The 72,089-nt window shown below is 39.0% G+C and overlaps 1 long non-coding RNA gene across 1 annotated transcript; it reads right to left on the bottom strand.

Moving 5' to 3' along the window:
- Positions 1 to 35,268: 35,268 nt before the first annotated feature.
- Positions 35,269 to 38,136, bottom strand: LOC311426762. The gene is made up of 3 exons (XR_014687008.1): positions 38,012 to 38,136; positions 37,518 to 37,649; positions 35,269 to 35,812 (listed from the first exon to the last, which is right to left on the bottom strand). It is a non-coding gene; the product is annotated as an uncharacterized lncRNA (long non-coding RNA).
- Between the last annotated feature and the right edge of the window lie 33,953 nt (positions 38,137 to 72,089).

The following is a 72,089-nucleotide window of genomic DNA, read 5'->3' on the forward strand; positions in this document are numbered from 1 at the left end:
GAATGCTGACCTTTGGAAATGGAGTCCCATAAATGTGAATAAGAAAAATGATTTTGGTGTTGCTGAGTGTTCTTGCATGGCCAGCAGTGGCCAGTTCAAGTGTCAGGGCATTGACAGGATAGCAAGGGAGAGCACTTGGTGTAAGGGTATGGATGCGCACACCCTGTCCCTCTTGGGTCACTCTTGCTGGGACTGGCCAGTATCTCACCCTTAGAAAATCAGATGCAGAGAGTTTCAGTTTCAGATTTTCCGCTTAATTTGCAGTGACTCATCTTTGTTTGTTTATGGCCACTGATGTGTGCTTGGCTAATAGAAAACTGATGCCTCATCTCATGAGCAGAGAGCTCATGCTTCATTTCAAAACTGCCGTATAATGGTCAGTCTCAGCATGCAATTTTTGTTTAACTAGTGTACTTGGCACTGTGTCCATAGCGTGGAAACATTGATTCCCAGTCATCCATATAATGTAGTGCACTGCTATACAGGCTATCCATAAAATAACTGCAGACTTCCTGTTCAGCTCTGTACACTCCTAATTAAGTATCTGATTATGTATGCCACTGATTTGTAAAACACAGGTATGAGATGTAAATAAATATGTATAGTCGCTGTTCAAAGAGACTATTTCCATGGAGGGAGGGTATACATCAAGGCAGCACTGTATCTAGTACTAAATGGCAAAGTTTTCCACTACGAGGAACCACTGTAGATCTGATCCAGCAAGTATCTGTAGTCAGCAGGCAGTTCACACTCCTCTAGCTAGTCCTGCTGAATTTGGGGATGGCTTTGGGCAAGCTCAAATGAATTCAAATTTGGGCCCGTTACAGCAAGCAAGCAAAACTGATTCCTGTTAAATTGCCATGGGTTACAGCACATGAATTGTTGCCACAGCTCAGCTGGTAAGTTGTCGCATGCCAGCTGGGTTTCAGCCTTTAAACCTGAAATGGAGGCTATCAGAGGAAATGCCAATTACATGCATTCAACCCCTCCAGTCTTTGGGTGAGTTTGTCACTCAAATACTTACATCTTTTCAGATGCCTGCAGTAGAAAAACTCCCTGGAAACCTCAGGTCCAGGAGACACATGCAATAAGCTGGTGCTGCTGCTGCTGCATCCACAGGCAGGGGACATCATGCTGGAGGAGCAGCAATGGCAGAAACCTGGCTCTGAGCAACGCATCAAACCTGCCAGAGCAGTTGTGCAAGCATGAGGGCTGCTGTTAATTTCTGCTGGAATGCACAAAATGCAGTTAATTCCTCCATCCTCGGCAGTAGGAGAAATATAGTAAAAGCGTTTTAGGTGAATGATGCAGGTCAGCCACCACCTCATTTGCATCACTCACATACTAAAATGTAGTTTCCTCTCTTCCAGTTGTTTACCATAGCTAATGAAGCAGGTCTGATATCACAATCCAGAAATCCAGAAGAAAGAAACATGATTAAAAAAATCCCCCAAATATGCAGCTTGGAGATAGCAACAAATAAAAAGTTGAAGAAGGCTCTGCATTACTTCCAGGAATAAGTCCTTTCATCTCTTTGGTGTGTGAGTTATACAAACCCTGAATCCCCAAGAGACTGGCAAATAGCCTAAAAGAACACTAGAACTGTTTAGGGAGCCTTTGTTTGATCTCCTTACACACTATTTCTGATTTGGCCTCAATGACTTCATGTGGACTTACTTCCACAACTGGGTCCTGCCTATGGCAGGGTTTGTCTCGTTCTGACAGTTTATTTTCCACGGCCTATTAAATTTCATAGTGGGAGCACTGACGGGAGCTGCCAAGCAATCCTATGGTTATAAGAGTTGGTCCATACTTCCCTTCCCTCTATGCACATTTTAAAAAACGATGCCAGAAAAACATAATATACCATAATTCATCAAAAGCAATGCAACCAAATAATTAAAATTTGAGAAAAAATTTCCCCATAAAGACAGAAAGAACAAAACCAATAAAATTGAAACTGTCTTTTATTAAGAAATGACACTATTTCTAGAGGAATAGTACATGCTGGCAAAAGGAAAAACAAGGCTAGTTAATGATGCAATGCTTAGAATCAAAGAACATTAAGTCTAACACCGAATTAAACATACAAAAAATCGCTACGAGAAATGAGAAGCTCTGAAACAAATTGAACAGTCTGAAAACCCATCTTCCTAGCCAGGGAATGGTTAGAGGTCTCAGAAGATCTAAAATAAATTCTGAAAAGCTATAAAAACAAGAGAATGGAAACCACATGCAACATAATGGAGTCTCAAAGCACCAAAGAACTTCAGTCCAATATAGACAGATTACACGGACATATATAGGTTACATTCAGCTTGGATGAGTTTTGAACATTTCTATACAGAAAGCATTTTTTTTTTTAAATGAACAATACAGAATGAGTGTGTTTGGGGCACATCTGGCAAGCAATCACTCTTACTGACCACTTTGTTTGACCTTACTTCTCAAAACTGAAACTATCATGAAGCAGAAGATATTTCTTTTCCATTTTTTTTTTATTTCTATTTTTTTTAATTTTCTTTGTTCTTCCCACTTCATACATTATGTGCAGTGCTACAGAAATGAACACAGCCTGAGCAATCACATGCTGGTACCCGACATGGGAAGGCTTTCTTTACTTTATTATTCCAGTGGCTTAGTGAGTGTGACAGAGGATGAGGTTTGGTTCTAATTTTGTCATTTCATAACTTACGGTTAACAAAAACACTGTCACTGCAGTAATTAAGGTGAATACCAGTAAGGCACAGCATTAAGTATCTTTTGAGTTGGAACTAGCAACACTCCTCGAGTGTTATGAAAGGTGGCAAAATTCAAGAGTTGTTCAAGAGATAATGGATGAGACTCCACTGTGACTGTTCCATTACCTAAGTTACTATTTAAAAAAAATAAAAAATAGAACTTACAATAGGAACTAAATTGACAGCACTCCAGATGGACATTGCACAGATAACCACTTTCATGAGCAGCCACCAGCAGTGCACTTTCCTCTCCTGGCCACTCTGAGGATGCTTCAGCCCCAGATCAGGAGGAAAACTGAGGGCTGGAGAGCAGCTCACATTTTATCCTACCTCTCCTGCTGAGATGTCACATTTTATGAGGACCACAGTGCGATGCCTGTACTTGTCCACTGCAGAGTGGACTGACCCCACTGGCCTGTTTCACATGTATTAAGCCACCAAATGGTAACAAATTTCACTCCATAACAGCATGAGCCAGATGTCAAAAGAAAGACTGCTTCGACAGTCTGTTGTCTGTCTCAGATTTTGCTCACCCTAACCATGCTCTTTGACATCACTGAGAGGCTGCACTTTATCATGCAGGTGGAGATTAATTGTTTTTTGTTATATTAGCTTCTGTCCAACTTCTTGTAGACAGTCTTTGATACAGCTCAAACCTCAAATTTTGGATTTCCATAGCTTTCTCCCTGTCATATGCATAGAGGAGTGTTATTCATAAGAGGCTGTGTCTTCATGCCTTAGTCATTAGCAGAAATGGGCCATAGATCATGTCATGTTGTCTGTAACCTAGTTAGATTCTGACAGGAGAGAGCTTCTAAAATCATAGGTTCACATTAGAAACCTTTAAAAACTCATTAGCTTCTGATAATTATCCTAATATCCAAAGCACTGAAAATCACAGAGCTCATTTCTGCCTGAGAACCGACTGTGAATATGCTCAGAGAAAAAAAAAAAAAAAAAAAAAAAAGCAAAAAAAAAAAAAAGCCTCAGCCTCTTCACAGAAACAAAAGAAATAGCTGTTCTGAGCGTGAGCATTTGGGGCTGGTGCAGAAACAGCCCGCTTCCCTTCCTGAGCGTGAAGAGTGGAGTCAGTTCATTCAGCAGCAGAGGAGGAAAAAAATGCAGCAAAATCTTAATTCATCGCTCTGCCTTGGGACACCGTCTTTTCCGGGCCATCTCCCCCTGAATGTTTGACTTCTCTCTGCCAAGCTCATAAAACAGTGCATTCCTCCAAGTGGCATTTGTGCAGAAACTTTTGCCAGTTTTATTGCGGTCATGCTAGACGAGGTTTCTGTGAGGCCCTTGAAAACATAACACCCTTTAGGTGAACCCTCACAATTCAGATTTTGGTGGCCAGGGACACTGTCTGTGTCCCCTGAAAACTGTGGATGTCCAAGTGGCTGCTTCACCTCAAGCCCTGTGAGGATACAGCCCACGTACCTGTGTGTACTTTGGGGCACAAACCAAGTGACCCAAGGGTACCTTCTCTCGCTTGAGACTGCGTAATGGCAGCACCTCTCCTTCAGCTTAATTAGTGACCACTGTGCATGAAAAGCCCTGGATGGCAGGGCACATTACACTCCGAGCTTCAGCACTGTTTTGTAGATCCAGCCACTCACATTTGATCCCATCATGCGTGGAAAATGGAGCAAGATTTCTTTAAGCTCATCTGTTACGGATTTTTGCTAAGGATGGCCAGGTCTGTTGCTAGACTTGCTTCTAGTGGCAATCATTTAATCTCATAATAAAGGTGTTATAAATATATTTTATTCCATATTTATTGCTATACTAGCTCCTGAAAGTAGCCAGAACTAAAAAAAATATATGTTAGAACAGCAGCACAACAAAACAATGAACAACTCTTAAAAACCACAGGCATGAATTAAAAATATACAGAGAGGTGATTGTGATATTAGTATTGCTACTGTACCCCTCTTCTCTCACACCTGATGTAATTGGGAAAGCATTTTTCACAGTTTTGGGAATGTTGTGCTTTTCTGTTTAGTATGGGCTGGGAATTGGCTTTAACTCCTGCACAGGGCTAGCACAGGAGGGCTGCAGTCCAGGTGACGTTTTTTACTGATGTCCCTGGTTTAGAACAAATAACAACCATAAAATTAATTCTTGCAACATAGTTTTTACACATCTCACCTAATGGGACTTTTGGAGCTAAAAGGGAGATGATGACCTGAAGAAGCAGGGACTGTAACCATGGCTACGGGGGACATATTAACCTGTGTGGGTTAACTACAAGGGTGGATACACAAAAGACACTTATTGACAATATCTGCTACACAATAATGTAGGTTTTGTCCCCAAAAGAATCAGTAATTGCCACACTGGCAGCATGTTGAGTACTTTTATTATAGAGATTATTAAAATGCCACTTACATTTAAAGAAACAATCACTAAGGACATTAGCTTCTATAAAATAATAATAAAGAAAAAAAAAAAAAAACCGTAAGCCGTCACATTTGCAAGCACAGTCCTGGCTTTTGAAAAATCGAGCTTTGCTCTTTCAGTAGCTTACAATATTACTTGAGATAGCTATGGCAGGATCAGGGCCAAGTTCTGATTTTGCCCTGGGAAGAACAGGAATATTTCTGTGCTCTTCATTGAGGTACCAGCTTCATCAGCACTTCTGACATCACCTGTAGCCCTGACCTGGGAAGTTACTTGGATGTTTCTGCTCTCGTGAGGTGAACATCATGAGCCTCAGCCACCTCCATCATCACGAGAGGCTTCTTTTGGGATGGCCAAGTGGGGATGCTCCTGACAGGTTCCTGATTTGTTGTCAAACAGGTAGCTTTCTGAAGATTGAGCTCCATAACATATCTTCAGCTGCCCACCTGAAATCACAGAGTGTCCTGTAACCCTTGAAAACATTAGGTTAAGGGTGTAGTAGAAGACAGCATCAGAGTTATTGTCAGTCCTAGTAAATTTAAACAGAGAAAAATAAGGACAGAAAAATGTTTAACTATACTAAAAAAGGGGAGGGTTGGGGTGTTGTGTGACAAAATGTAAGTAAAAAAGTCTGAAAAGTCTTTTCTCACCTGCAATAGCTGTGTCAAAAAAAAAGTTGTCATTGCTAACACTAACAACTGAGTTTCGAGAAGCAAGTTCTGTTTCCCTTCACCTGACTGCATCTGCTTCATTCATTTCATCCATTAGCACTATGAAAGCCTCCATTTCAGAGCGTTTGTTGTGCGCTGAGGAAAGCTGTACAGGTGGTGCTGCCTCAGCAGGAAACTTGCTCCTTGCTGAGGGACCATCAGTTATTTGCAGTGAAACTAAAACAGAGGAATAAATATTACATGCTGATGGATATTTGTCAGAAAAGATAAGAGTACTTTCAGCGGGACTTGTCAGGCACAATGCGTTCAGCTTATCCACATTTTCCATGGCAAAAGGAACAGAGCGCTCCAGCTGCTCCCCTGGCAAGCCTAAAGTTTTGTCTCGTAAATTTAAATTATAGATGACATAATGGTGGAATGGAAATGGATTGCACCTATAGAGATAAACCCATTGAAAAACCTTGCACTTGCAAAGGAAGGAGGGAAGAAGGAGGTTCCGACATGCTTCCATTTGTTGTGATACTCAGCTTCTCCAACTCAACACTTTGCTAAGCAATTTGTTTCCTTTTTTTTTTCTTTTCATTTCCCCCCACCTCCATTGAACGCGATGAACATTTCTGTGAAGCTCACAGAGAGTGCTAGGTTGCAAATATAACAAAAAGCTTGCCAATGCCTGGGAGTCCAAACTGGCAATGTTTTCTGTTGTGTCAGCATTTAAGTATTATTGTAGTGTTATCATATCATGGCATAAAAAAATAACATGGAAGCAGCCATGCCAAAAGTTTAATGTTTGACTGAAAGCACAGACTGAGTATCCATAGGTACATTTGGGTTCTTTGCCAAAACATCATTTTAATATGAACCATTCAGTAGACCTTATACTTAGTCACGAGAAACTCTATTTTTTAATTTAAACCAATAAGGCAAAACCTGCACTGGCAGGTTTCCTGCATCTGATACTGACGAGGGTAAAAAAAAAAAAAAAAAAAAGGAAATTATTTAATTATTTGATAAACTGCTGTACCTTGGGGTGACTTGACAGCCTTATGAAGTAGGCAGTGGCAGGCCTGAAGCCTGAAGGCTCTGTTTTGTTGTTGGCTCTTTCTTTTCTTTCTTTTTTTTCTTTTTCTGCACATACTGAACTTGTCATTAAAAAATAAAAAAATAAAAAATGTGCAGAACTCCACAAGAAATTTATCTGCCTGTATCAGTGCTCTAGCAAGGACTTATAAGTGGAGACAGAGGACAGAGCAGGTAGAAGGAGGGAGCTTATTGCTCAAGAACAGGTAAAGCGCTCTGTTTTTGGACTCAGGGAAAATGATGTCTATGGGATCAATACAGGAAATCAGATAAGTGTTGTTGCACACTGTATCATTGAACATCTGAAGCCATACCAAGCTTGACAAGCAAGTGGAAATGCAACCTGAAGTTTTAAAAAATGTAAGGATACATGTGCTACAGACTACATTCAGATCCAGATGACTGTCTCACCGTACGAATATACTAGGTGTGCTGAAGAGGAATTTATTTCTACAACTGTTATTAGGTAGAGACTTGTCCTTTGGTTAATCCCGTGTAAATTCAGCTGGCTGCACTCTGACAAACACCAGCTCTTGGGCAAGGGTAGAAGGAAGGTTTAGTCATTCTTCAGTCTCCTTTTATCTTTTGCATCCTCTGAACTTTATTGCACTGCACAGTTTGCTAACAACTGGTACGTTGCTCTCGGCAGCAGCACACGACTGAGCAGCCAAAAGCAGAATGAAGAACCTGGGCCCAATGACTTTAACTGAAGAAACAGCTGCTGAAAGGAAATTCATTGGAAACAGAGCTGAGGGTTCACAGGAAACAAACTTTGATTTTGTCTTGGAGGAAAAACTCGTCCAAGGCTACTCAACAGGGCATACAGCACGAGATCTCAAAACAAAAGGCTTGAGTATAAGTGCTAAGTGCTACTGGCACCATATGTAAAGAGTTACTGCAAAGATGGGAGTAGAAATTTGGCCTGGAAAACCTCTGCTCCATGTTTTGTGCATGTCTCTCCCCAGAATGACCATGAGCTGTTCATTGCTTTAGCTTCCCAGTAGGAAGATGAGGAACAGAAGCCTCTTCTCACTCTTAAGATGGGAGCCAAGCCAGCAGAGAAAATGAAAATGAATAATAAGATGTGGAGATGGTGAGCTGAGATAGCCAGAGATCCCCAAAGTCTTTGCTATCTTTGCCCTTTGTTAGGTTGTCTGCAAATAGTTAAATCTTCAAAATTTGAGCAAGTTTAATTAAAGGTTACCTAGCATATTTCTGCTTCCTAAATAGATAGGATCTTCCTTTCAGCAAGGTTTGTGATGAATACAAAATCTGCTTTCCACAAATATTTTTCATTCTCACTTAAAATTTTGCTGCTTCTGCAAACATTCATGCAACCAAACTTATTTGCCAGGAGGTACGTGAAAAGCAGACAAAAAGGGAGTGCAAACACATTAAATGTGAATTCACTTAGAATTTAATAACAAAAAAAAAAAAAAAAAAAAAAATGCACAGCAATTTTGTGCAGCACTTGCCAGGCAATGGAATCAAATCCAGAAAGTTGAATACAGCTGACAGCAATGTGTCTAACACCTGATCATTCAAGATAAACACCGGAAAAAGTAAAGTGAGGAACAAAAGAGACCAGATTTGAAATGCATTATGAGGCCTAATGCTGCAATTAGGTGCGTGGAGTTAGGATTTAGGGAGAACTTTACACACATCTATCTGAATGGATTGTGATGGATCTCACCTGCCCCAGGAAAAGCCAGCTCTAGCTGGAGAAGCCACACAACTGCAATGGCAGTGATGCCAGGAGCATTACTACAAACTCCCTCTGGTGTTAATTTAGTCATCTGTTTTTGCAGACCTAATTTGCTTTGCATATTCCCCACCTCCCCAACTACATTGCTGATGGAAAATATACTTGTGTAGGACTTGAGTTCCCTGCAAGTCGGTGGAGATCTGAAGCTGGATTCCCTGCACCCTAGGTAAACATTGAACAATGAGCTGCCATCACCGCCTTTTGAAAAGAGTGACTCCCACTCTGTTTTGTGAAGAAAATCACCTCTAACTGCAGAGCTGCAAATCCTGAACAGAAATAGGATCCTCCCTCTAGCCTAAGATTCTGATCTCTGATTTGTGTTAAAACAACAGCAAGTGCTGGATATAACTACAGTGGAACTGATGCTCCTGAGGATATTAGGATTATTGAAAGGGATCAGCACACCTTCAGCTGGCTCTGCATGTGTAGCTCCCCATTGGCACCAGCGGAGTGATGCTGAAACACAATGGCTGGCAGGGGAAGGAGGAGCATGCTACTCTACAAAACTGTGGAGTAATAGCTCCAAAAACAGTTCAGAAAGCGTTCTTATAGCCTCATTCATCTTCAGGCTTTGTCTCAAAATTCAGAGAGCTTGGCACGGTAGCACCAGAAACTGACTGTGCTTTGCTGAAAGCCCTCAGAAGACATGCCCAGCCAGCACAGCGGTGCTGAAAGAGGAATAAGTTTCTGGGTCCTCCAGAAGGGGAAAACACATTTCAACCCCCCCCCCCTAGAAAACCACAGCACACGTCAAAGAGGGAAGTGTGCTGCTGGCCTACATGAACACTCATTTGCACCTGGCAGAGGAGGAAGACCTAAAGAGCCATTAAAGCCTGATGTATGGAAGTGGTTTTTGTCTTGCAAATGGGAGCAGGGCTCAGAGTTTCGGTTGTCTTTGCCATAAAACAGTGAATCCTAGGTTCCTAGGGTGTGCATCTGCGCCTGGGTACAGCTTAGTAGCAATGTATGCACCAGCATATGTTCCTCATCTCCTGGCTGGATTGCTAGAGGAGCTGGATAAAGCTGGTTTTAAGGTCTTTCCTCTTTTCCCAACCTCCCACCATCCCCTCGTCACTGTGCCTCTTCCCTGAGCTGTAGGACAGCTAAGTAAAGAGAGAGAAACAAATAACCAATGGGTGGGGTGGGGTGTCTGCTTTGTAGGCTTTTTTACACTATTTTCTGACTCTGCCATTTCTCCTTTGACTGTGTTCCAGTCCCTGTAGCTATTAAAGTCAGGAGAGTTATTACCTGCATGCTGAGCCTAAATGAAGCCTTTGGTGCTTCAGAGAATTTCCTGGCACTTCTAGCATCACAGAAGCACTGTGGTACCCAGCAAAGCCCTGGAAACAGGCATCAGGTCATTTCTAAGCCCATTTTACCTCTGATTCTTGTTATCCATCACAACAACTAATTAGTTTATTCATCTACATAGAGGGTTTGTGTTTTGACAATACATGAAAATGTGAAAAGCTCAGATACATACAAGCTACTGTCGCCCACCTCTGATGTCCTGTGGCGTTCAATGCATAGTGTCTCAACAGGCACATTTATAATCTCAGTTGTGCCACACTTGTCATCTATTATAAATAACATCCCTGGTCTGTGGTCAGCTTTATCTTTGAATGAGAGCAGCAGTCTGACTGCTGCTCCTCGTATATTGTAACTTCCTGCCTGAAGGTAGTTCTGCAGGCCAGATGAACTATTCAGTGAGAGCACTAACTTGCACGTGTTCTAGCACACCTCTCTATTGCACTGTTTAAAGACTTTATCAGCTAGATAAAGCAACATAACATTGTGTATACCAGCAGAGAGAAGTAAAAAATTCTTTCTTTCTTTTATTTTTTAAGCGAAACGATTTTGAAACTGGTTGGAGATTTAAAATGGCTGATTTCTTTTGCTAATAAATGGATAGCTAAAAAGCTCAAAATGAGTAACAGCATTGCATCCATTGTACAAAGCATGCCTCCTTCCACTGGGAAATACAACCTCTTCAGCTTACTGGTAGAAATGTAGATATTTCATAGATTAAAATCATTTCTAGTGATTCTTGACACCAACTTCTTATTTCCAGGAACAATATACAAGCTTTGAGGATGTGAAATGAAGAATAGTACATCCACTTGAATCTGCAGAGATGTTCCAGATGTACATAGCAGAACTTGGACTGAGTCCAGCACTCAGGGGCTAACACCTCTACCCTCAGATAAAGTGCCACGGGATCTTTTCACAAGAGTAAATTGCAGATTGCGAAACGGTTACCTTAACTAGTTCCTGATGTGCTGTATCACACCACATTCAAATCTCCATCTGTGGTGTCTGCAACTACTGTTCGTAAAATGAAGGTTTCAGCACAGAAATAAATATGATGTAGCTCTGTGATAGTTCCATGGAGTGATTTTCATTGTTTCGTTGGCCCAGCCTTTTAATGTGCTAGGTACTTCAAGCCTGTTTAAATACCACATAGCACTGAGGAACAGTCTGGAGGTCTCACGGAGCATGTGGACATCATTTTCAATATTATCAAGTTGCACTCTAAATATATTTCTCAACATATTGTTCTTTTCCTGTCTTGTCACATCGGGTTGTCATTCATTGTTACAAAGCAGCCATGTACCACCCCAGACATGACAGCATTTTCAAAGAATGAGAGGCTTTTAATACAGCAGTATATATAGTACCCAGGCTTGGATAGCCATGTGGTGTGTCTATATCATACCATGCAGCATTATTGACCCATGAAGCAGAGAAGCATGTTTGCATTCAAACCTCTCTCCTTGGGGCTCCTCTTTTGGTGGGCTTACAACTCATTAAGACCTTCCCCTCATTCTTGGCTGTTTGGCTAAGCTGAAGAAGAGCAGCAGCAGTGTTCCAACAAAGCCTTCCCATGGTGAACCTATCATAAGCAGATCTTAACCACTGCTAAGCTCCAGAGTCACAAAAATATATGTATATCAAGTTGACTGGTAGTAGTCACAGCATAAGCGGGATGATTTCCCAAGCACTGAGAATTGTACTGACTTATTGCCTTAGCCCAGAACAGGAAACATCTTAAGTAGTAGTAAAGCAAGACATTTGCTTTACTATAAATAAGTAGGGGAAAAAAAAAAAAAAAAAAGAGAGAGAGAGAGAGACCAAAGAGCCCAGGAGTGAGAGATCCAACCAGGAAAGAAGGAACATCCTGACAAAAACAGAGTAAAACATAGCAAAGAGGCAACAAGTGTTTGAGAAAAGTAAGTTGGTAAAAAAAAATAAAAATAAAAAAATATATATATAAAAGACTTTGGGGGAAGGGAGGAGAAGAAAAAATCTCTAGGAAAAAAGACAATATGAGAGTCTTCTTGTGTGATGCAATGATAAATTGTTCCCGTTAACTCCTCCAGTGTGTCCTGATGTTTGAGAAATATGCATGGTTCATTTCATGACCAAATTTCCAGTAATGTCTTATTCATTTGGAGGAATTTGATATTGTCTTCCTGACAGAACCCAGAGAAGTAACTAGAGGAAAGTATGTCTCTTTTAAATACACAGATAAGATTAGAAGAAAATAATTTCACTGGACACGAATGTTTCCTCTTTTTTGTTGTTTTGTTTTGTCTATTTACTTTTTAAGTAAATTTTCAAGTATATTTTTAACTATCAAATATACAAATGACAGACCAAGGAACCACCTAAATATACAACATCAACACCTTTCACAGTGACATAACATATTTCTTCAAATGTACATTTATGAGAAATATGATTTTAAAACGATCCTGATGATACATGGCTAAAATTATCTCTGGTATAATTCCACTGAATTAAAGAGGTTGCAGGGGGAGGGAGTAAATTTGCCTCCTGGTGTTATTGGTGAAAAAAAAAAAAATAAAAAATAAAGAATTTTATTTCAAGATGTTTTTTATGAACTTGAATCCAGTTTCTAATCATCCAGATTGCCCTGTACAATAAACTCTTGATTATGACTGCTGGCGTTAACAGTAATAAGACAAGATGATGTGTAGCACAATTTTCTTCATTCAGCTTTTCATTCTCCCACTGCTCCTAAAAAGTCTCCATATCTTTCTGTTGGTTTTGTTTAAAAGTCATGTAAAATTAGATATTATCAATCAAGTCACACATTCTCAAGTGCAAAAACATTATTTTGTTGATTGCCACGTAGCTTTGTGGGACGAAGAGGAGCAGCTCCGCTCCTCGTTCAGGAAAGTTGGCACGGTGGTGCTGGTGCAACTTGCTGCTGAGCTGACAGCACAGGACAAAGCACTGGCTTTCCCTCAGTCTGCAGCAGATCTGTGGAAACTGATCGAAGACACTTATCTGCATTCTTTCCACTGCATAGTTTCAGCCCTGCATTGCACACTTCTCCCTACCAACACTAATTAAACCAAGGAAGGGAAAAAAAAATTAGATGTTTGCACTCAAACAAAATTATTTGAAGAGAGAACTGCATGCTGGAAAGATAATCAACAAAAGACTTTCATTTCTAAATCATAATCTGGTGTTTCCCTGTCTTTCCTGTTCAGACTCTGAGTTCAGGAGCCTTGTTCCCCTCACCCTGGATAGTTTATCAATGCCAGGAGTCAGTCATAGGCATGAGAACTGAAACCTTGCAGTTGCTGTGGAAATCCTAACATGAGCAGCAGGATTAATGGAATTCCCCCGTGTCCTGGAATTACTGCTGAAAATAAGAGAAATAAGTATATGTGGGATTTCAGACTTCAGGAATTTTCCCTCTCTGTTTCAAGCATCTCTCAAGTGTCATTGTTCTATAAGCTCAATGACATGCTTCTCTAGCTGGCTGTGATATTCATACATTTTATTTTATTTAGTCCTATATTAAAAATCTTCAATTTCTGTAATATCACAGACATTTATGTGGTTGAGGTGGGTGAACAGGACTAGGAAGGAAGTACCCATGCACTGTGGCGTCTCTCCCAGTCATGAAGACCTGCTAGTGCTAAGGACAACATAGGGTGCCCTCACGATGTATTCTGGAGCAAAAAAGAGGCAGTATCTGTCTGTCCCTCCAGCTGAGGCAGGCTTGCAGTGTCTTGCAGCATCAGAGCATGAGTCTAGGCTGAGAAGCAAAGAGCCCTGTTGGCCTCCCGATGGGCTCAGGCAGCTGGAGCCAGCCAAGGAGCACCACCAATTCCCCTGCCTCTGTGTCGCATGAAAACAGCCTGGGTCCACAGCTGATGTCAGGCTAATTTCTTCTACTTCAGCCCTGAGAAAGGTATAATCAGCTGGTGTTAGAGGGAATTTTTGTGTGTGTGAAAAAAAAAAAAAAAAAAAAAGATGTTTATGCTACAAATGGAAAAATCAGCCAAAAGCACTGGCAACACAACAAAATATCCCACCCCTGAGCAATTTCTGCCTCACAATGCAGCCCAGAGAGGTTTAAAACAGTGTTAATGCCTTTCCACATTTCTGGAGATTCTGCCCTTGTGTCTGCTGTTTTGTGGTGGAGGCAGAGATTTGATCCCCAGCCGGCCGTGAACAGCAGGCTCCCTTGGAAAACCTCATCCTACACAGGGCTGTAGACAGCTCTTGCAGCACTCCCTTTCAGTAAGTGACCTCATGCACATGGCATTTTATCTCCAGAGCTCATGCCTGGTACACAACTGGTGGCAGAAGCAGCTCTCTGACAAAGGCCCACAGAGGCAGGAGCAGGCGCAGGAGTACATGGCAGTTTTGCAAGAGTTGCCTTATCTGAACCTTCCTTCTCAAGGCTGCAGATAAAGCTCATCACTGTCTTGCCCACAGATTCTGAATGACAGTGATAAGCCCCCTCCATCTGAGAGAGGCTGAGAAGGAAAATGAAGGTACCCACCAGCCCATACCTACAAGCTCTGCTCGGTTCCCAGAGCCAGAGTCGGGTGCAATGATGACCCACGGTGTCTCTGGGTACCCCCTCTGACAGCTTTTGTCAGGGTTTTCTCTGCCCTTAGTAACTGGCCTTTGATAAATCTCTTTTTGTTGCCTGCCACTTTTTTTTTTTTTTTCTTCTTCTTCTTTTTTTTTTTTTTTTATGGCAAGTTGCCACTTCTTAAAGATCTTACACCAGCCTCACAGAATGGATCTAACACTCACTGATTTCACACGCTTTGGCACAGAAATAAATATTTCATGCATGCAGATAGTCCCAATGAGACTTCCAACCTCACTAGAAGGGATCATCATCAACTGCAGTTATTGCACCACCTGAATAATAATTATTGCTCCTCATTCGGCATCACACTACAAGCCAAAGAGACATGGCAGTGCTTACCTCTTCTGCACAAACCAACAGAAATAGTCGTGAAGCAGAGCATATGCTGCATCTTGTTCCAACTGAGACACTCCAGAAGTTGAGGAGTGTATTTTATCCACCACACGAATAACGCTACAAGGAGTCTCTGCTTATATGAAACATCACAGCACCATATCCCAGAGCAGAGTTGTAACTTAGTGTGAGCAAAATGTGTGTTTAGGACACATAGGCATGCATCTATACATACCCGGGTATGTGTTAGTGTGTGTGCTTATGTATTTATAAACATATATACATAAATAATTTACATATTTGTATAAGTGAATATAAATATATATATATGTATATTTATATTTCTGCACATGATAATTTTATTTCGATTTTGGTTAGCCTCCTTAAGGATTTTATTTGCCTGCGTTGAGAGGTAAGATAAAATTGTCATCCAAGGAGATGACATACTTTTAAGGTTATAAAAGAAAGTTGTTTCAAGTCCAGAAATTAAGATTGGCAACCTGTGAAATGTAGCAATGAATTTCAAAGCCAGACCAATCACTTGCACACTACAATTTTTTGCTTTGCATCCTTCCCCCTAGTCATCAAAATATTACTAATACATACAAATTCTTCAGCAAAGAATGACTATAATCTTGAACTTTCCAGAAATGCTCTGGTGAAGTGACAGCAGAATTGCACTTTATACTTTTTCTTCTGCATAATATTAAATGCCTGAATTTACTGATCATTTGACAATTGTTAACATCTTTTTTTGCTTCTTGACTTTCTAAGCTGTTTTGTTCAGGGGAAGGACCTATACCACTTCCCAGCTTTACTGGCAGGTGCTGCCAGTGCAGCTTTTCTTTGCAAAGGTAAATTTGACCCTTCTGAAAACAGAGCCTAGGCAGATAATCAAACTTGGGTACATCAGACTCTTCTGGAGGTGTATTTCTGTGGTACCCTGACTGCAGCAATGCCCTTCTCCTCCGCATCTGCTGCTACCATGGGGGCACAGCATAGGAGTGAAATGCTGCATCCATCTGCTGTCTGCTCCCCATTTCTCTCTCCTCTCACCTCTGTGACTGAACACTTTGCACATTGCCAGGTCTTGTTAGCGTTTAGAGCAGGTCACAGAGCTGGCCTGGTTGGAAGAAGACACATCAGAGGCTCTGCACGCAGGAAACCGAGATGGAAAAACCGAGATGGAAAGCCTTTGGCTTGTCATCTTCTGACACAACACAGGCTAATGTGTGGTGGGGAGAGAAATCTGCTGGCAGCCTTTTTAACACTTCCAGGTGGATTACTATTTGACACACACTGCAGAAGATACCCGTGTTTATTGACATTTACTTTTCCTTTGCAGGAACAGTCACACTCTCCCGTCACTGGTTTTCTAGTGGCTTTCCCACTAAGCGTGTAAGAACAGGATGTTCAAGAGCTGTCCCATATGGTGGCATGCTGTCTATTGTTCAGATGATTGGCTTCACACACTGGCTGGCTTTCACTTTTTGCTTTGAATGGGTTATGGCTGAAATTTGCATCAATTGTTGGGATGGGGTGGAGAAACAGGGTCTCAGCAAAGGGTGAATCCGCAAAGGGGCTTCTTTTCATTCCACAAATTTAACACATCTGCTACAGCTATATTTCTTTGTGTAGTAGTAAGGGCATTATGGTTCAAATTAGAGGGATATTTTAAGATCATAAGAATAGAATTCTTTTTTAATGCAGTTGTGTGTATTGTGTGTATTTTTGGTTTCATTATAATTTTTATTTATTTTAACATGTTTATGATTTGTCCAGAGCTTAGGATAATATGTCTATTTATGTGTTTATTTTGGATGTTTGTTATATTTTGGTTAAATGTAGATTTACCAGTACAATAAACTGTTTCTCTAGTTTCCTGAACTATTGAGAGCATTGATGTATACAACTGAGTGGCAAGACAAAAGCTCTCTGATCTAAATGCAATAAATGAAGAAAAAAAAAGAGAAAAACAGGAGAGACTATATTTTCTCCTGTCCATAATTCTTTCTTCTTTCTCTTCTTGTATCAGTTCTTCCACATTTTTCCTCTGGTTCTTTCCCAGTACGGAGAGAAGTTGCAATGCCATAACAGGAATCTATATAGAAAAACTACTCTGTATTCTGGGTAAGAGAATAAAGCACCCTGAGTGCATCAAATTATATAATGCTAAGCCCCAATAGTAATGGTTATGAATTACTTTCTGACCCCAGCAGGTGGCCAATCTCTGTCTTAAAGTTTAAAGATTGATGGTCCCTGCAATTTTGTTCTGGTCATTGTAAATCTGTTTTTCAGAACTCTCAGTGGATATTCATTGTCTTGTCTGGGTTGTCTGCTCCTGTAAACTAGCTTTAGCTTACAGCCTTTCTAGTTTGTACAGGGAAAAAAAAGAAAAAAAAAAAAAAAGAAAAAAAAAAAAAAGAAAAAAAAAGTCAAACACAACCAAGATAGCAACTTTTGTAATAGGAAAAGAAGCCAAATATCTTAATATTTAAAATTATTCTTTTCTTACACTACAATTAGCAGAATTTGAGGTATATGGAGGGCTATCTACAGTACAAAGAAGTTTGTTATCCTTTAATTTAATATCAAACACTTCTTAAAAATCTAAATTTTCATTAAGAAAAAAGAAGGAAAAAATAAAAAGACCACGGCTGATAGATACACTAAAATACCAGTTTGCCAAAAAACGCAGAGCAACCAAGGTATTCTCAATGAGCTATACACAGACTATCCTGCCACCTTAAAGCAAACCACCAAGCTCCAGCCCCCCAGGACTATTCCCAGGGCTGGTTCCTTGCCCGTTCCTATCTGCACATGACCAGAAATCTCCAGAAACCCATGGACTCAGATGTTATTAGATGTTAGAGTTTAACTCCTCTGAAGATTTGGTTCAAGGAGGGTTTGCACCCATGGCCTCTGAATGCGAGAGATATAAACAGCTTTGCCAGGATTTCTGGAACCTGAATGACACTGACTTTGTCACGAAGAGGTGCGTTCAGAGTTGGAAATACAATTTTGCCACTTTATAAGCAAGATTGCGTTCTCTTCCCTAATCATGTTGTGGCTTTCCACTCTAATTTATTCTTTTCAAGGAGGATTTTGTTGGATTGGGGAGGAGGTGATGGCATCCTTGTGCCACTGAGCTCCGGCTGCTGTGCTCTGATGAGTCCCCAGGGGTGGTGTGTGCAGGTTTGGGGAGCGCCATGCGAGCAGGACTATTAAGTGCACGCTCCATTTGAGCGGGCAGGCACTCCGGATCTCTTTTCTCTCAACTCATTATCAATGGCGTGTGTGTGTTGGGATGGGGGGACTGCCTGAAATTGCAAATGAGCTAATTTCTTTTTGCAACTGTGCATCCAGAACCGAGAAGTTTGTAGCACTTCTTCCTTCCCAAGCAGACTCCACACCCCAAGGAGCACTTTAAAGGGTCCCCCCACACACACCCACACAAGTTCTTTTTCTATCTATCCCAATTCAAAATTTCAACAGCACTACTGTGGAGGGAAATACTTGCTAAAATAAAATGTGATGCCTGGAAGAGAAAGAATTATCCAAATCTAATTATTAGACACTGCAAGCATTTTGAGAGTCAGAGATCCTACTGACATGGCAGAATGCCTCATAAGTAATGCAGCAGACAGGTTTTATTTCATTTTTAGGAGACTATTCATCTGTGGATACAAAGAATCTTTGATAAGCATGCTTATGAAAAAAAAAAAAAAAAAAAACAACAACAACAAAAAAAACTATCATTTTAGTGACACTATCTATTATTAGTTAGCAAGTACCACTGATACACCGCTCCACACAACATATGAAGTGTGCCCAACTTGTAACTTGTATAATCAGAGAGTAAACAGCATGCTGATTATTGGCATGTCAGCAAGCGCATGGAGGGAGAATGATAGGAAACAGTTTTAAACAACCATCCTTTGGAGAGGTTTTCTGCAGCTCCAGAGGCAGAGGGGAGCAGCACAGTGTGCAGTAAGCCCGTGAAGACCCTCCTGACATTGGTGGTCTCTGATGAGGTCCTCAGCGACCAGTGCTGCAAAACTGTGGGTGAATTTTCTAATGGTGACAGCCTGACTATGACCCACATTCAGCAAAGATTACAAGACCTTAATGTAAACAAACTAATTTCACATTTTAAGCTACGCCATTTTAGCCATTATATAATTTTAAATTCAGAATAGCAATGGTAACTGGTTGATAGCAAGACATTCTTATGCATGAAAATGTGTAAAAGTGTGATTGAGTGTGCTACAAATTCTTTAATTGATCTGCAAAGTTTGGTTTTAGACTAAGAGAAGTTTCGTTGTGCAACATGCACCATTTCAACATTTGAACTCAATTTTCCTAAGCAGGGTGAGTTCTCTTTATTCTGATCCAACTATTTATCTGGCTCTACTTTCCTTCTGTTATACTCCATTGTCCCAGGTGTTGCATTGTCAGGAGGGTCTTGTCAATGGGCTGATATCTGCTCTCACTGTGTTGTCATGAAGTTTTACATCACCTGTTTTTTATTTCTCAGAAGACGGTCTGCTGTCACAAGGTCTGCTCATACACCTACCATTTCTGGAAGCTACAGAAGTAGGCTAACCATATCTTGCAACTACAAACACTATTTTCTGTTATTGCTGGAGAAAGAAAGTCCTGAATGTGTGATGAGGTTCCATGAGGAAACAAGAGCAGCCAAAGTCTAGATAACTGCATTTGTTACCCAGGTTCCAGACATATCAAGTTATACGAGTTTCTTGGAAGTGGAAGAGTAAGGGACAGGACTCCCTTCTCTCTCCTTGCCCATGGGCAGGGACTCTGTCCAAGCTCACTCCTTCAGAGACACTGGAGAATGTGCAGCAAAAGCATCTGTTCTGCTCAGCAATGAGCTTACCTTTTTTTTTTTTTTTTTTTTGTACATTGGTATACCTAACTGTTAGACAGAAATCCACAGGAAACCAGGCTGAGAACTGCTTGTCCTGCTTTCAGATGCTGCATTCAAGTTCTGAGGCATATTTGGGGTTTCATATTCCCAAAACACAATTTTCTTGGGGGAGCTTTAGTTTACTGACAGAGTCCTTAAATGATGCCTGGATCAGTGATAGAAATATCTAACAATATGCTTCTAGTTCACACCGACACTGATAAATTGCAATATTCAATACAATTTCATGGTAGCACTGTGAGTTAAAGTACTCTCAATAACATAAAAATTACCAAAGTGCACCTCCACAAAACGTGCTGTTCATAATTTTTCAGTCAATTAATATGGAAAATGTAAAGGAGAGTAGATTGTTTTCTATATCAACAGTTCACTGAGAAGATTGTTTTAATTACAAGGCTCTCACGTCTTTTTATATTAGGTGTCTTGTTGAGGTTGAAAAGCCATTAGTGTCTCAATGTCTTGCAAAGCTTTCTCTACAATTGTATAACAGCTACTTAGCAGTTATATGAAGCATACCATTTAAACAAAATTTAAGTCCACAATTACTCTGTTAATAAAATGTAAATTTAAAAATACATGCAACCATCAGGAAGATGGAACATTTAATTCTCACTTAGCTTCCCACAGAATGAAGGGTTAATTTGGTAAAAGAGATAAGAAGACTGCAATAATTGCTCTTATCTGCTGTTTCGTGGGTGAAAATAACTTCTAAGACTTTGAATTCTGAGGCCTAAATCAAGTCTTCATTTTACCTAGCTATAACTCCCCTGGAACATTAGAAGGAACAATTAGCATAGATCTACCTGTGTATCTTAAGTTACGGTTAATGCATGGGAATGGTGTGCTTAATTTTACTGCTTTGAAAATATACCCCTGGAGAATAAAAGAAAGACTTCAGAGTTCTCAATAACAGTAAAAAGGAAAGAGCTTGATTTATTTACTTTCTCTTTTATGATAACCTTTTTCTCTCTGGTCCTAATCCTCTGCAAATAGTATAAAAATGTGGAAAATGGCAGTTTTCCTAAGTGAGGGGCTCAACATGGGCAACCGTCATGTCTAAATACTGTTCTAGCACTTCTTAGCCAGAAGAAAACAGACACTGCAGATTTCTTCCAACAAAGCTATTGTTTGGTGAATTCATTATGCAAAGAGCCTTTCTTTGACTGCTACTATTATGGAGGAAGAGTAAAAGTAACTATCCAGGAGAAGTGGCTGCAGAAGTAAAGTGAAGAGAAAAGTTTTAACAGTGAGGGTATGCAACATCAACAAACCTCTGGTACTGTTTAGAACCAGAAACAGGGAGCAATATGAAAAAGAGGCAACCCAGAGCACTGCTGAACATCACACACGTGTAAGGGGTATTCCTCAATACAGAGACCAGCACTGAATTTCCAAGAGGAAAGGGAAGGGAAGGGAAGGGAAGGGAAGGGAAGGGAAGGGAAGGGAAGGGAAGGGAAGGGAAGGGAAGGGAAGGGAAGGGAAGGGAAGGGAAGGGAAGGGAAGGGAAGGGAAGGGAAGGGAAGGGAAGGGAAGGGAAGGGAAGGGAAGGGAAGGGAAGGGAAGGGAAGGGAAGGGAAGGGAAGGGAAGGGAAGGGAAGGGAAGGGAAGGGAAGGGAAGGGAAGGGAAGGGAAGGGAAGGGAAGGGAAGGGAAAAGTGTCAACATTTAAACCCAGGGAACATGATTGCTCCTGCAAAGTGGAATTAAAAGATGAACCTGAGAGACTTTCACACCCAGTCACTGAATGCCAAGGGTACTTGGCCAAAGCCAAGAGTAAGAGCTCTTTACACATGCCTGAAAATCTCAGCAATACATATCTGTTAACTTACTCCTGAGAGGCTGCTCAGGAACTTGTAATTTTAATATTTACTGTTGCCTTTGAACTACATATATACCACAAAGTCACGTTTCCTTTTGGTGACAGAATCTGTTCCCACTATTCCTTTTCTAATACAACTCCCTCTTGAATTAAGGAACCCTTCTCTTTTACCAGGTGCATAGACCAGGTCAAAAAATTGTTAAGGAACAGATCCAGGGATACATGTAGGCATCTAACTCCTATGCACTTAGGTAGGATTTATGAATCTAAGTCATAATTTATATGGCTCTATATGGCTAGTCTGTGAAATGCTGAAGGTGGGTGAGCTACTCCTGCAGTCAGGGGAGCTCCATTTTAACTCCAGCTCTGCCTTTGTCATTCCCTGACCTTGCCTGTAAAGATCAGGCCATTTATAGCTCCTGAGGAGCTCACATTTCAAATTTTGAGGAAGAATCTTTTTTTTTTTTTTTTTTTTTTTTTAATATTTCAGCGTTAGAAATTTTACAATGAAGAGCATTTCCCCATTATGTTCCCCTGCTGATCAGCAAATTATTAAATTCTTTCTCCTAACAAACCACAGTCAGAATGTGAATCAAAACATTAATTTTCATGCATAGTTTCACCCATTCCCTCCAATTTTAATTCTCACTATCCACTAGGAATAAGTTTGTCTCTACAGAGGAAAGCTGACATGTTTTATCAATGTCTTATGAATTTACCATTAAAGGCTACATCAAAATAATTTAGGATTTATTTTTTATAAAGTGCTAAACCATATTATTTCCTGTGTTGTCTGTATTATGGAAGCTCACCCACAAAAAATAAAATTAAAAAATTAGCCATTGCTATTTATTACACACCACCATACCCTATATTCCAGATCGGGGTAATCTCAGTGGGAAGACAAGGAGACACTGAACACTGTACATGGAAAAAAATAGAAACAGTGAAAACAAAAAGTTTACTGCAGTAGCTGGTCTGCAGTAACTTACAAATTACTAACAACTTATGTAAGTTTTACATGCCTATTCCATCTGCTATTCATTAAAAAAACACGTTGCTATGGTAACTGCCACATGCCATGGTATTTATGCTGCTTCTGATGTACAAAGCATAGTTTGTGTAGGAGTGTGTGTATGTATATGATGTGGCAGCTGTCGTCTCTGCCATTTTGTTGCTGCTCTAGAAAAAAAAATAAAGCAAGTAGTGGCTATGAATACTCATTTGAGTAACGATACTCGCGCCCATTTGACTAAAGGCCCACACAAAGCTCCACATGGTTATCATCTGACCAACCCACACACGGGGTGTTCTCACAAGGGGGCAGAGCCGGGTGGGCTACCTTTAAAAATAACACCAGTTATCTGTCACAGAATTAACTGGCTAAAGGGAAGAAAAAAAAAATCTATATTTTTAGTGACAAACAGAAACAAAGGCTTTAGGAATGACCCTCTTCATCGTTGATTTAAAAATAAAGATGGGAAATAACACAAATGTATATACCCTTTAAAAATATGTAAATTTTCTGTGCAATGAAGAAGGAGGCAATTCAGAGCACATCCTAATATTTCTCTTTCTTTACAGTATTAAAAAAAAAAAAAAAAAAAAAAAAGAGCTCATCAAAGATGGACAAGCCAGTAAGAATAAAATAGACAAAAATATTTGTCCAGTACTCAAATCATTCTGAACCTCTTTTGAGATTTAATAGTTTTGTGACATTTTTATTGTTTGCCATTTATTTAACATTGACATTGCACAATAAATATATCATTCAAAAGGTCATTTGCATGCCATTTTAACTTCGTATAACATAAATTGGTGTCTACTACAAAATTAAGAGATGGCTCTTACACGATGACTAACTTGATACCTGGTGATGAGTTGTTCAATTTTGCCAGAAAACTGCCAGAAAACTCTAGTTTTCCAGCATAAGCCGTCTACCTTCATTCGTATTGAGCTTGCTTGTCACAAGCTATTAGCAAACAGCTATTTCAGAATTCATGAATATGATCTGACCTCAACAGTGACCTGTTACGGTACCAAAAATAAAATCTCTGAACTCTTGTTGAATCTGCTTTCTTGCTCAATGAAAAAAGAAAAAAAAAAATGATAAGAGAGAGAGAGCAGTAAAGGAAATTGGCTGCTGTACCTTCACTTGCAATCATTTAAATAGTTCAATGGTTAAGGGAAATCTACTACTTTGTGGAATGTACCTGCTTGCATACAAGTAGAAAGCTGAAAAACTGCCTGTTCTTAGTGGAGAACATGGAGTAGCCTGTTTTCATGAAAACATACCTGCAAGCTGATTAATAAAATGAGATGGAAGGAAAGGGCAATACTGATGACACTGGAGATTAGAAAGGCAGTCTGGCTATATTTATTAGCCTTCTTGCACGGTTCTTGACAATGACAAATCAACAAACCATATCAGAGTCCTGTATTACAGGAAATGAACCAAGGCAGCCGGTGCAGAGCTGTTGACTGCACATCTTCAGCTGACTTTCAGGTGTCCCAGATTCATCCCGTTCAGAAGAACTCTATAGATCAAAAATCATGATATACAGCTGTGCAAAGATTACAAGGATGCAAATAGATGGTTTCCTTCAGCAGAATGTGCTTGCTCCTTACTGAAAATATCTCAAATGTGTATGTTGAGCAGAATAAAAAGCAAGAATCACTTATTCATGTGAATGAGATTTCGGGCCTCAGTCTGCACGGCTTTGCACATTATAGAATCATTTATAGCCTTAATCATAAGTGCTTATAAAATGCTCTTCCTCATCAGAATTCTCTTTTCATACTGGCATATGAGGCTGAATTCACTTGCACAGGTGTAGGTGACCATACGAGGACCTGACAGTGCTTTGCCATAAAGTGCCTGACCCCGCATTTTTTTCTCTCAGGTACGTGCTGAAATGTGCCTCTTTGCTCTCACAAACAAAGGAATTAAAGAGCAAAACCTAGAGCAAAAACTGGCACATTCCACAGGTAGAAAGGGATGGGCCTATTATAAAAACTTATATTAATGATACTTGGTGGGAATTACAGTAGCCTCCACTCCTCTCATTTTGCATCTGATACCTTTGACCCCAGCAGGCTGTTCCGGCAGTCAGGGAATTAGCAGAGCCAGCATGTCATACATTGACCCTGAGACAACAGCCAGAGCAGGCTACATTAAGAGATGTTACAGCCTTAAAAATGGCACCCTCAGCTGGCTGGTTAAGCCTGCTTCAAGCTGTCAGGATGATGCAAAGCAGCAACATCGAGTCACAGAAACTGGCATTTTCAGTTTTTAGAGCAAAAGAGCGAATAGCAACCCCGTGCTAAGGAGTTTTAGGATTCCTCAGGCATAGTCCCTGCTCTGTGTGCTTTTGATTTTTTCCTAGAGAGCTGTTAACATTTGTAACTAAACCCATCACACAAACAGCATCAAAAAATAAAAAATAAAATAATTAAAATTATTTTTTAATCAGTTTTTAGTCAGTTTGCATTCCCAGCTAGAACTAGCCTTGCATGCGGCATCTAGGCATTCTTATCCCAGGCCAAATCATACCAATTTATACAACCTGTATTTGCTTTTCAGCTCATGTCCAGTGCAAGTTTTTTTTAAGAATTATGAAATTCGGGGTGGGAGTATTTTGTTCCAAAGAAAATAATTACTTTATTTGTTAAACTAGATTAAAATCAGAGCTCTGAGTACATCTAAGTAATGAGGAAGAACTGGTAGAAATCACAGTAATTCCAGGAGGTCTTTGCCATCAGCCATTGCTATTTGGCCCAGGTTGTTCCACATACATAAATGGGGATATTTTATCTACCACTGCATTTCTTCCCTCCATATATCCAGCTTTAATTACCCTTTCTTTCAGGAGAGTACCTCAGGTAGTTATGACTGTTGTTCAACAGGGAGCTTGGGAAACATCTCCAGCTTTAAATGCTGTTACAGGTTTTAGCAGGTGTGTTGGAGACTAAAACAGCACAAATGAAGTTATCCAATGCAAGAGTTAGACAATATGGACCACATGCACAGAGGGGTAATTAGCACAAGCAGGGGAATAATCTATGATAGTGGAAAAATAAACAGAGCTCATTCAGGTTGAACCTGAAATCCCAATTATATTGCAGAACACAGATGTTAGTCCCATAAAATAAATACAATTGGCACCTTTGGGTTATGATTAAATCCTGCAGGCACTGAACAAAATATATACCTTTTCCCTTTATAACATGTTTTACTTTTAGCTCGGAAGCAAACATTTTTGCACCCAATTCCCATCATAGTTATTTATATAAAGGAAATGATATTTAGTATCATTCCTTTTCTAGCTTATAACGTACAAGATTCTCCTCTCTCCCTCTCAAGAGAGGGACAGCAAAACTAAGATCAATGATTCTGACAATATAATCATCCAAGCCAGGATTTCCCAGGAGCACAATTAGTCCTCCCTTTCTTATCCTCAAGTATAGACCTCATTCTCTTGCCCCTGGCTAACTCCGGACCATTTAGACAATATATGAATCAAAACCATCCCTGGAACAAGACCAATTCTTCAGGATACCTCTGAAGATATTAAGTGAGACTCAAAATTCCTTCTTTGAAGGTGGCTCCTTGACAATCCTCCAGAAAGTGACCACAGAAAATATAAAAGCCTTTTAGATTGTCATGCACACATATTACAAAGGCGGGTGTTGGGATCACAGTGGTTTACGGCCTTATAATGGAATCACACTATGTAAAACACTGGTTGTCTGCTTTGCTGTGCATTGAAAATACAGCACAATATACCTCCTGTCGCAGAGTAATGAAGTCTGTCCTTATGGGATATTTCACATATGTATTTCTAAGAAGAAAAGCAGTAAATTGCTATGAATTCCAAGGATAAAGCACAATGTTTAGCATGTAACACTAGCAAGAAATCAGAGCTTTTTTTTTTCCTGTCATCTATACTGCACAAAGACCAAGTTTAAAAATAAAAAAAAAAAGCCACAGTACAAGCCACAATACAGAAAAGGCTTGTTTTCTTTCTTTTCTTTTTTCCTTTTTTATTTTTATTTTTTTATTTCCTTTTATATATATATATATATATATATTTAATTTTTAATCTAAATAACATCAACCCACCCCTTCACTTCGGGGATTTACTGACTTATTTTCACAGCAAGATTCATATTTAGCCCTAATACTCAGGTCTCTGTAAAAATGACGAGTATGACAACCCTTGGATTTAGGGGGAAAAACAGGATCTCTGGAATTCAGACTTTTAGTGCAATGTTTAGACAGCCAGCCACCCAACAGAACTTCAGCTCTCGTTTGGAAAGCAAAGTGTTTATCACTGAATAAGAGACATTCGCGTACTCAACAAGGAGAATCTGGACAGGAGACACGGCAGGTTTCTGTGCTTTGTGAGACTTTATCTTTAGCATTTAAATGAGGCAGCTAGCTCCGTGAATTAATGGTGCTGCCCACATTCTGCTGGTGTAGCACACAGAATTAGAAGACTTGAACAGGGAGTCAGAAAGGACATCAGGTAGTCAAGGTCTCCACCACAGAAGGAAAAATGCCCAGAAAAAGGTGTTTCACGAGCAGTGCTCCATGCCCAGGCTGTCTGCAGATGTAGGTTAGGTCTCACTGCAGGTACGTGATGTGTGAAACTACATACCTAGTCATCTTCCCATAGGGATGGGAGGAAAGCAAGTAGAAGAACATTTTCCACTCATCCTACACAAGCTCTTGAGATCTCATGGAGCCAAATGTATAAGCTATGGAGCTACCAGGACAGGAGGCAAAGGGCAACTTGGCTGCAGGCAAGCAGGAGGATATGATTCTGGTAGAATAATGAATTCTGGAGAATTCAGTTCTGTCTCCACAACCTGAGATAGATAAGTCTATCCATAGCCTTAAGGTTGAATGCATGAACCCTTCGAAAGCCAGCAGCCATATTTCAACAGGAGGTGAGGACTCGGTACAGAGCACCTGACAAACAGTGCACCCTCCTAGCTGATGGGAGCTCTGAGCCACAACACCCAGGACGTCAGACTTCCCAGGAACCTGAGTAACCTGGGAAGCAGCCAAGCCTGAGCTGCAGTGGGATGTTTTCCCTGCCTTTTTTGATGTGAATGGGTAAAGAATGGTCCCTGCTCAGTGACGTCATTATAGCACAGATGTGACAAGAGAGCTTTAGGAGCGCAAGAAGCAGGAGGTGCACACAGGGATGGCAGGGGTAGTGTTTCTACCTCTCAATATACCCAGTTGTGGTCTCAGTCCAACCAATCAGCCTGGTCTAGTCCCACAGCTGGGAAGGACACTTATCTGGGATTGGGCACCCACGCTGCTTTTTCCACTAAAAGCATCCTCTTATATCATCTGCTTTCTGCTTGTCTTGGCCTATGTGCCATTTTGTTTCAGGATGCAGCCCTGTCTTGGATCCTTTAAAGACACATGAGACAGGGGAGATGTTCATTGATGTCAACAGGCCACAGATTTTCTTCTTCACTTAATTACGACAACTGAAAGAAAAGAAGATATCTTTCAACTGAAAGACAAGTAAATGCTAGTCAAAAGTAAACTCTTGAACCATTCCCTTTAAAACTAGCTTAGCACTTGGAGGAAACGAAACAGGGAGTTAAAAACATAACCTCATACACTTACAGATGGTTTAAATCCTTTCAGTAGCATATAGACATGCACTCCTTCCCCAACTTTTAGGAAGCATTATAATGACCAGGCTACTGCAGGAATGATTTGTACCACACGCTAATCACCATAAGTTACATAGGCTGTGGTCAGGGTTATCCAACAGGGTTCATGAGAGAACCTGGTGTCCTGATCACCAAAGGAGACCTCTTTTCTGAACTGAATTTCTGCTGAACAAAGAAACCACTAAGGAAACCCCAAAATACAATTAAATATTGCCATGGACTCTTTTGTCTAAAACCTAGATTTCTAAGGTGTCTCATGCCTAAAACAGATTAGACTTTGTTTTTCTGAACTGTTGCCCTGCAGTAAGTGCCTATGCCGTTAATCAGCTGCTGGCTACAGCATCCAGCTGAAATGGAAACTGTGACTAAGCAGTGGAAAATTAGAGCTTAAGACTAACTTTAACCTTAAAATTTATTGTAGTTGCATTAGGATGCAAGGCCCTTAGTCATGAACCAGGGCCCCACAAGACTAGCAACAATATAAATACGTAACTGTTGAACAAGACCTTGCAGTCTTGTGTTTCTTATTTCCTATTTTATGGTCAATAAAGGGTTCAGGGAGAACTGGGGATTCATGAAATTAGGTCTATCAAAATATAAAGAATGCAGCAATTTGCATTTTTAGGATTTAACCTCTTACTCTTTTCCATTAATTCAAAATCTTTGCAGTCTTCCCTTTTCATTGCCTTGCTGGTGTCTTTATGCTATTCCATGCTTAATTTTAGCCTTGTTTTTAATTGAGGCTATTCAAGTTTGGGAACAAATCAACTAATTATCAGCAAGGAAGCATGATGCACTGCAAACTGGCAGGTACTCATTTCCATTTTCAGAATTTAAACCTTCGTCTGAGCAATCTGCCCCTCTGCCAGCAATGATGCAAATGTGATGTGAAGGTCAGGATTCTCTCTGCTGAGAAACGAACTGAGGTGAGGTGCAAGAGGTGCCCGACCCCAAGGACCACAGAATGAGCACATCAGCACAAAATTATGAAACACAGGTGCTTCTTTCCAACGTGATGCATTGCTGAAATGTGGAGTTTCAGTAGCCCTCAGACCTTTGCTCCCACCTGTGAAATGGTCTAGATTTTATACTCAAGGGAGGCTTGTAAACATTGCAGAAATAATGGCTTTTTTGAGACCTCCTGGAGCTTTTCCCTTACAGTGGCTTCCTTGCCTGCCTAAGTAGCAAAGAAGGAATGGAGAAACATGATGGGAGCCTGTTTTGTTGTTAGCACTTTCTTTGCTTTTCTTTTGCAAAACATATTCAGAAGAATGACAGGAGCCTCATAATAAAAGATCATTACTGAAGATATCTTCTCTTATTTGCAGCTCCTGGAGTGGAATCAAGAGCTTTGGCAGGCTACACTGGCTTAAAATTGTGCTATTTGACAGGTAAAGATTTTATTGCTGGAGTTTTAATTTTATTTCTGCATCCTTTGCATAAAGGCAGGGGATGGGTGGGGGGGGAGAGAAGGCAATGTAGTGAGAAGGCATTTATGCCCTACACAAGAAATCACAGTGACTTGGTGGGTTTATGGGGGAATTCCAAGCTTCATGTTCATTTAAACTCCTCAGTTAACAAAATGGCTATAAAAATTGAGGGTCTGAGCAATCACGTAGACAAGGAACCAAAGACTAATAAAGGGTAGGAAGAAGAATGGCAACCATTAAGTTGGAACAACAACAGAAACAATTCCATCACATAAAGAGAGGAATTGCAATGGAAAATGTATAATATGGAACAGCAAAGGAGACAGGATAATGATTTACTGAAACTTCTGTGTCTCATGCTTTGGAGTAACAACGTGAAATTTGGCAAAGAAGATCATGCCCTTTGCATGAACCCTTTATCCCCACATCCCAGAGAATGCCTTCAGTAAAACAGCTTCCATTCATACATATTCAAGAAAAGGTATGGATTTATTTTGGCCAAAAATTAGCAGTATAACTGGGTAGGTATAGGTAAAATGGAAAAGGGGTTCCACAAACAAGATAGAATCATCCATTCCCAAATCTGAAACATGTCCAGGAATTCCGGTCTCATTCCCCTCTCTTTTTATGCACTCTTTCAAGTCAGACCACTTATGCCTGGATCTGTCCAATGTCTTTGACCTGCAGGTGATGACATACAGCTTCTTGCTCTTAGTGCATTACTCACAGTCACAGTAGGCAATTGCCTAAACAAAGCTTGTACCAAGATTGCAATTCTCAAACAGAAACCAGAAATTCTCCTTTTGGCAATTCTTGGCTTTTATACACTTGACATCAAAATTTGTCAGTCTTTCAAACATACTCATTTTCAGACATTTTAAAATATCATGCAGCAATTTCCCTTTCCCTTTTTTTTTTTTCCTTTCCCTTTTCTCTTTCTCTTTCCCCTTTTCCTTTCCCTTTCCCTAGTTCTTATTCTTGAATATAAACCCTAATATAAATCTAGCTCATAGTAAACTACAGCTCTTTTTTCCCCTAAGGCTGGAGGAAGCATCTGCCTTTGGCAAATACTTCATTGCTTAAGGGAAGGATGGTATGTTAAAAAAAGGCAGGGAAAATGGAGGTAAGGGATTGGAGGGAGGGGAAAGAAGGGAGGCAGAAGTGGAACAGGAATAATGAGGAGTTATATGGGAGGAATGATGTTCAGTAAAAATGATGAACAAATGCATTGCTACGTTGCCCATTACCCTACACTTTGATTCTCCCTCTCTTTTTGCTAAGGTTATGTCAATATCTGTGAGTAGTCACTTAGAGCCTCTATAAGGATCTTGTGTATGTGACTCTACAGTCTGTCCCATATATTCATCTATTCCACAGGGAATCATTGTTCAAATAAGCTGCTATGTTATTTTTGTTGTTGTTGTTGTTGTTATTATTATTATTATTATTATTATTATTATTATTATTATTATTTTATTCTACAGTTGCTATGAAGAGTCACATTCTGTGAGAAGTGAAACAAAAAATTGCATGATTAGGAAAAAAAAAAAAAAAAAAGAAAAAGAAATATCATGATAATTGTCACTTTTTGGACCAGGTTCAGTAAAAGTATGTTTGTTTTGTTCACTTGTTTACTTTAAAGAAATGCCATCTCTATTTGCTATGATTTGGAAGTCCATACATAAATAACTCTGGGAGCAATTACCAAATGTTGTGATTGTAGAAACATAGTTCTATGTATTTACATGCACAAGCCACTGAACATTTTTAAAGATTATATTCCACTGGATTCCTTGTCTTCCTGCTTCCTATTCTGCCACAAATCTCTGTGCCCCCTATCATCTGTGGAATATTAATTTCAGTTTTACAAAAGTAAATGCCACTTATTTGTGAAGGATGAAACCAACCAGCAAAACATGCTTTGAGGGCACATCATCATGAAGCAAATAAAAATTATAGTCAAGAAATTCCCATCTCCCTGTTCTTGTAAACAGCACCGTGATGTGAAAACGACTTGAAGGAAGCGTGCCTCCAGCACACTGCTCCCCGCGGTTTGGTTCTGAGAGTCTCAGTTTAGGTCAAGAATTGCAGCTGCTGTTTGAGGGATTTTCCCAGATCTGGGTGTATCAGGTGTTGGTTGATGCTTTGAGTGCCGAGACCTGTCATCACGCTGACAGGGTGTGACATAAGGGGAAGTTGCAAGAAGCAGCAAGACAGAAAAGCAAAAGAAAACTCAGGCAGATACCAACCAATATTTCAAGTAGAAATTGTTTAGAAAGAGGTTTAGAGTTCCCTGAATAAGAGGGAAGCTTTTTGGTTCCAAGTTTCTGATGTATTACTATCCTATCTACTATATAAAGCTCAAAAAAAATAATAATAATAAAATAAAATAAAAAAAAAAAAGCAATAGAAAGGATTCTAGAAGAAGTAAGTTGTCATCCTGTGCTACACCATTAACTCAGGGGTGGCTCTGCCAAGGGGGTGCTAAGTACCGCATGAGTTTTCCAGTCTGAAAAATGAGAGAATTTAATCTGAGAAGAATGCATTAATCTTCACCTCAGTTCTGGGTGACACTGCCAGCAGTTAATTTAACAGGACATCTTCACAAATGAAAGATCAATGCATGCAGGGGAAGTTTCCCTGAAATCTGAGTTTGTGCAGTGAACACTGTCTAAAACCCACAGCCAGGGCAGAAAGGTGTCTGCAGATAGCTACCAGGGCAAAGCTGGGAAGCTACGGACATTCAAGACCAAGACCCAAATCTTTTATGGACCTCTTACTCCTGAGCATCTACAGACCTTACCTTCTGCAGGAGGAAAATCCAACCAAACCTCTGGCATTTTCCCCTTGTTGTCACAAGCACCATGCCTCCTCTGCACCGCTGTGTGTCCACTGCAGCACCGTGTCAGAGCTTGCTCTCAAATAAATAGTTAAAACAAAACTAGCAGCAGTAACAAAAACTAACATATCAACAGGTAGCTTTTTCCCAGGAAAGACAATTCCCTGACAAACCTAGTCTCCAAGAATAATAAAGGTGCCAGTGGCATGAAGATTTTATAAAGACAGATTGAAGACACACAGTGCTTGTCCGTAGGTGTGTCAGCACAGCTGGTGTGCCAGGCCTGAAGGAGAAAGGTATTTTGTGGAAGAGCATTTGCACACATTTATGTATTTTGCTGCTGGCACCCTAATGAGGAGGACAGAAGATCTGCTGCACCAAAGCAAAACAAACAAACAAACAAACAATACAAAGAAACATTTCTCCCTTCTCAGCTTCATAAAGGTGATAAACAGTTAAAGACCTCTGAGAGAAAGGTCACCTCCTGCTTATAGAATGACCAATAAAAAGTTAAGCTTCCCACTTTCTGAACATACCGTTAACTCTTCTATGTTATAAAATATAAATTAAAATGAAATTTTGTCACCTGATTGCATTCCAGCTGATTTCTAAAGACACACAACAGCTTTATTTACAGTGTCCTTTCTGTTAAAGCGGTTGTTTCATCAACTGGAGGTTTCCTATTCACTCAGTGGGAATTAACGTGGGGAAGCAGGAATATATTTAAAGCTCCCAGTACTGCTACATTGCTGGCAGTAGACTTCAACAGGTTCATTAATTTTGTGCTCTGGAAAACAGCAAGTCTAATACGACGTGTCCTGAGGCTGACAGCTGTCTTGTTAAAGCCCCTGTTCACACCCAATAGATACCATGGCACTGTGCAACACTTTATCATCCGTATCCCATGCTGTGTGAACAGAAAATAAAGTAAATAAAATAAAATAAAATGTAAAAACTTCAGTGATTTTTATATTTAAGCAGAAAAAATGAAGCAAAAAGTAGTTCAGGTCAGATTTGGCTATGACAGTAAAGGGCCACAAGGAAAGTGGCACCTTTCTGCTCCTCTGACACCCAGTGGCAAAAACACCATGCAGAGGATTTATTGAATGGATTCTGTCACATGCAGCATGTCAATCACCTTACAAACACTGTTGTTCTCTTTAAGGGGTTGTAAAGACTCTGCATTTCTGGGTTTTAAATTTGCAGGGTTTTTCCTAATCACGAGCACCGGAAAGCATGCGCAGAGCACAAAGTCCACACCCTGCACAGTTGTACCTTTCAATAACAGTGAGACTACTGTGGAAGCAGTTTTAACACACATATCAGCTGCTCTGTTGAAAGAGTGATAAGCATTTATGTTTGCCTTTACAGCAGTGCATCAATGCATGTCTGACAATAATTATGAATGTGTGTTGATTATTCTAATTCTTTTGTTTCCTCCTTCTTTCATATATATATACACATATATTTTTTTGGTCTATCTGATTAATAGACAATAGTTTCCATGTACTCAGGCTTTCATCTGTTGAGAACAGCATGAAACAGTGTTCGGACATTGCTGAGGATGCAACATGTGGAATTATACAGAAGAATAATCCATGAAGAAAGACTATGTGACATTGATTGTCATGTCATTTGTATTAAGTAAGGTGGGAAGGATAACTGAGGATTTATTATGATGTTATGACTCGCTATTAGAACACTGTACTTCAAAAGATTTGCAAAAAGAAGAGCATTTTATTCTTAGGTTACTTCAGCACAAACTATTCAGTAGCCAATAATAGCTATCACCTGGTAATTAGTTGTTGTCCTGAGCCAGATATATTGACAATGTCCGATGAATTTAAATAAATTATTATTCATGATGCAGCCTTATCATGGATGGTGATAACTGATAATTACTGCTTTTTTTGCAAAAATGTATCAAAGATTTATGTCCAGCTTAGACCTCTTCAGAAAATTAAGAAATGGTCCTGTGTTTTTTGTGTGTGATCAAAGAGAAGAACTACAGCATTTTGGGGATGTCAAAAATTTACCAAAATTCAGAGAAAATTATATATGCTGAAATTAAATGGTTTTCTATTTGTTTTTCCAATAATCATAATGATGGCAATGTTATCAACAGGGAAACTACAATTTCTCAACATAATCAAATGGGATTATTTGAAAAAAAAATGTTCTACCATACATGCTTCATATTTTTAATATGAAAATATGGCTGCTGTATCCATAACTACATTTCAGAGCAGATACAGGGCATTATTTAAACTATACTGTGTAACTTTCCTATGGGAAAACAAAATAAACTGGGGAAAAAAAAAAAAAAAAAAGAAAAAAAAAAAAAAAAGGGAAGCCTGAAGCCTGAGAATATCATTTAATAAAGTCCAGACATGAATCATTGTGCTTAAAATCATTACTATCCTTGATCCAAGTAAAACAGAAAGGCTGAGCTAATTCAGGTGCTGTATAAATAAAAACTTTTTAGCTGTGTTTAGGAAAGGAGAGACTCAGAGAAAGAAAAAGAAATCTCAGCTTAAACCAGCAAGATAACAGCGTGCCACTGTTCGTTCTGATAGTAGACAAAAATGAACATGGTACGTCAAAAGACTACCAGGGATATTTAAATACTCCATTTTAATCATTTATTACACATGGACAAAGAATGATTGAATATTTTTCTTAATGAACTACAAAGGACACATCACACAGCATTCCCTCTGCCTCTTAGGTAAAAAATCTTACAAATTGACTTGATCTATTGTTGGTAATGCAATATTAATAACAAAATGTATTTGCAAAAACAACCCATCAGGAAGACAATTTGTTGAAAAACAGAGATATCTCTACAGCAGCTACAAAAACATCTCATAGCCATCTGAAACAGGTGTTTGCATTGTTATTAGAGCGTTGAAAAGAGAAACTTGTCCAGTGAGTTGCAGCTCCCTGTTCTGTTCAGTAAGTGCCCAGTGGGGTTGCAGGAATTGGAAAAAGCATGCTGTAGGCACAACAGGCTGTATTTGCAAGCTCTTTGCATGTGGGGAATGCAAGAGGAAGTTTGTAGCCATCCTCAACTCATGAGTCAAACCTGGTCCTGAAGGTTTCCCATTATCCCTGCCATAAGAAGAAGTATTGTGGTAGGCTACAGATCACATCTTCCCTCTATCAAAACAAGGAGAAGCAAATGAGTTTAAGAACAAGCACCTCTTCACACCAATCCGCTTTCTTTTTTCTTCTGCTGCATCAGTTCTAATGCTTGTTACACAAGCACAAGACACAAAAGCAGAGAAAATTCAATCTTAAAATTTAAATCAACAGCCAAGTGATACAAAATGCATTATGAATTAGCCCATAGCAGCTCTCCTCTAAGATGATTAGCTTCCAAAGTCCATCATCTAACTATAGAAAATTCGGTGAAAAGCAAGTCAAGATTAATCAGTCTCATTTAACAGAATTATAAATATTTCCTACAATCATATCAGGATAGCAGTTGGCCATATTGCCAAAAAGAGTCTTGTAAAAGGAAAAGTTATAAATAAATAGATAAGCCTTTTGGTTGGTTTACTTCTTGCTTAGAAAAAGAGTATGATTTTTTCATCAGGTTAAAAAAAGTTCAGTAATGTTTTTAGGCACTGAAGTAAAGGAACAAATTGAGACTAGGAGTAGAAAAGAAAAAAAAAAGAAAAAAGATTATCTCCTATTTGACCATGAGAACCAATCTAATGAATGGTAGGGATTGGTATTTTCACTGATTATCACCAGAGACCGTACTTCTTTCATACTGATAGAAATATCCATGAGGCAAGGAATTACAGCCATCTCAATTTTGTAGAAGGGGAGCTTATGCAGAGACCATCTTTAATGAGCTAAATCTCAGCTTTACATCAATAAGTTTCCAAGTTCAAAATCTTTCCATTATCCTTCAAATTATTCTGGAAAGGAATCACACAGAGGCCAAAGGAGAGTTTCAATGGAGTTTGAGTTTGTGTTTGCACTGTTACGTTTTTTTGTTTGTTTGTTTTGTTTATTTGTTTATTTTTAAGAAGTTCCCCTGAATAATATGATATCTACTTTTCAAACACCGCCTGTTCTACAGCATAGGCATAGCTGGATAGACCAGATATCTGCAGTACAGTGCCGGAAAAGGATAGCCGCGCAAGCCTGTCTGAGGCTTGGTTACCTCTGCATGACATTGTGGAAATAGACTGTCTCTTTATACCTTTAGTTAAGTTTTGTTATTCAGTTCAGTTCAGTTTTGTTATTTCATTTAATTTTATTTTCCCTCAACAGTGTTTCATCAACATGTCTGACAGGAATGGAGAATGAAAGAAATGTCAAAGGTTGTTTCTTTTCCATAGGAATGCTAACATCCCCCTCAGTTTGCAAGCATTAAATTACTTTCCTATTCTGCATCTGTGCTTTCATGACTAAAATGCTCAGGTATTATATTTTACAAATGTGAATTTATACTGTATTTTAATTAGAAATTCATAAAGATTTTTTTTTCTGAAGTTAAAAAGTTTCAGGCAGTGATTAGATCCATTCTCCTAAAATTTCCACAGTTTTTACAATCAATCAAAAAACAAGCATTGACAGTCCAAACTATGAAGAAATATGGTTGCTTCAGCTGCCAGAAATCATACCAAAATGACAACACAAAGAAGAAAATAAAATATTCAATTTTTAAATATTCTTGGAACAAAAAGGCTTACATCTTCAGAACACCAAATTTCCACATATTTACCACCAGCAGCACCCAGAAAAAAATAAAAATAAAATAAAATAAGAAGAATAAAAAAGGAGGGCTTCATGCCTTCTCTTTATATTTATGTAGAAATGACAGAAGGGACAAGACCTTATTTCTTACCATCCTGTCAAGTCAAAACCAAACGGCAGATTGGCCCTGATGCTGAGACAAATTATTCCAAATAGGACATTTCTGAACAGAAATGCAAGGGTTGCAAAAACTGGAACCAGCACCAACCAGTTCCTGCACCAGCTGCACAACAGAAGCAAAAGTTTTCAGAAATTAGTGTCTGAAATCACTCATTTCAATAATTCCAGTTTAGACATCAAGGAAAACCTGATTGTGTAGATAAATCTGTGGATAGAGAGTAACAGATCTCCCCCACATTCCTGCTCTAGACCCTTGTTTTTTATTGTAATCCTACACAAAAGGGAACTAGATTGAAGACCAACATAGGAAAAAATAGGGGAAAAAAAAAAAAAAAAGTAAGGGAAAAAAAGGAAAAACATGACACGTGTATTATTCCTACCCTTGCAATACAGTATCTTAATATTTTGTCACAAGATATTTTGTGAAGTTGGCTTTTGAGCACCAAGCCAACTAAAAATACATACTGCATGAAGAGGAGAAAATCTCAGTTCTCCCTCTGCTTTACAACTGATAGTTCTTGTCATCAAACCTGTACTTTTTGATTATGATGGATTCACACCGAAGGGAGAGGCATCAACATCAAGAAAACAAGGGCCACTAAAACATAGGAACTTACCCAGCTCAGGCATACACTGACTGTTCAGGCCAATTAGTCAAAGCACCACACCTGGTGCTATTTTTCAGCACCTGGTTTTCATGCCTGATGGCATGAATGAGGTTTGATGACTGCTTTGAGTGTCATTGTTCTCAACAAATCTGGGCTCAGGTGGGGTTCTTGGTGCACAAAATGGATGGCTGGGGAAGGAGCAGAGGAGAAAGAGTGGTAAGTTTTACACAGGGGAGGAGAAAAGGTAAGACCCCTGAAACTTCTGCCTTTTTACTTGGATCTCAGAGGGAAGGAAGGGAGTTCACTCATCTTCCGTTTAAGTTCTCAAAAATCTGCCCAGAACATTTCAAGAAGCAAAATGAGAAAAGAAGTCTGGTTGCAGCCAGTCATTTTTTTTTTCCCAGGCAAGTGGGGTACTTTCATAGATAGCATCTTTGAATGTTGCAGGTACAGAGAGAGAGTAATAAAAATGATACAGTTTGCAATTCTGTCCCACTTTGAAAACACTTAATACCAGGAGCTTTGAAAAGGCTTTGCTGGCAGTAGAATATCTGAATATAAAACTGAAAAAAACATTTTGAAAACTGAGAGAGGAAATGTGGTCCAATTGGATCAATAATTTGGAGCACAGGACCCAACCATTGTGACCACACAACAGAAATAATTGCAATCACTGCTAAAAAAAGTAACACATCTCAACACAGCTGAGATCAGGCTAATGATTCACTTTGTTTTAAATGTGAATTATTGAAAGCAGGAATCAGAAAGTTCAAGGATGAAATTAGCCTCAAAACAAATTAATCTATTTTAAAAGTTTTGGGGGAAAAAAAAAAAAAAAAAAAAAAAAAAAAGAAAAAAAAATGGGAAAAAAAAAAAATCCCAAGTTGTACAATATTGAAAAGAAAAAAAAAAAAAATTATGAAAAAAAAAAGAACCGCAGAATAAAACTCCAAGCTTCCAAGCTCAAAGTTAATCTGATGATATATCTGAATGCTGATAACCCAGGCACAGATCCATCTCCAGAGAGAGATATGCCTGCTATGATTATCTCTCTGGTAGCTGTCAAACAAAGAGATGTCATTCTGTCTACAGTTAAACAACAACAGATGGAGCAGACCCTCAGCCAAGGTAAGTAGCATCACTCCAGTGCTTTCACATGGAGCCTTACCGTAGTTTGCACCAGTTGAAGATCTGCTACAGATCTCTATTCCAAAGCTAGGGTTAATCTCATTTCTAATATAAACTGAGATCATCACAGAAGAAGCTAAGGAAGAAACTATGTCTTTAAGACACAGTCTTATGTTTGTGGTGTCATTATGGCACACACTCTCATCAGTTAGCTTTCCACTTTCTTTAGAGGACACATAACATGTAAAGCCTCTAAACTTTATAGATTCATGAGCTGTAGTATCCTGAAAAACACAAGAAAAACACAAGGTTTTGGGGGATAGAAGGAGTCTAGAATTTTTAGAGAGCAATTTTTCAGTTGTAATGCCTAAAGTGGATCAGATGATTCAAGCCCCCTGCAAATGTACATCTCCTTCTGTCGAGTATAAAGGCAAATAAACAACTCACACTGCTGCTGCTATCTACTCTGTAATTGTTGACAAGTAGGTGAGATAAATTCTAAACATTGCACCCAACCTCTTTGTCTATAACACTGGGAAATAATGGACAGGGAGACCCAGTCACAACTTTTGTTAAATCAATGTTCTCATGATTTCTGGAATGCTACGCATACACTAGACACCCAAAATTGTGAGAAATATATTTTCTGCAATTTACATGGTGATCTGAGGCTATATAATATCCAAATCAAAATAAATGATCCACCAAGATTAGATGTAAATTCTGCATCCACATTTTCATGTACAAATACTCCATTGAAAAATAAAGGGGACTGGATAGAATGCTCCACAATCACCAATCTTCATTCCAATATTCCCATAAGAGTAACAGTATTTGATAGCTTGAACCAAGACTATTTTGGCTAGAATACAATATGTAAGGAACTTATTGTTCTATTCTCTCAAGTGATTTGATCTTGAAATCACCTTAATTCAGTGATATTCGTAATGAATATATGCTCAGCTTGGCCATACATCTGCCAAGTGTTTCTGAAATACTAATGTTTAAGATATGTATATTGGAACTGAAATTCATGGACATCACAAATGGAAAATTTCTTTTAGATCAGCATTTCCACCAGTACAGATGTATTTTCAAAGAAACATTTCCTGGTCTATTGTCCGGTCTAATTTCAAAGTATGCCTTTTGAATAGTGTAAGTTGCACTATTATGAGCGAGTCTGTTATTAAATGTGTGATGTATTTCAGATCTATAACTTTTAGCCAAAGAGCTGTTTTTATTACTTATTTTAACAGGAAAAAAATAAATAATTTGAAAAGATTGTTTCTTTTGTTTACTCTTGGAAGGGACCACCCAATAACCTACTTAGCAAGGGATCCACATCAAATAATATGTAATACTCTGAAGCAACCACAGTGTCTAAGCCTCATGCAGAGATAGCCAAACACACCTCATAAGCTTGTTATAAATGCAGCTATAGCAGACTGGAGTTCAAGGCCACCTGCAAAAGGCAGTCAGAAAGTTTTATAAGCACCTAGCTGGTAAAGTTCAGCCTCAGCCCCATACTGCTGCAGGTATTTTACATCAGTTTAATGCTAATGCAAGTATCTGCACATAAGCTGTGATGATGCCCAAGTAAACATATGTAAAGGGATTCACCGCCCAATAGAAAAATGATAAAAAGGAGACAAAGGGCAGAAAGAAGAGCTTTTAAAAAATCTTTTCAGACCAGTTCATACTTCTGAGATCACTTGGAAGCCTTCTATTGTAAGCAGGCACTTTCCTGTACATGAGACCTTGATTGATTTCTATTGATCCCATATAATGCACAGAAATAGAAGGAAAGGACTTTTATTTTACAGTGTAAGCTAAGCACAACTCTCTAAATTTCAGTAGATAATTCTTCTTTCTTACATGGCCCTTAGTACTCTGAGAGGTATGCAGCATATGGTGCTTAAATAGTAGGGTACTGTCCCAAAATACAGTTCTGCAGTTATGGTAATTAAATAGCGCAGGTTATCCTGTCATTTTTACAAATAATAATAACTTGGCACCCAGCCTCAGCATATAGTTCCCAAATAGAGACTCCCAATATAGTGAAGAACAGACCTGGTGTTTAGAACAGCATTCACAACAGTCAACAACAACAACAACAATCAAATTTGAAGGGTTTCTCAAAGCTTACCTTTGTCCTATATAAAGACATTTTTAAGTTTGATATCTCTACAGGCCTATCGTTGAGTGCTGCAAAGCTGGGACAAGTCAACACCTAAAGCAAATATTCAGACACAAAAATAAATATATAATTTTAAAAAAAGAATTTTATATGATAGCAAAGGACACAGCAGGATGGCAGAAGATGAGTATTTAGAGCACACCTGCCTAGAAAGGGAGATGTCTAGACTTCAAGACCTCCTAAATCTGAAGAATACAATCCAATGTCTCAGACATTATAGAATTTCTTAATCACTATACTAAGAGTGATAAAGAAGAGAGAAAGGTGTGTCTTGTTAAAGAACGTACTGCAAGATCACCTGTCATCAGAAAGTAGATAAAATGAGATTTGGATAGAGCATGGCTAATCAAGCATGTGGTGCTGGGAGGGAAGAGCTGAAATACATAAATGAGCAAAGGACAGAGCCCAAATGTGAACTCAGGAAGGGACTCTACATGAAGCCCACCTCAGAGGGGATGTACAGAAGCACATCCAAATGTAGACCAGACCCAGCAAGAGCAGTGTTTGAAACAGTCCGTATTCACTTCAACCCAGCAGGCCATGCCTAGGGAAGGTTTGTTCACTCAAACGATGTTCCATCTCCCCATAACATCAAGAAAGGGCCCTGAGACCTTCCCATTCCCCACCTCACACTTCATTCTCTGACATTTTACTAGGACAACAAAAAATGTCAGCACTCGCTTCAGGGACAGTTTCCCCACAGAGCACTATAGCTGTTGGATGAAATGTGTAAACATTTTCTGTGGAATTAGAAAGCAGAACCAAGACCTCTGCCTTCTAACCACAAGCTCTGCTGTCATGTGTCTTGTCCTACATGTGTGATTTCTCCTCCTGTGAACCTCAACTCTCCTTCCTGCACAACAAAGCAGCTTCCATGGTAGGGACAAGTCAGCCTCTCCTCTTATTCCAGAGTAAAAGCCTGCAGTAAAAGGCAGTACATTTTAAGTGTCACTTCCTAAAAAGAGCCTACTAGCCATTTCCTTCTACCTCTCAGAGTACTATATCTACTGCGAGGACGTACAAGAAGTTGATGACAGCACTTTCTCCTTCCAACCTTGCAAAATATATACATATAAGTTGCCAAAACTGCCACGCTTTGTGCTGAACTCAATGCTCTCTGCACATGCCAGGCACTCAGAGGACACCTAACAGACCAGGACCTTCAGGGATATATCTGATTTGTCACTTCTAAATAGGCTTCAAATAAGTCCACTTCTATTCTCAGCCCAGCTGAGGACAGTGGTGCCTTTGAACACATTTTAAATGACTTTGTCTGTCGCTTTTTCTAACCAAAGCCATGGCATCCATGTCCTCTCAGGCACCCATGCTGAATTTTCATGGAGTGCTCCCTTAAACAAAGACACCTAAATTAAGCTTCAGTTACACTTTAGGTACCTAAGTGCTTTTTTGGATGTCAACCAGACTAAAAAATTTGCCCAAGGTCACACAGGAAGTCTATGGCAGAAAAGGAAACTGATCTGGGGTCTCTGAGGTCTGGAACTAGTACCCACAGCACCAGGACTTCTCTCTGCTGCTACTATCGAACCTAAAAAAGACCAGAAAAGCAAATGACAGGAATGAACATGTTGTGGAATTAATTCATTTCATCCATAGGATTCTGAAAGATGATCTATATGTACTTTTATCCATCTATTACTTCTTTACCCTTAGCAGATGATTGCAGAAATGCCAAATCCAGCTATTTATAAAGCAGTGAAACTGCCGAGTGTTCTCTAACGTACCACTTCCAAGTGCAAGCAATATATACTGACCGGCTCGTAGCTATCTTGGCAAGGATTCATACACCTGTTAGGATTTTAATTTATCAAAGACAGACGTATTTATATTTATGTCTATGGCAGCATGCTCATGAAATCAGAAAGGATATTAAAACGACACTACGCTTTAAGAGCAGCCAGGAAACTCAGAGTTAAGGCTTGTTCCTCTGTCCTCAGCTCACCCATGTTATGCACAGCTCTCTTATATGCATGGAAACAGTTTATGAAGAGCAAATGGCTGATACATGGGGGAAAATAAATAAATAAAAGACTCTGAGGCAAAGATCAAGAGTAAAATCCAACTGGAAAACCACCACCCAAGCTCAGAGGGCTCTGGAGTGGCCATCCTGAGGTCAACCAGCCTCCAGCAAATGTCAGAAAACAGCCTGAATTGCACCTACCATTGTCTAGACGACGCAGCGTTCAGATTTGGCATGTTTGATTTCTCTTTGATTAATGAAGGCGATTATAGCAGGCTTTCCCATTTGAAGGCTGTTAATATTCCTTCCGTGCTATAATGGCCCCCAAGGATCTCAGGGAGCGTACAAGCACTCCTACTGATTCTCTGCCATTTTCCACAGACTCAGTGCAATTTCCATAGACTTGTTTCTTTCAGACCCATTACAGATATGTGATACACCCCCATTATCAGCAGATCATTGAAGTGATAGATAGTAATGACTCCTTCAGAGGCAGACTGTATATCAACCTGCAGCGGAGTGTGTTTTATAGGCCAGGTATAAATTCCATAGGAAATGCTGACAGGCTCTTGACTAAAGCAGTACCTAACAGCACCACCACTCCTTACTGAAACTTAACGGTTAGATACTCTGCTGCCCCCAGTCCACAGCACAACTGAGGTTAATGGGTCTGACACACCTGGAGGAGCAACAGCCTCAGCCCAAAAGCTTATAAATAAACCTGTTAAACTGGGACACAGGGCAGTGAGGGGTTGTTCCTCAAGCACACTGCTTTCACTGCCAGTGATAAAACTCCGATTATCTGTTCATAAAAGGATTAGGTCTCTTTATGTTCAGTTCTTGCTGTCTGCCTCGTCTGAATTTACAGCATTTTTGGAAGCTAATCCTGGCATGATGTCAACATATATTAGTTACTATTCCTAACCTTCCCAATAAACTTCTTGTCATCTCACCAAAGAGGTAGTTATCCACCTGATGACCATCAGGACCATCACTTATCATCATTATAACCACAATCACCACCTCTAAAAAGATTCCAAGAAAGAGAAATTTCATTAAAGAATATTCATGGTTTGTCCTGGTTAATGATTTTGTGCATGCTCACAACAGAGACTTCCCAGCCACTTACCAGGCACACAGCCCACCCCTCAAAGGCACCACCCCAAGATGCAAAGGTTTTATGTGCCTCCATCCATCTGAATGTGAGCAAGTTCAAATTTGTGAAATGAAGATAAAAGCACTTCTTGAATTATCAGGGACTCAGGAAAAGGAAGGGAGCAGAATAAATAAGTAACAAGGTACTAGAGCTGAAGAGTATTTCACATGTACCAGACAATACCATAAAATGCAGAGATACTTCTCACTTATTTTAGGAAAAAAAAAAAAAATAGTCATATTAGTCACTTTTTTATGACTTATTCAATTTCTTCTTCTTCTTTTTTTTTTTTAAGTTTAACATTTGTTGTTGTGCTAATAATTTTCTGAACCATGCAATTATTTGTTTCCAATATATTGTTCTAATATTAATTACTTGTATTTTATAACTGAAACTACAAGAGAAAATAGCATCATTTATGACAAGTAAACAGATAGCACTCATTGTAATAGCATCTTCACAGTTTTTAAATTAGAATGCTTATTAAAAATACAATTATGAACTGACAAAACTTTAATTTTATAGACATAACACAGTGTGAACAAGAGAGACTCCCACTCTGATACTTCTTCATTTCCATGCAAGTCTTCTATTTTCAGTTACTTATAACTTGAAAAGTTACTTCTTAAGTGAAAAAGGCAATTTTCTTCCTGAAAAGCCTGTACAAATCCAGTACAGTAATTCTTGACCAGGACAGTGGAAACTGTGCACTTCTCTTCTAATAAAAATAATTCAGTAATATTTGACTGGCTGACAACCTGAACTCTGACATGACAGGAGAATAATCTTTACTGATCTGATGGTTGATTTTAAGATCACCAAGCTACAACTTTGAAGGTCAATTTTTGCTTATGCACTGAAACACTGTGAATCAGACTCTAAAGAAAATGTATGTGCATAACTAAACTCCAAAGCAAAGGTTGACAACGCCTGTTCATTTCTAAAAGAAACATTTCTTTAGATAACACTTTATCTGCACAGTTAAGCATACTGACATGAAAAAAATGTTCTTGTAAACTTCACTTTTTGTGTTCCAGGTTTAGTTAGGTATAATATACCTAAGTGTGTTTGATTTTTTACAAACAGACATAAAACCTACATTAACTTACATGCAGTGAGTATAACCACATGCAGTTAGTAAGACTAACACACTAAAGAAAACTAATGAGCTGATAACATCCTCAAAATACAAAGTACTATATACTGCATGTGTCTTATTTCTAATTAGTTTCTTAACAGCTACTGGTTGTACTTCAGTTATTAAGTAGAAAGATCATAAATAAATAAAATTGATTTGTATGCACTTTCTCAGCCATATTCCTTGTATTATTATTACAGTTATGTTACTTTTCTCCTCTTCCAGCAACCCAATTTCTAATGTTGTGAAGAAGAAAAATGCAGAATTTTTTTTTTACTTATTTTTTTTTAACTTGCTGGAGTTCAGCATTAATACTGGTCTAGATCCCATGGTATAATCTCAACTGTAAATCAAGTATTAGTTGTCTCTGAATTTCAAGAACACTCTGAGAAATACATGCTGGAAGAAAAAATGAATTATAAATTGTAAATATCCCTGCTATCATGCAGACTTTGCTCAATTTTTGCCTCAGTCTCATGATACGTCTCATCCTGGTTTAGCTCATTGCCAGAGGACAAGTTTATGGCAACATTAAAATGGTTTATATTGGTTTGAGGGAGTGTTGCCCAGTCAGGGTTTAGACAGACATGGTTTATGTTGACATGACTCAGGTCTGGGCACTCACTTGCCTTCATTTTCTTTCTCATGTACAACACTTTTCAAACTTGATGACATATATCCTTGCCTGGAAGCAAGATTGTTTTTTTCCATAGACACTTGAAACTTTTAGCCATAATTTTGCTTTTAATATGGTTATAAACTCCAGCTTTTTCTTGGTAGTAGGGGCTGGAACCAAAAAGTATGTTACAGAATGTGCTTAAAGCCTAACACCTTATAGAAACCATCTGCATACATTCCACTGTAATGTACATAAAATAAACAGCCTTTTGTACTGAACATTTTGGAATCTAACTATCTTGGTTCAACAAGGTATGGGGTAGGTGTAGAAGGGTGAGGGAAGAGAGAGAGATTTTTAAAATATAAGGATTTCAGAGATTTCAGATAATCAAAATTCTTTGTTCAATTAACAACAACAAATATATATGCTGGAAAATAAGATAAACCCTTTTTTCATCTTTGAAAATGGGAATCACAAAATTAATCTATTCAAACAGATACCTTGATTTGGAGGTATATAATCAGTGTAACACCAATGAGAAGCTTATGTGGGATAAGATAAAGAAAGTAGGAATTTAAAGATCAAGAGTACCAGAACCTATAAGCATCTCTGGCTGGGTAAACTTTCAGCCACATGGATAAAATAGAACCATAGAACCACAGAATCATTAAGGTTGGAAAATACATCTAAAATCACCTAGTCCGACAGACCGCTACCACCAGTATTGCGCACAAAGGAATGAAAGCAGCAGGAGCTGAAGCATGACCCAGAGCCATATCTGAGGTCAATGCACAGTTTAATATCTCACTCATTCAGACAGCAGATTGCATTCCCTCTTTTTTTCTTTCTTTCTTTTCTTTTTTTTCCTCTCCTCCTCCTCTCAACTATCCTTAATCAGAAATCCACCCATTTCTCATCTGAACATGATACAACCAGCAAGCCTGAAGTATCAGCCTGAATAAAGTGTTTTTTAATAGGAAACCCTATTAAAGGGTTTCAGGAAACAGGAAAACAGGAAGGTAACAGGAAAACCCTTCACTGCAGTAGAGATATATTCCATGGAGGTTCTGTAATTGTCTCATATCCTCAACACCAGTGAGGTGCTCAGCTCCAAACTGGTCATAAAACTACTTGTTTACACAGAACTAAAGTACATTTACCATTTATTCACAGTATGTATAGTTCTGATATAATGCTTTCTTTTGGAAATTGACATTAGGACAAAATTGAAATGCTTAGATTTTAGCATATTTTCTATATAAGTATCTTAAAGATTAAATACTTAAATTTTTGCCATTTCTTTTTGTGTCTGTTATTTCGTGTATGTCTTTGCTACCCCATTGTCTCTCCTTACTAGCTACAGTCTCTCTTGCCACTTCCACAAGCCCATGCAGCTCATGCTGAGGAAGAGAGAAATGACAGACTTGCAAATTGCTTTGTGAATTATCCCTCCAGTTCCAACCCCTTCTCTGGTCATTGCTCGTTTCTGTTACAGAATATATGTAGTTTTTCATAAATAGCTCTATGCATCTGTTCCCACATTGCTCTTGAAAGTTGACCAATTTCAGACAGTTCTAGACTCAGAAAGCAACCAAAGTGGTTTAGTGTCATTTTTACTCACTTCCCACTTTTAAATGAAACTAAGAAATGCCAGTAGACTTAATTTTCATACCTGATCCAAAGTGACTTTGTAACATAGAAGTATCTAAGAACTCATGAGAAGATGATGAGAGAACAGGAGCTTTTCTAAACATTCATTTTGTTCTAAAGAGATGTTTTCCATACCTCAGGGAAAAAAAAAAAAAAAAGAAAAAAAAAAAAAAAAAAAGTAACTTTTGATTACCTTTATTCCATTTCTGGTGAAAGCTCAATTTAAGACAGACTCAGCTGGTCAGTAATGCAGTGACAGTTTTTGCTTCCATCCAACCCATTAATTTTGATAGTAAAGAAAAACAAGTACATCTGGCTGTTATGGGCACTGGAAAATGACTGAGTGTAGCCAAGGGTGGCTTTAGAATAAGCACTTAGAAGATTGCAGCCTTCCCATTAGTGCTGCCTGGTGAAAGGCACACTCCAGGTTTCATGCCACCAGGAGTCCCAGAGCAGCCTTGACTTTCAGCCCTAGGGGTAAAAGCCTCATTGGTTATCTACTCCTATTTGCAGGACCTAAGACAACTCTTGGAAAAGGTATGATCTCCATCTTGGAGAGGTCTCACTCAATTGCCAGCAGTAATTGAAAATTCAAGTCTGGTTTTATTCACGAAAAGCACTCAAAAAGAGAGGGCTTGTTGGAAGATCTGCACAATCATTTTTGAGCAGTGTCTTGTGTGTTGTTTTTCTCCACAACATTTGTTGTCTATTTCTTGACTTTTCTGCCATGTCAACTAATGTCAGAGAGTAGATAGTGATATGCCTGAGACAGAACATCTTGCTCAAATGTTCGGTACAACATTGGCTTTCTCTCATGCTTATAAAGCTTGATGGTATTTCTTAAAAAAAAAATCTGTAGCCTCTACCAATGCATTTAGTCTAAAAAAGATTGTTTTCTCCATATTCTGTACTCAAAGGGATTCACCTCCTACTTTTCCTTATACCTTGATAAATTTAGTTCTACATTTCTACAGAAAATAAATACTAGTTTTCTACATGTGAAGATGCATAATACAAATTTTGTTTAACAGCATTTGCTTGAAAATAAAACAGAATTCACCTTTTAACATAAATATATAATGACCCATTCATCTTTTATTTGCAGAAGTTCCTTCCTAAACATATGCAAAGATACATGATATTTTCACCAAAGTCAAAAGTACTGCCAGCTTTCAGAATGCATTTCCTTGACATTTCCCATTGGCAGCTATAGCCATAACAGGAACACTAACCTTATTCCATGGGGTCATGGGTGAAGATTATGCATATAGATCTTCATGGATAATTATACTAGGTCAAAAATAAAGACAATTTGAACAAATAAAATGATTTATATTGGCCATAATTTCTTTGGATTCAAGTTTCACATTTCAATATTTATCCTTTTCAGGGAGGACTACAAGGTAAGGCACCACCAACCATGATAAAAAACACTGCTTCCATATACAAAAATTTTCTTATCATACTGTAAGGTTTGTTAAGTCAAACTGCAGAAGGCTAAATATTGTCTGGATTTCACATGTAAATGCATGCTAGCAGTAAAATACCATGGGTTACTAAAACAATGCTAACCTCACCATTTAGATCGTGGAAAATTAGGAAGGAAAAGAAAGATTAAAACTCAAATATTTTACTGAACAGAAAGTTGGTCATTTTGTAATCCCAAAAAGTGAAATCCTATTTATAGTAGCAGTGAAATCAAATAGTGTGCGATCACTCTGAGGTTTGCAACATTTGACAAATTGTAATTTTGTTCTTCACAAACTCCTAAACACTTCCTGCTAAGTGACAACAAGCATCAGCAAGTTTCCACAAACCTTCTGCAGCTTCTTTATCTCACTATAAAGAACAGATGCCGTTTTGGGGCTGCTGTGAGCTCTTCTGTTCTTTGTGTAATATGCACATGTATATGAGAGTGCACATCACATGAAAATGTGATAGCCAAGGCCCTTCTCAAATGTTTTTTCCATAGTGCACAGTAAGCAAACAGCTGGCTCCAAGCAAGAATCCTCTGTCAATCATGGCAAAAACATGAGCCACATGAAATTTCATGGCAAAAGTGGCAGAATTTTCAGCATTAATAACAAAATCATTTGGGCTGTTAAAATATACAAAGATGCTCCCACAGTGTTTTCTAGTGTGTCTGTGAAATATCTATTTCTGCCCTTTAACAGTACCAAGAGAAAAGTACCATAAGTACATGTTAAATAGAGTTAATGCTAAATAATCACTTTCAGGCTATTACAGTGCTTTTAAATTTTTCAGCAAAGATCTTCATGTGAAACAAGGAGGCCCATGAACTGCCATTTCAGGATGGTAGAAATGTCATGTCATCAAGTCAGAACAAATGCCATCTACACACCAGAACAGTGTCAAGTAAACTTTTGAATGTCAAATCCTTTGACTGTAGGCACTTTCCTGTGATCCTCATTCCTCCTTTCTTGGCCCCTTTATCATTAGGAGCAAAAAGACAAATTTTAAAAGTCTCGCTAGCTGCATAGACAAATGACTGTAAAGATTCCTCACAAAAAGAAGAAGCTCATGTCTCGAAGGCAGCAACTTTCCTGATGCACACAGAAAGCAAAAGGACATGCATCTTGAAAGGGACATAACATCACAGGCAAAGCAGGAAGCAAAACTGAGAAGTAAAAATGGATCACTTTTCAGTGAGGGAAGAGAAAATTGGCAAAGTCAGAGATAAACAACTTAGAGCAAGTACAAAAGAGAGTCATAAAAAAATGTAGTACATTTTAACAGAAATCTCTGAGAGAAGCAATGTCAATTTACATTACTGTTAACATGTGGACAGCTGCATCATTACACTTGCGTAGAGAAGGAGGAAAACACAGGCATTAGAAGTATATGGCATCTCTCCTGCAGTTGCCTTGTGATGCCATATTCTTCATCCTGCACAGTCTTCCAGTTTAATGCATCCAAGTTTTCCACCAATAAAATTAAATTTGAAAAACTCATTGATGCCAAAATATTGTATATGAGAAAATACATCTGTTGCAGCAAATAAAAACTTTTTATTCAAGAAGCCTATAATATGCATATGAGAATAACCAGCCTAGTGACAAGAGCCTCTTCTTGGAGGTGGGAGACCCAGGTTTGAGCTCTGTTCCCCTGAAGTAAGAGCAAAGACTTCAGCTTCAGCCTTTCTCCAGTAAGCCCTCAAGGCTATCCATTACTCTTGATGGAACATTTTCAATCTCAACTATTACAGCAGCTCTATTTTGTACAAATTGTATTAAGTATTCATTGAATTTTGGGCTTCAACACCAGGGGTTAGTGCCCTAATAACCTGGTTATTCTGGGAAGTCATGAGGCATGGCAGATCATGGAAGTATTCATACAGTAAGAACCAACATCTTTTAAAAACTTCCTCCACCAAGCTCCACAATCCATCACTACTGCCCTCACTTCTGGGAGTCTTGACACCTTTGCAACCTCCACTCTGTCACCGGTAGAGCTGGTTGAGGTAATTCTTTGATAGTTTTGACAACTCCTCCTTTTATTAATTTATTTATTTATTTTCTCTGAGACTGCTAAGAGTGTCAGATTTTCAGATTTAACAAGATATGGCATAGGACACTTTAGAAGTAACATAACATTTTGCAGTGAGAAAATAATTTCCTTACCAAGTCTAAACATAAAAAAACATATTAAAATAACCCACTTGTGTTTCCATACTATACAAAATTAAATTTAAAATAAAACAAAGCTGGAGAATACAAAAAAGAAATTTTTGAGTGCACAAGTTGGCCGGATGTTTATCTCTGTATGTAGTTTCTTTTTTAAAGTGGAGATGTAATTCCCAAGTATCTGTAAAGGAAAATGAATAAAATTAAGCTTCAGGGCCTTTCTTTAGTCAAAGCATAATTTAAGATACAAAATAATAATATCTAAAGTTTAAAATCACATGAGAAAGTTTCAATTTTTTCTTCATTTTTTTCCTGTTTTTGAAAACTCCATTTAAAAATGTCTTTTGCTATCATCACAAAAAAGTATAGCTTTACATATGCCCATACAGTAAGTTAAATAGTTCATTTATCAAGAATGGAAACAGACAAATGAGAAATATCAGAGCTCAATACTGTAAAACAGAGCCGTGCATGCATATTGATTTCCCTGGGCTTGTTCCACTTTGATTGCTTGTTTCCACACAGTTTATTAGCCCGCCTCTTCATACATGATTAGTTCACCCAACCTCCATATGTAGCACTCACTGCACAGACAGCAGGTCAAACTCTTTAGCACGGTGCTCGACATGAGTAGACGAAGGCTGCAGCAGAGTATACACAACTTTCACTCTGCACACTAGTTTTAATACGCAGGCCAAGCAGAGAAATGCAAAAGGGTACAAGAGGAAAAGATTCACCAAGTAAGTGGAGCAGGGGATGGTAAAGCTAAATATATATATATATATATAATAAATTTAAATAAATTAATTAATGAAATAAAATAAATCCCAGGTCAATACACTCCAGGTATGCTGGTGCACAGATGTTTTTTCTCAGTGCTAGATCTCTCCAGTATCCTCAGACTTAACAGGAGCAAGGAAAGCTGCTGAATCTACAAAAGGGCATTAAGTAATGTTTGTCTCTGAAGAAATTTGCAGAATATTCTAATGTATACACCACATCCTGGCAGGGTTATACCAAAGATTAAAATTTCTCTGTCATTTTATAATCTATTTAAAGTTAATTGAAGCATGAGTAAGGAGCTTCTTGTATAAAAGGTAGTGGAAAATATTGCTCCTATTATTTAGTACTTTTCACTTTCCAAACCTCTCGTATCTTCAGAGAACTTATTTTTTGTCCAGTTCAATTATTCTTCTCATACGAACAGTCCATAGTAAAGCAAAAATAAATAATTTATTCCTATTTTCTAGATTACATGGCACAGGGTCTGTTTCCGAAACCTTCGTATAAACAAGAACTTTGAAGCTATGGGAAGATCTACACTACCAGTTTCAAAGAAAGTTTTAACATAACTCCATTCTGCAACAAATAGGTTGGCATTTTCCCTGTCACTAATTATAACCTTTCCTTTTCATTCTCTTTTTTTTTTTTCCATATAATTCCAACAGATCTGTCACAAAGAAGAGCTGAAATGAAAAATCTGAATGTTGTTGTGATACTCACAAGCCATCTCAACTTATAGAAATTGAAAATGATGTTGTCTCTACCTCTTTTGTTAAATAATCCTTTGACCTTTCTTGATTAACCACGGACCTAAAAAGTGAAATCCAGCTTGAGAAATAAAATATGAAAAACGTATGTGTTACTATTTGACAAATCTCTTTCAATTTTCTGTGTTTTGAAGGCAATTGGTATATATGACAAACAATGACATTCAAGTTTCAATGGATTCAAGTGAAAGGTATATCTGATCTAAAACACCCACCTGTTGTCTGAGCAGCGAATAAGAATTTGCCAATAGCTTTAAGATCTTTGTGTCTGTCAGTGAGTAGTGTAGTGTTTATATTTTTTGCTTTGAGTTTCAAAATGTGTGGAAATAATCAAACCAAAAGAGGTGTCAAAAGAGAATATGAAGATTCGTGTATCACTGAGTCTGAGGGGTATAGTGATTTCAGGTCTTAACTTCCAGCAGAGCATACTGACCAATCTCACTATCGAGGAAGAAGAAAAGGGTGTTTACATCAGGAAATGGAGTGTGACAGACATGAAATACAAAAAGCAGAACACATTTTTCAGTCTTTGGAACAAAGAGTAATTTTTGGTGGTGTATTTTTGCTTGAATAGACACATTACAGAGGACCATATGATTTGCAAATCTGGTTTAGTTCATCTGAAAATCTCAAGGATCAGGAATGTTCTTTTTCTCTCTTAATCATTTTGCTTGGTCCCCAAATTAAATGCAATTCAAACCTCTCTATCAATATGCATTCAAAATCAAAATTTCCCATTAGTGCTATTTGTAACTAAGAAATGTGTGCCTGTTGACACAAGAGCAAATGACATGAATGAATCTGCAAACCTCAAGAGAAAAAAAGAAAATGATACCATAACAGCCACCCGTCTGATACTGATTTCACCATCTTTTCACCCAAATGTTTTCTTCAGCTTTCATTTGTAGCTTTCTCCTACTGACAGATAAAAAATAAATAAATAAATAAATAGATAAATAAATAAATAAATAAATAAATAAAAGATACCTTGCTCTGAAAAAAAGCATTTTTGAAGGAATATCACATGTAATATAGTGACGAATATAGTAACACTTAGTCACACTAATATCAGATGTAATATAAAGACTGAAGTGCTATTAGAGCAGATATTGCAAAACTGAGAAATGCAAGTGTATTTTGAGGTTCATCCAAAAAAAAAAAAAAAAAAAAAAAAAAAAAAAAACTAAAAAAAAAACCACCATAGTAAGCCACTAATGACCTGCTAATTTTATAAGGCTCACTCAAGTTCATAATACCGTGACTGAATACCAAAATACTTGATTTCAAATAAAGATTATTTGGGATTTGAGAGACGTTGGGTGTCTATATTCTTACTCTTGGCAAACCCAGATTGCTGTAAGTCTTTCTATTTCTCCTTCTCCTTCTATTATGGTGCTTTTCTTGTTTTCACATTCACTCTCTACTTTTTTTTAATCTATCACAATATGCTTCCATGAGCAGGTCCAACCTAACACTGTCCCTCAGAACTGTCTCTACTATTTTCTTTGAGGAAAAGGAGGAAACTTCAAGTCTCAACCACAACACAAGAGAGGAAAGGAGTGAAAAGTCACTTGTGCACTACCAGGAAAAACAGAATAGTGAAATGGTCTCTTAAAAAAAGGCATTTCATATGTGCTGACTATCAAATATTTGTGAAAGACTCATTTTCCAGCAACAATATGTCCTGCTAGGCAACAATGATTTTATTTTCATGATTCAATAGAAGTTTGTAGTACCTCAAATGAAATTGCTCATTCTTGTAATAAAATTGATGGTAGAGGTAGAAAAAAATAAATGAGCAAGAATTAGAGAATAGGTGTATGATTCATTTTGCCCTGATTACAAATAAAACACTGAAGGATTTGTTAAAATTTGATGTGGATTATCATTACTCCTTAAAATTTACTATCAAATATTTCCTGTTCCTACCCATGCAATGTGACTGAACACCTGTTAAATTGACTGACCCTAGTCCTTAAAAACTCCTGCCTTCAACTGCAAACTTGTGGCCAACCTGAAACCTAGACCTTGGTTGAAGTTGTCTCTAGGCACAGTCAACACTTTGTAAATATATATTCTTAAGCCTATGCCTGTCCATAATCAAAAAACAGTCCCCTCAATCATTTCAGATTCTAGTTCCAATCAATCAGTTCCAACTCTCTCGATGCTAGTAGGGAAAAGAAGACCTCCCAAGACCACTGCTCCCCAAACCTTATATGTCAATGACTCGAACTCATAAATCAAAGATGAGAATTTCTCTTGCTACCACAGCAACCCGAGCAACTGGGAATCAGAGTCATGACCTTCTGCCACTTGAGGAAGCAAGTAAGAGTGATGGTGAGACACAGATGGAGGCAGGGAGGGATCTGCAGCCCTTGCAAGCCAATTCTGAAAGGATCTTATTGTTCAAACAAAGGATTGATCATGGGCTGTGAACAGGCCAGCTTGCAGAAGAGAGTGGGATGACTGGGGGGAACAAACTGGTTTGGAGCAGTAGGGAACTGAGAGTGAGGACAGCCAGCTATGCTCTGTGCCATCAGCACTGACGTGGCCATGACTGCTCAAAGACAAAAAATACAGAGGAAGAGAGATTAAGTAAGGCCATGACAGAAGAGCTAGCTCAGCTAAAATCTGGCATGGGGAAGAAAAATGATTCTGAGGCAGAAAACAGTGTCTGGGTAGGAGCTTCCATTGGAGCGAAGGGGAGCAATGCTCTAAAAGTAGACCAAACATCACAAAACAAGTTTGTGAGTATCTCAGCCTGGGTGACCCAAAACCAGTGAACAGCTTTGGTTTTGGTCTTCCCCACTTCCTTTCAAAGCTAAACATGAAATTTTTTAGCATTTTACAGCTTTTATTGTATTCTGTATTGTATTATATGAAGCTTAAACAAGTTAATTTAAAGCTCTACTGCTACCTCCCTCTCATTTGGGCAGCAATTTCAGTGCTTGTGCTCTGTTGAAAAAATTGTTACCTAAAGAAGTAACAGGATGAATGTCAAGGTAAAAATAACTCCACATTTCACTTCTGGACCTACTGTAGGCTACATATTAATGGAAAGAAGAGATTCATTTTATGTAAAAACTGGTACCAACATTAAGGGTTTTTTGTTATTTTAGAAATCAATCAAAAGAAACAAGCAACAAACAAACAAAAATACTGCCTTAGACACCAGGTTAGTGCTGATTTACCCAGAGAAATATTTTACTGTCCAAGGCTACATCAAACAAATACTGCAGATTGGTATTATATCTGCAACACAACCATTGGCTCTGATGACCTGAGGCATACACCACATGGGTTTCATGTTAGGTGACTTTGAACAAGGTGAAATTTTTGGCCACAGTCTGAGCAAAATGAACATTTTGGGGGAGAGGAGAAAAGATCATACACCACTGTATAACTGAGGCAGAAATTTTCTCCTGTGGACTACTGATATTTTCCCCTTCTTTTTCCTTTAAGATTCAGGACCACATGCATGAAAGTTTTCCACACTGTAACTTCATACTAAAAAGCACCGTGACAGCAGCAGTGAGTTGTTTAAATATTTATTAAATCACTTCACGACAAATAGTAACACATCAAGTGCTATCCTCACTTGTAGTAGTCTCATTTCAACACAGAAAGCACTAGCCAAATGATTTTTTATATCTTTAAGATATTAATTTAATTAATATGTAAGATATAATTTTCTCTAAGACTTCACAAACAATTCCTTTAATTTGTATGAACAACACCATGCAATATATTCATATATGCAAATATTGAAATTGATAAAGAACTGATTGTGGAACTACCCAATATTTCATAAATGAAGCAGTGCTTCATTTTTAGTTTATTTAGTTATTTAGTTAACATATTTTAGTTTACAGGGCAGTCAAGAAAACACAACTGAACACATATTGGTAGTGCATGTCTATTAAATTCATGCAGGGTTCAGATTTCATAAACTACATATTAACGTATTTCATGAGTTTGGGTCAAATAGGACTCAGTTCACTGAAGCATATTAAAAAAAAATACAGAAAGAAAAGAAGAAGGAAAAATACAAAATTAGCCATTTTTTATTTCTTGCCCTTGCAAAACTTATGTGGCTATCTCTGAGTTTCCTTTCCCTCAATCTTCTTCACTTTACTTAAAGTTTTGACAAGACAATGATTTCTTTCCCCAGTTAAACTCTTTCCCTTCTTACTGTTCCAACTCCCTACCTACCATGACAAAAAGTTCTCTGAAAATAGCATACAGTATGAACAGAGAGAAACTTTTCATATATGTTTTAACTAAAACAAGTTTTATTTCAAACAAACAAACAAAAAAAAATGAAGTATATTATAGCTAATTCTAATAATTGTACTGTAAAAAAATATTTAGTATGCCCAGTTTTTTTTTTCTAATCAAGTTTTATATGCCCTTTTTAAATTGAAAAGTAAATTATGAGGTTGAAAATTCTTCTTTTCCTTCCCTTCCCTTCCCTTCCCTTCCCTTCCCTTCCCTTCCCTTCCCTTCCCTTCCCTTCCCTTCCCTTCCCTTCCCTTCCCTTCCCTTCCCTTCCCTTCCCTTCCCTTCCCTTCCCTTCCCTTCCCTTCCCTTCCCTTCCCTTCCCTTCCCTTCCCTTCCCTTCCCTTCCCTTCCCTTCCCTTCCCTTCCCTTCCCTTTCCTTCCCTTCCCTTCCCTTCCCTTCCCTTCCCTTCCCTTCCCTTCCCTTCCCTTCCCTTCCCTTCCCTTCCCTTCCCTTCCCTTCCCTTCCCTTCCCTTCCCTTCCCTTCCCTTCCCTTCCCTTCCCTTCCCTTCCCTTCCCTTCCCTTCCCTCCCCTCCCCTCCCCTCCCCTCCCCTCCCCTCCCCTCCCCTCCCCTCCCTTCTTTTCTCCTTTTTTTAATACTATATAGATACAAAAGATAAAGTGCAGATAAAATCTCCTATACTGACACAGAAGAACTAGAGCAGAAAAACCTGTTCATGGAGCCGCGACTGGCTACCTATCTGGTGTACAGCAGAAGCAAACAAACTCTTTCCTGAGTCCAGAGTAAATAAACTCCACCCATGTGCATGCTACTGATCACACCACTGAGCAGTGATTTCAGCTTATCAAAGGACAAAGCAGTATTTTCAAAGGGAAGTATGCATTTTGCAGAAGAAAATGTGTCTGTCATGGAAGCAAATGATGAGGAATCTGGAATGAACAGCAGCCCTAAGCACACATCACTCAGCCCATGACTGTTCCACCTTTTCCTCCTTTTTAGCACTGGTGCAAAGTGTGAGGTTTATTTTGATCTTTTGAGCAGGTGTGCAGGAGGCAGTGCACCTGGCGCATTGCATCTTCAGTGTTTCCTTCCCTCAGCAGGCAGTGCAGAGGCTGCTATCCACTTCTGCCCCATCTCTCTTCCTTCTTTCAAAGGCACATCAGACTGGAGGGGGGGAAAGGAAATTGCTGCATCAGTATGAGGAGCCAGGCTGAATATCCTCCTCTGAAGGGTCTGGGACATACAGCAGGGCTGGGACAAACTTTAGGTCAGGATGCAAAGAGCTGTGAGTGTGGGTAAAGGAAGTCAAAGCCCATGGAGTTGCAAGAACAGGAGCCCATGAAGTGCATGAGAATCTAGTAGCCCTAAGCCTCACCTTTCAAATTAGAAAATACCTGCCAAATGCAATGCACAATAACCATGTCTCATAGGCTAAGCAACTATATTTCACTAACGCCTTATTTTACTGATTCAGTGATATAATGCAAGGACTTCAGCAATACCATTAACCAAGAAGCTATGCAAGTGAAGACAGGAATTAGTGTTATAGCATTGTCAAAGTCCTATCATACATTGCATAGGTGCAAGAAGTCTGAGCAGATAACGTGTTGGCAATTCTTCTGAATGCTTGAGTTCGTCATCTTAGTGCATAGGTTTTTCTCTGTAGGTGTTAACAGCAAAAAGTTCATATCCAACTATAAGGAAAAGAGAAAATTTACAAAGTTTTTTTTGATGAGAAAATAATAATTAAAAAAAAAAAAAAAAAAAGACAAAAAAATCATAACTGTCTGCAGTTTTTTCAATTTTTTTTTTGAATTTTCTTCTGATTTTCTTACTGTCTTTAATGTTAAAGGCAGAAGTAAACTGACCATTATAGTCACTCTGTAGGCAGAAAGTTTTGAGGAGATGGGAGTCCCTTAGCTTGTGGGGATTTCACAGAATCACAGAATCACTGAATTTCTAGGTTGGAAGAGACCTCAAGATCATCGAATCCAACCTCTGACCTAACACTAACAGTCCTCCACTAAACCTCCACTGAGCTCTACATCTAAAAGTCTTTAAAAGATCTTCAGGGATGGTGACTCCACCACTTCCCTGGGCAGCCAATTCCAATGCCTAACAACCCTTTTGGTAAAGAAGTTTATCCTAACATCCAACCTAAAACTCCCCTGGTGCAACTTTAGCCCATTCCCTCTCATCCTGTCACCAGGCACATGGGAGAACAGACCTCACTACCCCACCTCGCTACAGCCTCCTTTAAGGTACCTGTAGAGAGCAATAAGGTCGCCCCTGAGCCTCCTCTTCTCCAGGCTGAACAAGCCCAGCTCCCTCAGCCGCTCCTCGTAGGACTTGTTCTCCAGGCCCCTCACCAGCTTCGTCACCCTTCTCTGGATTCGCTCGAGCAACTCGATGTCCTTCTTGTAGCGAGGGGCCCAAAACTGAACACAGTACTCGAGGTGCGGCCTCACCAGAGCCGGGTACAGGGGGACGATCACCTCCCTAGCCCTGCTGGCCACACTGCTTCTTATGCAAGCCAGGATGCCGTTGGCCTTCTTGGCCACCTGAGCACACTGCTGGCTCGTATTCAGCCAACTATCAACCAATACTCCCAGGTCCTTCTCCGCCAGGCAGCTCTCCACTCATCTCCCAGCCTGTAGCTCTGCTTGGGGTTATTGCGCCCCAGGTGCAGGACCCGGCACTTGGCCTCATTGAACTTCATGCAGTTGGCCTCAGCCCATCGGTCCAGCCTATCCAGATCCTCCTGCAGAGCCTTCCTACCCTTGAGCAGCACCTAACTTGCACCTAACTAGGTGTCATCTGCGAACTTACTGAGGTTGCACTCAATGCCCTCGTCCAGATCATCGATGAAGATATTAAAGAGGACCGGCCCCAGCACCGAGCCTTGGGGGATGCCACTAGTGACTGGCCTCCAACTGGACTTGGCTCCATTCACCACTACTCTTTGGGCCTGGCTGTCCATCCAGCTTCTAACCCAACGAAGCGTACGCCAGTCCAAGCCAAGAGCAGCCAGTTTCTTGAGGAGAATGCTGTGGGAAACGGTGTCAAAAGCCTTGCTGAAGTCAAGGTAGACCACATCCACAACCTTTCCCTCATCCACCATGCGCATCACTTTGTCATAGAAGGAGATCAGGTTCGTCAAGCAGGCCCTGCCTTTCATAAACCCATGCTGACTGGGCCTGATCGCCTGCTTGCCCTGCAAGTGCTGCGTGATGACACTCAAGATAATCTGCTCCATGAGCTTCCCTGGCACTGAGGTCAAACTGACAGGCCTATAGTTCCCCAGGTCTGCCCTCCGGCCCTTCTTGTAGATTGGCGTCACATTTGCTAGCCGCCAGTCAACTGGAACCTCCCCTGATAGCCAGGACTGTTGATAAATGATGGTAAGAGGCTTGGCCAGCTCCTCCGCCAGTTCTCTCAGTACCCTCGGGTGGATCCCATCCGGCCCCATCGACTTGCACACATCCAAGTGCCGTAGCAGGTCGCCAACCATTTCCTCATGTATAGTGAGGTCCACATTCTGCTCCCCATCCCCTTCCGCCAGCTCATGGTACTGGGTATCCAGAGAACAACCGGTATTGCCGCTAAAGACTGAGGCAAGGAAGGCATTAAGCACCTCTGCCTTTTCCTCATCTTTTGTAACAAGGTTTCCCCCCGCATCCAGTAAAGGATGGAGATTCTCCTTAGTCCTCCATTTTGCATTGATGTATTTGTAAAAAGATTTTTGTTCTGTTTAATGGCAGTAGCCAGATTGAGCTCCAGATGAGCTTTGGCCTTTCTAATTTTGTCCCTGCACAGCCTCGCAACATCCTTATAGCCCTCCTCAGTGGCCCACCCTTTTTTCCAAAGATTATAAACCCTTTTTTTTCTCCTAAACTCAAGCTTCAACTCTCTGTTGAGCCAGGCCGGTCTTCTTCCACGCCGGTTCGTCTTTGGGCACGTGGGGACAGACCACTCCTGTGCCATTAATATTTCCTTCTTGAAGAGTGCCCAGCCTTCCTGGACTCCTCTGCCCTTCAGAACCGCCTCCCAAGGGACTCCACCAACCAGTGTCCTCAGCAGCTCAAAGTCAGCCCTCCAGAAGTCCAATACAACAGTTTTACTGGTCCCCTTCCTGGCCTCGCCAAGAATAGAGAACTCCACCATTTCGTGGTCACTCTGCCCAAGACAGCTTCCAACCACCACGTCTCCCACTAGTCCTTCTCTGTTTAGAAGGTCTAGCGGGGCACCACCCCTGGTAGGCTCACTAACCAGCTGCGTCAGGAAGCTATCTTCCACACTCTCCAGAAACCTCCTAGACTGCTTTCTCTGGGCTGTGTTGTGCTTCCAGGATATGTCACAAAAGTTGAAGTTCCCCACAAGAACAAGCATCGACAATTTCGCAACTTCTGTCAGCTGCCTGTAGAACTCCTCATCCGTCTCCTCATCCTGGTTTGGCGGTCTATAACAGACCCCAATCAGGATGCTAACCTTGTTGGCCTTCTCGCTGATCCTAATCCAAAGGGACTCAACCTTGTCATTCTCAGCCTTGAGTTCCACAACATCAAAAGATTCTCTAATATAGAGAGCCACACCACCACCCCTTCTGTTATTATTGTTGTGTGTTTTTTTTTCTTAATTTATCCAGTACTTAGGCAATACTATTAAGCATGCTTGAATCCTAAGTCACCACTGAATACTCTAACTGCTCAAACACTGTCCATAGAGAAAAAAAGTTTCCAAGATAATTTAAAAAAACAATATGAGGCACTTGTAACTAGGTGACCAGGTTTCCTGGGCAGGGTATTTATTGGCTATGAGCTAACACTAGTAGTAAAAGCAAATAAAAAGAAGAAATATCTCAATTTTGAGTACTCAGGAGAAAAAAAAAATAAATTGTAAAGTGTTCAGAGTGTTCATGAACATTTCAACACCAATTTCCGTGCTTTGTTTAGCAGAATACTGGTGCACAGATGTGAAATGGTTATTCTGGTTTGGGGCCAAGAGCCCAAAATTCTGTTCTTCCAACTAATTAATTCAATTTTACAATTAGAGCACAATGCTCTTTCCTCCCTCCTCCAAATGCTCCCTCTCCCCCCACCCTGTTCTCCAAAGTAAAGTCTACGTGCTCTGTTCCATCATCCTCCTATCCCCTAACTCTCCCTTTCCTTTTCTTCTCTCAGGCAAATGCATGTAATCTGGGGGGGGATGACATGGGACTTGTTACAGACGGGAGATGTTTGAAAGAGACAAACACATGGCATCTTTTTTTTTTTCTTCCCTGCAGAGTTCAGATTACACAGAATTGACATTACCAATGTACAAGTGCATGTTTTGTGGCTTTGAGAGGAAAGAACGGGAAGATTTTAAATGGCAAGAAGGAAAAAGTAGAGCTGAAGTTAGTTTTCCATTAAGGAGCACACTACATAACAGCTAACTCTAAAGAGCTACCATAGACTTTCTGATCAACTTGTGATGAATTGTGCAGTAACTGATAAAAAAGGTTCAAAATATAGTTCTGTATTCCTCAATGTATGACAAACATCTTTTTATTACAAATAATCCCTTCCAAGGTGTGACAAAAATGAAATTTCCCACCAGATGATAGCGAAGATATGACATGGCAAGTTTTGCAAACTGAAATTTGTGCAAAAAAAAAAAAAAAAAAAGTACTTTTTACTGTCAAGAAAACAGATCCTCTGAAATCATCTAAGCTTGCAGGCATCACAATAAACCCATCTTAAAGTTAAAAACAAACAATTTTATCCAACTGCTCTTGTGCCTGACCAGAGGTTTTTAAATTATGGACGTTGACAGCTTCTTTCTAAAAGTTCCTCTACAACTTTGACAACTGGAGTTTCCAGTCTGTTGATATGAAGCTGACTTTTTTGAAGGTAATGTAAGTACTGTGTAATACATTAAGATAGATTTGACTCTTTAATATTTATAAGATTAGCATTTATATTAGACCATAATGAGCTCCAATTAGTATCATTCCAATCTAACCTAAGGTCTATAACCCAATTTTCTTACATTTCAGACATCACCTTGAAAAGTAAGATGGAAAAGAATTGATTGATTCATGACAACATTTTTTAGGGTCTACTGGGAAGAAGAATTGCTTGAATGATTGATCAGCATTTTTTTATCTGTCGCTTGAGGTATCTCTTATGAAAAATACCTTGTAAAGCTAAAAATTCACTGATAATAGCAAGTATTTAGAAATCAACTTTTTCTTTTTTGCTTGTTCAAAATCTAAACATTTCCCTTGCTTGTCAAATAAATCTTTAATTAAATTGATTTCCCTTGTTTCATCCTTTTCACAGGTAGATTGTTAAATCAGCTGAAACCTCAAGGTGTTGCCAGGCTGGCATCTAAATAGATTTATTCTGTATAACCCCTGCTGATACCCCGTGTTCTGCTCTAATCAGCAGTGCTGATCAGAAAGCTCCCTTTGTAAGGTTTTTGACTCGCACTTCCAATGACCACATGTCTTTTGATTGAAAATAGTTCATCCATTGAGAGGTGTAAGGGGAGGGAAACCCCTCACTCAAACTGGAGAGAAACCACTGGACATGCAGCACTTGTGCTTTGTGGAGGAGACACAACCAATGCCTGCATACACAGGGGGATAGAAGGAGAAAGGGAGTTATGATAGGGATATTTGCCTCATGGAGATGCCAGGAGGATGAGCCCCTCTAATTTCAGGAATCAGTAGACAGCCAGGGATACACTTGTGAAGGTAGTTATGAGTGGACTTGGGCAACTATAAACTATGGGCTCTTTTATGGGCTCTTTAATGGGCTGTAAGTTTTCACAACAGCAATTTTTGCTTTATGCATTTCAGTCAAAATAAGGTTAACAGTTTTTAGAAGAGTTTCAGGAGAAACTAGTCCCAAATGAGACATGTTAATTGTCCAAGGGAATAAAAACACAAGAGTTGAGAGGTGTCAGAAGGTGACATGTTTGGCCAGTGATGATGCAGTAAGATGAGACCAAATAAAGCTGGACCTGTGAGGGGACAGTGCTTTGTGTGTGAAATAACACATCTCTATCACCTGGCCTCTGCAGTATGTATTTGCTGTAAGAATAATTCTTACCAAAGACTGAGTATATTTTTTGTTCCAAAGAATGCCACAGGAAAGATTACTTCCTAACAAAAGAAAAATTATTGTCCCTGGTGTTCACCCTACAAAAACCACAAGCAATTTACCTATTCATACTTACAACACAAGTTAGTGTCCAGACACAATACAATCTACACATGCGATCTTCCACTTGGTGTTAAGCTCTCTCCCTTCACCCTACACAGTTCACTGGTAATATACACTAATTCGTTAGCAAGCCTACGCTTTTGCACGTGCTCCAAGTCTAATATTTTCCTACATTTGATTTTCTAAAACATGAACAAAACAAATAGCAAATTGCAAAATAGCGTTCAAAAAGGTTACTTACTCTCCATTACTTTAGTTTTCTACATGCCTTCCACAGGAAAGACACATTCTTCAGCACAGAACTGGGATTCACTGTTCTATTGTTGTGCATACATGATCTTGCCATGAGCCTTCCACAATGTTTTTCATGGCTTTTCTGTCTTCTGCAGTGCTGTTCCTGTCTTGTCCCTAAACATGAAGCCACAAGATTAAGACTGTGACCCAAAGCCTAGTTTCAGGCAACATATCCCCTGGTAGATATGCTTCATTTCAATTTATTTTACAAGTTGATTTCTATTCTTCTTGCTTTCCAGTGAAAAGAACAAAATCTGTCCCACGTGCCAAGTGAGTTCTAATAAATCATTACCCTCTTCTAGTCATTTCCATTTTCAATTCATTTAATGCTGTCAATTCCCCCCAAGCATGTATTCAAGTCAACTCATAGTCTGTACTCCACCAGTGCTTATGGCATATTATCCACTTTGTTTCAAGTTTCTGTTCTCTCAGTACCAACAGAAGACATTAAATGAGCATAATTGGAAAACAGTAATCCTTAGTACTCTTGTTTTATGAAGTAATCTCAGTGATCTCTACTGTCTTGCAGCATTCCCCTTTTAAGTAAAGCCCAGTAACTCTCCAGTTCAGCAGGCGTTGTATCTCCTTTGTTACTTCAAATTTATATTTTTCTCTATACCCAGAAATTGTAAAATCAGTTTGAATCAGCATACCATGCAATAAAGGAGGGACTATACATGTGTCACAGGATGTCAGTGAACATCCTGAAATGGAGATGCCTTTTAGATAGTTACATAATTCAAGAATACTGTTTCTGTAAATCTTCTCTGCTACAGCACCATGCACATGCTGATCTATTGAAATCTTGCCTTATATAACCCACCAGTATTCAGGAAACTTAGTACCTTCAATACATCAAAATGCACTACACATGTTCTGGCACACTTACAGCTGAAAATCAACACAGCAAGGAGAAAAGGTGTTGTTGATAAAAGAATAAAAAATTAACTACAGGGTAAAGAAGAAAACCTTTCAAGATTTTGAAATTACATATTTGAAGTAGAAGAAATGAGATAAAGCCTTAAATGTCCTTGGGAGCTGTGGTTCAAAACAGTGCATGCTGCACACTTAAATTCAAGGTAATTGGATACTTGAATTGTTTAGAAGACATAAATTTGCTGTTGTTAAAATTCTTGGGGTACTGGTTGTCTCTTCAATAACACACTTCATAGAATCACAGAATGATTTGGGTTGGAGGGGATCTTAAAGCCCACCCTGTGCCACCCCGTGCCGCGGGCAGGGACACCTCAACCAGCAGGCCCCATCCAGCCTGGCCTTGGGCACTGCCAGGGATGGGGCAGCCACAGCTTCTCTGGGCAGCCTGGGCCTGGGTCTCACAACCCTCCGAGTGAAGAATTTCTTCCTAATATCTAATCTCAATTTACTTTTCTTTAGTTTAAAGCCATTCCCCCTTGTCCTATCCCTATACCCCCGACACAGAGTCCCTCCCCAGCTTTCCTGCAGGCCCCTTTAGGCACTGGCAGGCTGCTGTGAGGTCTCCCCAGGCCCTTCTCTTCTCTGGGCCTGTCCCAGCGTGTCTCCATTGCAGAGGTGCTCAGCCCTTTGATCATCCTCATGGCCTTCTCTGAGCCCACTCCAAAAGGTCCATGTCCTTAATGGGTTTCCAACCCTCTCCTAAACTGACAGAGGTACCTCAAGCTCATAGTTTTCATCTGGCCTTTCAATGAGAAACCAAAAAACTAAAAAGGTATAACAACTGAATTAGAAAACATCCTGCAGCCAAACCTTGTAACAGCATCCAGTATCACAGACAACAATGGGGAAAACAACAATAAGCAGTTAATACTGTACTCTGTCCTTTACAGAAAGGAAGCCTTTCCTTTACAGAAAGGAAGTGTTACATACATGGTCTGTTTTAGCACAATATATATATATCTAGTTAGTTACAGGGAGAGAGAGATTTTACATTACAGTAAACATGGTTATATATATATGCATATCCTGTAATTCTTTCTGCTTCATCCAAGTTGATTACCAGTTTGGGGCAATTAAAGCAAGTGTTGCAAGTGATGAATTTGAGTACCCATTTTCTATAATGACTGTACAGTACTGGTGGGAGAAAAGAGGTAGTTAGCAAAAAAAAAAAAAAAAAAAAAAATGAAATAAGTTATGTATGCAGACAGAGAAGATACGCTGAAAACAAACAGGCAAGAAAAGCCCTTCTGGATCAGACCAAGAGTTATCTTGCTAAGTATTACATTTGCTATGGTATTTGGAAGTTACTACAGAGGAAAGCTTAGAACTGGAGAGTATGGAATACATCCCCAACTCTCTGTAGGTCCCCAGATCTTTTCATCTCAGGGTCTTCTTGAACCACAGGTAATATTCATTTAAAAAATAAGCTCCAGCCGATTGCTTTGCAGCTTTCCTATGGTTGCATGTTGTCTTGGTGTTCACACGCTGGTTTAGTCAGGAGATCCATAGCTTGAATACACATGATGAGCACTGCTTTCTCTTGCCAGTTTTTCACATGACTTTTACTAGCTTCTTTATCCCCTCCAGAGGATCTGATAGAAGTTGCACAATATTAATTCTTTCCAATAATGTTTATAGTTTCTCTGTCCATTCATTACAAGTATGCTTATCACCATGATGTCTAGGGTCTCTTTCAGAGCTCCTCCTGGTTTCCCAGGGAAGCTGCAGTAGCCAAAAGTGCTTTAATCCATCTGCATTCAGTAATAAGGTTGTGACCTTTATTCTCTAAGGCAGATCTCAAAGTTAACTACGCATTTGTGACCAAGAGATTCAATTGCAGCTGAGGGTTCTGCAAGAATTGCTCTCAAAGATCTCCGATATGATTCAAAGCAGAATATACCTGTCAGTGATGTGGTAGATTTGATACCACAGGTCCACAGAGAGACACTGTTTCTCTTTGCCTACAATACCAAAAGAAAAGTGAGGGGGTAGGATTTAATAACAGGTATTTTATGAGCCAATGTTAAATGCGCTTTTTTTTTTTCCTTTTTTTTTTCTATTTCAATTTCAAAGACTTTTTCATTTTTCAAATGTTATTTCTAGGATTTCCAATACCTGTTTGTTTATTTATTTATTTATTTATTATTTTCTTAAAAATGCAGCTAATGTTCACCTGGTATTTAGATGGAATATTTTGGTTTAAGAAGATTCTCTTCCACCATTAAACTAGACTGCCAGGTTAAGTGAAATACATTTTAAAGAACTAGGTTCATTTCACATTTGTAGCATGGCTAAACCCCTATTTTTGAGAAAACATTTTTAAAACTGAGTACATTTAATTTATGAAAGGTCTTTGTTTCGAAAAGTACTGCAACACTTGTATAACTCTTAGGATCATAAGCTCAGCTTAAATGTATAGAAAACAGCAGGTTTCAAATTTCAGATCAAGTATTTTCCTTTAAAATATTTGTTATAGATACAATCACTTATTGGCTTTTTAAATAAACTGGAAGTCTTCACTATTTCCTAAAGCTTTTTGGGGGGTATCTTATCTAGAATAGCATTTCCCAGAGGCTTTTATCACATCTAGAAAGGGGGCTTATTCACAGAGCATTATTCATGATTTGTCTTCAAGGTATTTTCTATTTTTTGGACAATGTATTCTGAAGAAAAACAAATAGTTCAAGACAGAATACTTTGAACTTCAAAACTGCCTAAATTTCCCTGCAACACATGACAAATAAGTCAGTCTTATGTCTCTTGATGTAAACATTTCAAAATATTCAGCAATAATCTGACCTCTGGACAGGGTCAAGGAATCCTAGCTACTAGTGATTCTGGTGCTACTAAATATTTTTGCACCACTTCCCTTGGGGAAAAAAAAAAAAAAAAAAAAAAAAAAAAAAAAAAGAGAGAGAGAGAGGGAGAATTTTAGATCTCAGACTCTTGACTTGACATGACTTCAGCAAGGAAATGGAAAGTGGTTGGCCTTGTTTAGCAATAAGCTCAGAATTTCTCTCCACGTGTTGATGTGCCATGTATTATTGTGGGCCTTTATATATTCTCCTGAAAACTGAGATTTTAATACTCAGTGCTTTCCATCATGGGTCCAAAACCTTAAAATTCCTTCTTTTATTTCTTCACAGACCAACAACGGACTCAGAGGAAAATCAAATATTTATCATACCTTAAATCCCTGATCAACATCAGAAGAATCTACCCAGATATTCCCAAGACACTTCTTTTCATTCCCTCCCCAAAAACATATAACTGAAAGTGTGTATAGCTATTTAGCTGTTTCAGAATTCCAGCAATAACAATAGTCTACAAAATGAAAGCTGTACTGCAGCAGATGGGAAGAGATGGAAGAAAATGAAAGGACACTGGAGGAGATAGGCTGTGGTTCTGAATTTCTTGCATATGTACAATGAATACCTAGCAGATCACTCTCACCCTCATGCTTAGAAGAGAAAAAAGTCAATCAGTAAAGCATGTGTTGCTGACCAAACTGTTCAATGTAATCTGACTGGAAAAGGAGAGAGAAATTTGGCCTCCATTTTAATGGTGAGAAACATACCTGTATTTATTTCACTGCAAGCACCACTGGAAATAATGTGTCCATCAAAGTGGCTTGTTTGGAGATGATGACAGTCTAATCACTGTCTTGTTTAGGTTGATAGACTAAAGCAAACAGACAGTTTAATCAGCTCTAATCTTTTCCATCCCTGAAGCTGTATTGTAGCTAGGGTTGTCACTGAGGATATGTGTGCTGTGTAATGGTTGTGTACATGTATAAGGCATTTGGTTACCATGTTGGGAGCTGCATGTACACCTGACTAAACAAACCCCCTCTACTACTTAATTTAATGTAAGGTTCTGTCTCATCATATTAAAAAATATATATATATATATATAAATTTAAAAAAATCTCCATAGCAGCAGGATTAAAGGTCTTTTCAATGTCTGTATTCAAAATAAAAATTGCATTGATCTTTTTTCAGTTTTCTTTACTGGAAGAACAGCTCCTCAAGCTCTGTAATTCAGTTGTGATCAGCGCCTATCTTGCATAATGCTTTTGTTCCTTGATGAGTAAGCTGAGATTTCAGGAGCAAAGGATCCTATTTGATGACTTTAAAACACATTTTTTTCTGCTTAATATTGTACGCTAGTTTAATAATCCAAATAGGGCTGGTAGAAATTAGTCAAAAGTGATCCAAAAATGATCCTACTTGAAAACTTTTCTCTTGTGATCCCATTCAATATATGTATTTCTCTGAGTCCTCGTTTGTCCTGGTTTACACCATGGCAAAAGAGAATGTGGTAAAGAGGATTTCTGAAACTGGAAGTTGAAAGATATTTCAGGCTTGACTGTTTTAATAGCTTGTCCAAACAGAAGTGTTCATTGATACAGCATTTAGTTCAGTTTTGTTCCTAACTATCAGGGTTCATGAACAAGAGGGGAAAAAAAAATATTTTTGATTCCAATCCTGATTTCTGCTTTCCTGCTTTTTTCCAATCCTTATGAAGGGTGTATATAAGGATAGATAAATCAGCTTGCTAAGGTAAAACTGGTATTTAGAAGGAAGATCTTGTCAGCACAAGAACTGACAAAATAGCTGCAACAAATGAAGCATTTATTGTGAGGAGTCATGAGAATTATTTTGCCAATTGTCAGCTAAGCATCAAGCATTTTCATGTTAACTTGGAAATAGCAGTCTCCATTGAGAAACCCCAGCAGCTGAAATCCTGCTATTCACAAGAAAATAATAAGAAAAAAACCCTTAGTAGACAATATTACTTTGTATTATCTACCAAACCCCATGCATGAGCTCTCCTCTTGAATATCCCCACTTTGTTTCACACTGATGTATTTAATGGCCTCATTTGTGTATTGGTTCACATTTTCATTATATTTTGCCATTTAGCGTTCTCCATGATTGTGTTTCATTGAACAGATGCACTACAGTTTCTCTGCAGCAAATTCTATGATCCATAATTAGATGTCAATATGTTTTCTTGTAATGCTATTGTGAATTAAATACATTTTTAGTTACATGGACATTAATTAAAATCATATGCTGAATTGTTACATCTTTTCAAGCCAGTTGGAGAAAATATTTCTGGTTTACTTCAGTGCTAAAGAACATTCCATTTTATTTCTTCATCAGTTACTGTACTGGAAGAATCTACCCCTGTCCCACCCCAAATGACGCAATAGTATCATTTATAACAAAATGAATCCTGCCCTGCAATGAGTGGATTTAAGTGGTAAAAAATGCCCTCAGTCATACGCATTTACTTGGGAGGGGATGGCAGTCTCTCTAGAAATTGAGACCCACATCTCTTAAATGCTACAGAAGGAAGGCAAGACCCTGAGCTTATCTCTTGCCCATTTGTCACTGCCTATACAGGAGCATGCTGGAGAATAAATGTATGGCATCAGTAAAAAGTGACCTTAAAACAAAGAAGAAGCAGGTCTATAGTCCCAATGTTAGAGCCTACAAGCAAAGTTTAGAAACCTGACTGCTGTTAACAAAGAGGAGGAACACAGGGAATAAGACTAGTACTAAGATCTTACATAATCATTGACATGTTTTATATATGAAATGATGTAATTTTTTTTCGCCTGTAGGGGAATCAGTTTTGATGGGCAGGAGCTAAGAATTTTCTTTAAAAAAAAATCTATAGCAGTAAGTTTTGGAGGAGGTTTCAAGCAGGTCCCAACAGAATGAATGGCATAAGGCTGGCATAAGATGTGTGAAATAACTGTAAACAGCTAGTGGGATGTGAGCTAGTGAGGAAAAGAGCAAAGAACAGCTTAAAATAATAAGGCGAGCCAGTGAGAACCAATATTCTTCCCTATTATTGTAGGTGGCATGTCCTTCCAAAAACACCCTTTTGGTTAGTATAACATTTATTTCTACTTCCTACTCACTGAGGGCAAGTTTTGCCTCCACTTTGCGGTTGCTGAAGTTTCCAAGACATGCTTGATGTAATTCTGCTCCAGAAGAGTAAGAGCAGGATTAGGAAAGGAAGTCAGGGTTCATCCTCTCCTGTGCGTGATGGAGTTTTACTCTGCAGAACATACTGCTGTGGATTGAATTGGGTAGAGACAGGTAGAAGAGGTGCCCACTAAAATAATAATAATAATAAATAAATAAATAAATAATAATAGTAATAAATGTCTAGGTG

The sequence above is a fragment of the Aythya ferina genome (assembly GCF_964211825.1).
Source record: "Aythya ferina genome assembly, chromosome: Z".
Lineage (NCBI taxonomy): Eukaryota > Metazoa > Chordata > Aves > Anseriformes > Anatidae > Aythya > Aythya ferina.